We start from the raw sequence: 60,948 nt of genomic DNA, 5'->3' as shown, positions 1-60,948 counted from the left end.
AAGTCGGTTTCGGTGACACCAACACAGGCGGCATGAAACGTTTTGGCACATTTACCTTCGCAAACTGTAACCAAATCACTGTTGTCGATAGAATGTGAGCACTTCTCGCAGGTTTTAGCCATTATGGATGTCGAACAATGCACAAAATTTTTAGTAATTAGCGCAGAATACTCGATACAGTCTGTCTGAATTTGCACTTCAATGAAATTTCCCGGCGCTTATGCTCAATCACGTTAGATTCTCCGATATTTTAGGCGGTCATATATGCACTACTGGACGTTCGAAAACGGTGACCTCAAAACAATGCGACTACACAGGCACAGACACAGCAGCACATTCAAATATCGAAAACAGCTTGAAAATCTATGAAAAAACTAGTTTTTCAAAGTATTAAGTAGTATGGGGCAAAATGGGGCATTATCATGATCTGGGCAACATGGAAATGTTACAGCCTCTTTGTGGATCAGCTTTACTAAAATATTGAACGTTTTCCATGGATGAAGATCATCAGCGAAAGTATTCATATGCTTTTTTGACGAATTTTGCACCGAAACTGTAAAATAAGAGTGAATTGGGGCAAAATAGGTCATTTCCCGTGCTCAGTCATGCTGAAAATCAACTCTATCTCAATCCATGAGAGTATTTGCATCATGATTGCTGTGATTTGCATGGAATCATCCGAAACAGCTTGAAAACCTATGGGAAAAGCCTAATTTTACATAGTTTTTGAGAAGTATGGGGCAAAATGGGGCATTATCGTGATCTGGGCACAGAGAACAGACGTTTATCTTTGCATTTGGTCATGTGTAAAACTTTGTAACGGCCATATCAGAGTATGTCGTTATGCTCCCGTTGCGTGGCGCTAACACCCCATCACTTACCTTGTCATATTGTCATTTTTGTTTCCTGTGCTCGCCGTATTTGGCATTTGAGCGCTCGTGTCGCTTTGTGGGCTAGTGTGTTTTAACGATGAACACCGCCATCGTGTGGTCAAATTGAGTTTATATGTCGGGCAGTCTCCGTTGGTGGCGTTGAGGAACACTTAAATCCTTTACACAAGATTCCAACGTATTTTTGTTCGAGCTTAAATGTCTGTTCTCTGTGATCTGGGCAACATGAAAATGCCCCACCTTCTTTGTGGATCATATTACTAGAATATAGAACGTTTTTCATGGTTGTAGATCATCAGCGGAAATATTCACATGTTTTTTGGTAAAATCTTGCACCGAAGCATGAAAATTAGGGTGAATTGGGGTCAAATAGGTCTCATTCCGTGCTCTACCATGGTGGAAATCAATGCTATCTCGTTCCATAAGAGTATTTGCATAATGATTTATATTGTTTGCATGGAAAAATCGAAAACAGTTGGAAAACCTATGAAAAAAGCTAGTTTTTCATAGATTGTAAGTAGTATGGGGCAAAATGGGGCATTATAGTGATTTACACAGCAGGAAAATGAACCACTTCAACCGAGAACGACCTCTACTATAGTATACATCAGTTTTTGGGGATATATACTTATATGCTTTCTTTTCTTGAAGAGTTTTTAAAAAAGCATATTAGAAATACCTTAATCTTTATTTATGTTAATTACTTTTCACATAAGTCACTTAATCACAATCACTGATCGCTACTGCGAAAACCCGAGTATCACACGCACGACCGCACTAGTTAGAGGTAAGAATTATATTGAAAGTGAAGTCCCTGCATATTGACTATGGGTCCCTAGCTGGCGATTGGCTAACTGCTGAGTCAGAAGTATCGGCCTGGTTCTGCTGCTGATGTTGTCGTCGTCGGTGTCGTCGTCGTTTTTGTATGAATCTGCTGGGTTGCAAGAGTCCGTCGATGATGTTTTGATACCGGCTGTTGCTGGGTCACATACCGATCGGCTTTACTGGTTGGTCGATGAACTGCTGCGTCAGGAGTATGCATCCGGTGTGGTTGTTGTGGGGTAATGTCCATAACTATATATCGGCGGCAGAGGTTTATCTTTGCTACTTTGTTATGTTTTGCATTAAAATAGTGCAAAAAGGGCAAAATGGGACATTTGCCGTGGTCTACACCAGGCTTGATAATTCTCTTCAAAATCAAAAGAGTTTTGCAGCATGCTCTAGAGCGGTATTTTGTTACTGCCTCGTCACGAGGGAGCGAACGAACCCCAAACAGAGAGGCATTAAAAATTGAGCGAGGAAGAGGGGAACGAAAAAAGAGCCGATGATGATTTCGGGAAAAAGAGTGTGATTTCGGCTTCGCGAGTCTTATTTTGTATGGGTGCGGAACTCCCGAGTGCTTTTTGAGTGTGAGTGGACGTGAGAAACACAACAAGCAATTATGAGTATTGGACGAACTCCTCGCTGCGCGACAAGCTCGCGCTCGGTGCTGTTGAGGATTTGCGTTGTGATTTCTGAGTTTTATTTTTTCTCCTCAGAAAATCGCCGAAATCGCTTCCTCATTTTCTCGCGAGGGAGTTTCTGTCAAGCCTGGTCTACACAAGACGAGACCACCACCATTCGATTCCTTGTCGTTTTTTACATAGAAATAGGTATTTGATGCTTTTCCAAACCAGCGGCTTCTAAAAGTTGCGATTTTGGGTCCATTTTTTCCCACTGTGCAACGTCGCGTGTATACGTCTCCGTGGTGCATCCAAAGGCCACACTCAGATATTACAACTAGTACTACCTAAGCAACACGACTTGTTGCCCAGCCAATTTATTTATTTATTTATTCATTTCGTCAAACATTGTAGACTACATGCTTAATGTATAGATTTACAGATATTAATACCTAAATATTATTTAATGTGTCGTTAGACCTTTCTTAGTAATGGTCTTGACATCGTTAAATCGATTATTTCGCAGTATTTGTTATAAACAGCAACATCAGTGCAATTAATTCACTGTTTGTATTAAGCACGACAGAACATAATTGCTTCTTCTTTGAAACGCAAAAAGCGCAGATTCTGAATTGTTATGCAACTTGAGCTAGCGGGGATGATAAAAAAATGGGATAAAATATGTCCAGACTCGAACTATGGACACCAGGAGTATTAACCACTCACCACAGACAAACAGACATATTACATAGAAGAAATTTGTTTCAAAAACATCGTTTGGCATCTCACTAGCACCATAGACTAATTCCAAGACCTCGATGTACCGAAGAAAAGCATCGAATTTTTTGTGTCCAATCCGGTACCCAATAAAATTAATTACCGTGTATTTTTTTTCTGCGTAATTTGTCATTTGTGTAAATTATTTTTAGCGTGTTACACCGATCTGACAGTAGAGGGCAAATCAAAAATTATGTACTGAGTACGAACTGGGTACCGGGGTTTGTTCACAATCTGCGAACTTGACTGCCGAAAAAATCGCTACCATGACACCGTTGCTAGCACCCTCTATAATGCTTAATCGGAAGCATTCATTTGCAGGTGTTGTTTCCCTCGGCTCGATGTAACAATTTAGCAGGTGACGACTCCCCCGTGGCGTTATCCGTTCATCAAACATGAATGAAGGTTCGTGATTGAGTCATTTTATGTAAACATTGATCGCCGTCGCGTTCATTTCTCTCCGAAATTGAGAGGTGATGTAGGCACATCAGCGCCACCATGACACATGCGAGCACAGTCCGAACCACACTTTATTTTCAAAATGACCGTTAAATCGTGCGATGATTGCGAATTGAGTAGTATGTTTGTTTGTTTGTGCACTCACCTTACACACTACACCAGAAGCTGTGTGAGAGATTAATTGCTCAACACACCATAAAAGCTACTGAAGTTACGTGTTACTTACTTGCACCTTCTTTGTCATAAGTTAGAGAGCTGCCAAAATGAAAAGACACGCAAGTTTTATGCAACACGTTTGAAACCTAACCTGAACAAACAAACCAGTGTAAGATGTTTCATGTGTGTTACAAAGCACATTTAATGCAAGCTGACTGTGTTGTCACTTGTGAGAAAAATATAAGCTCTGCCTCCATGAATGGATGTCAAACACGAGGCGAGGTAATATGTGATTCCTATGAAACAAAGCCGCAACTTTACGAAATTTGGAGGTTAAATGCAACTCAACTGACAAGATGGAAGTTGCGTGTGCTTTTAGAGTAACTTTTTTTTAGAGAGACTTTACCGTTCTTGGCATTCGTCTCTTTAACTTTATTGAGTCTTCGTTTACGTTCGTTTACATAATTCAATCTTTTTCATTAAATATTATTGTACAATCCTATTTTTTTTACAAACTTCAACACAATTTCCTCACTTTTCTGATCGTTTTTCAAAATGCCTTTAAAAGTTTCTTTCATGTTTAGTTCGCGACGCAATTGATCGAACAATGCACATTCAACCAAAATATGATGCACAGATTGAGGTTCATCACAATTTATGCAGGTTTCTGCCGGTTTCTTTTCAAAAAGATGGTGCTTCGTAAACCAAATATGTCCTAGTCTAAGCCTGGTCAGAATTATTTGATCGTTTCGATTCTTCTGATCTGTCCACTTGCCTACACTTGTTTTAACTATCCTTGTGGTTTTTCTTGGTTCACGATCCCATTTTGTTTGATGCACTTTCCAAATTATTCCTTGGCTCCATCTGATGATGTCTTGTTTGGGAACAAACAGAGTAGTCTTTGTTGATGACGACTGCTGTTTGCCACCTCGTCAGCTTCTTCATTCCCCAAAATATTCGAATGTCCTGGAATCCAGCAAAAACAAACGTCCTTTCCTAACACTTCCCTCTCGATTGCTTGGATGTACGGGTGCGTCAAATTTCCTCCTTCAAGTGCTTGTAGACAGCTGGCAGAATCCGTGAAAATTACTGAGCTTCCTATCGAATCCCTCGTAGCTATAGCGAGGGCCGCCCCTTCTGCTGAAAATACTGATCATTGCTCTGGGAGGCTCGCGCCGAGCTTGGTCGAGTTGGGTCCGATAATTCCGAATCCGACTTGTCCGTTTGCTAACGATCCATCCGTATACCACTTGTTGTGGTCCTTGTATGTCCTGTGGGCATGTTCACGAAATATATCCACAACGAGTTGAGGCATTTGTCCGGCTTTAACTTTAGCTTTTAGTGTCCTGTCGATCTTGGGCTTTTGTATGTACCATGGCCAATTTTAACTTGTTAAGTATTAGCTTACACGGTTGTGGTAATTGTTTGCCAGCTAAATAATGGAAAGCACTGTAGGCTCTCTCCCCCAGGTTGATAGGTTGTTTTCGTGTTTTCTCTAGAACTGAGCAGGCCTTCCTAACAAGTATTTGGATTGCCATATGTTCAAAAGGTAGACAACCAGATTCTACTATAATTGGCAAGATTGGACTTGTTCTCAAAGCACCCGATGCGGTGCGAACAATTTGGTTCTTTACAAGAGCAAGTGATTCGATATTTTGTTTCCTTAATACCTCTATGCCGTACGTAGTTTGGATGTGACGGTTACATTACCAATGTAAAGCAGAGTTTTGCGATCAGCCATCCTAGATATGGCTTTCAGCAAATCCAGCCGACCAATACAGTCGCCAGGTGTTGCAGAAATGCCGCGAATACAACGTGCCCACACATCACTTGTTCATCGATTTTAAATCGGCGTACGATACAATCGATCGAGACCAGCTATGGCAGATTATGCACGAATACGGATTCCCGGATGAACTGATACGATTGATCAAGGCGACGATGGATCGAGTGATGTGCGTAGTTCGAGTATCAGGGACACTCTCGAGTCCCATCGAATCTCGCAGAGGGTTACGGCAAGGTGATGGTCTTTCGTGCTTGCTGTTTAACATTGCTTTGGAGGGTGTGATAAGGAGAGAGGTGCTTAGTTTCGCCGACGATGTTGATATTATAGCTCGCAAATTTGAGATGATGGCGGAAACGTACATCCGACTAAAGAATGAAGCCAGGCGAATCGGATTAGTCATTAATGTGTCGAAGACGAAGTACATGATGGCAAAGATCTCTAGGGAGGAATCAACGCGCCCGCCACCCCGAATTTCTATCGACGGTGATGAAATCGAGGCGGTTGAAGAATTCGTGTACTTGGGCTCACTGGTGACCGCCGACAACGACACCAGCAGAGAAATTCAAAGACGCATTGTGGCAGGAAATCGAGCCTTTTTTGGACTCCGCAGAACTCTACGATCGAACAAAGTTCGCCGTCACACGAAGTTAACCATCTAAAAAACGCTGATAAGACCGGTAGTCCTCTATGGGCACGAAACATGGACTATGCGTGCAGAGGACCAACGCGCCCTTGGAGTTTTCGAACGGAAGGTGTTGCGTACCATCTACGGCGGAGTGCAGATGGAAGACGGGACTTGGAGAAGGCGAATGAACCACGAGCTGCATCAGCTGCTGAGAGAACCAACCATCATCGTCCACACCGCGAAAATCGGGAGACTACGGTGGGCGGGTCACGTCATCAGGATGTCGGATATCAACCCGATTAACATGGTTCTCGAGAGCAATCCGACCGGTACAAGAAGACGTGGTGCGCAGCGAGCTAGGTGGGTCGATCAAGTGGAGGACGATTTGTGGACCCTTCGCAGAGTGCGGAACTGGAGACACACAGCCATGGACCGAGTAGAATGGAGACGACTTCTACGTACAGCAGAGGACACTCAGGCCTTAGTCTGACCGGTAAGGTAAGTAAGTCAAGTAGATTTTTTTTAAATTCACAGTTTAACCCTTTGAAGCTGGATTTTTTCCAAGTGTTATTATAGAGTTTTATCTACGTATTTCAGTAGTTTTGGTGCTCAACAGCATAGAAAGGGTAGAATATGTTGCAGAACATTTTTTTTTTCTAGATATCCTAGGTCATCCAAACTGATCTTGAGTTTAGATTCTGAAGTCTAGGGTGTAACGGTAACTTCTTTCATTATACAAAGCTACGATTTGTATTCTATCGAGTCCAATAAGTCATCAGGGGGATTACAGATTGCAGTTGAATTTGTATATTACAGGTCATTGTGACAATAACTACTGCTACTGTCAAGAGCTAAACTTCAGGACAGTTTGGACGACCCTAAATGTCCCAAAGCTTTACAGTAATATCTAGTAGACTTCTGGTTGGTCCAAAAACCGCATTGGATTATGCAACGTTACTCAGTAAATCAGATATGGCTGCTGTTACGAGTGTAGACCTGAAGTTCTGAATTCAAAGATAGTTTGGTTAATCTGGAGTATCCCTGTAGTGTCTCTAATTTACATTTTAGATTTCAAGAGCATCATGGATCCCTGCAGATTATGCAATGCTATTGTTTATGGGGTAAATACAAAAAAAAATCTTGTAGATTTGAAGGACTTCATTATAGGGCAGCTTGGACGATCCTGAATGTCCCAAAGGCTTGCAGTAATATCTAGTAGACTTCAGGTCGGTCCGGTAACTGTGGTTGATTATTATGCAATGTTACTCAGTACAGTAGATTATGGCTACTATTACGAGTGTAGACCTGAAGTTCTGAACTCAAAGGGAGTTTGGCTGACCGGGAATATCCCTATAGTGTCTATAAATGACATTATAGATTTTACGAGCTTCACAGATCCCAGTAGATTATGCAATGCTATTAATTATGGCGAAAACACTTAACATTATTCCTGTAGATTTGAAGGACTTCACTATAGGACAGTTTAAACGACCCTGAATGTCCCAAAAGTTTATAATCATATCTAGTAGACTTCAGATTGGTCCAGTAACCGCGGATAGAAGATATGACTACTGTTACGAGTGTAGATCTGAAGTTCTGAACTCCAAGGTAGTTTGGCTGACCTGAAATATCCCTATAGTGTATCTAAATGACATTTGAGGTTGCAAGAGCTTCACGGATTCCAGTAGATTATGCAATGCTATTTTTATGGCGAAAACACAAGATTTGAAAGACTTCACTATAGGACAGTTTGGAACACCTAGAACATCCCAGAATATAAAACACCTTTTGATTTTCTTGACGAAGGTTAAATGAATACATATGAGCGTAACCCATATCCAAATTCAGCTCTTAGAACAACTGGTATGTCAATTATTTTGTTTCTCCAATCTTCATGGTGTTTAGGATGTTCTAGGTTGTCAATCAAGCCTCAAATATAAATATTCCCATTTTTTCTTAATAGAGGACTCAATTTGCAACAACTTTGCCGAAGACAGTGTTCTGTTTTATTAAATATGTGAATTTATACAACCGTTTTTATGTTGGGGTCATATATAACCCCTCCGTCTCCAAAGGGTTAAGAAAACAATTGAAGGAGTGCAATTAAAATTTCCAAGGTAATTTACGAAGAATCCAACTAAAAGACTTCACAAAACCTAAAAAAAAAATGCGGTGTAAGGGTAAGTTTACAAGAAAACATTAACCAAGTGTTGTGTTGCGTCAATTTGGGTGCTTGTCAAGGGCGCCGTGAAACCACGCTATGGCTCAGGCTACACCTCCAATTCTCAAGAGCATAAATTTTAAGAAACGATTTGTCACCATCAGCGGGCAATCAATCTGTCAACCTTTCAGCTCAAACCGTCATTTGAATCTGTTGATTTGTGACTTGTAGCAATCTGGTGACGGATGTTAAAGATTATTGAAGTGAATGTTTCCCTGCTTTCTTTATGGTGTGCTCCCAGATTATCTGTTTTTATTTTCCTGGAACGAAATCTAATCTATGCAATTTCAATCTGTGCATTCAATGAATTAAGATAAGGGTTGCTCCACATGGAGTGACTGCGGTACGTCCTATCTATCGTCTTAAGGGGTTATATATGTTCAGGTGCGTCAAAATAAGGAAAAGTTTGAATTTTTGTTAAAGTATGTAGACATATTTTTTTTAAAATTCACTTTTTACGTCATACATAGTGTGCGGTTTGAGTACCGAGGAATCGGCCATAACGCGCGGATCCACAAGATGCGGGTCGCTTGTGCTCCTGTTTGCTGCTGACTCGTTCGCGCGGGACTGACTGTCAGCTTGCTTGGCCGCTGTGTAGAGTGGGATGTAGAGCCGTGCGCGTGTGTAGAATGGGATGGGCTCACGCAGTCTGACAGATGCAATAGACCGTGCTGCTATATCGTATGTAACAACCACACATCTCCCTTCCTCTCAAAAAGTCTTGTGCTCGGGATTATACAAAAAAAAATGTATTTCTCTGTCTCCTGTTTCTGTTTACCAGAACTCCCCTTTTCCCTTCCATGCAATAGATCGAAATTCCAAACTGAAAATACAACAGATGGCTCTTTTTTGTGTGGTAGTAAAATCGAATTTTCTCAGCGAAGAAAGTATTTCAGAACGCGTACTAAACACAAAAAGTTGTCAAGCTAAACCATTGACGATTTCAGTTCACTCACTTTTCACAAAACACTCCCGTTTTCCAATAATTAACGTTTTTCGCGATTTCCCATACGATTTGACAGCTCTTGACTACCATTCTTCCGTGAGCCTGCGGTGAAAATTTGAGAAAGTTGAGAACCGAGAGCACCACAGCTGATGGATTGAATACAAACGATGGTGTCGCCGCCGGGCTGTCAGCGCTGCGAACCAGATGCTATAAAGGTTCTTGTCAACACTTTTCGCTGCTAGCGCCAACTGGAAGAATTCAATGGAAAAGTAAACAGCTTTTACCTTATTCAAGTAACTTTTCGCCTGATATTCACTGCTTTTGTAGATTTACTTCAAAGATTGATTCCAAGGGAATATACTATTCCCGTAAGATTTTACTCCCCTTTTCAAAAACTTTCTTTGAAAGGCAACTGCTTTTCATGATAAGTTCCACTTTCGAATATTTTTTATGTGTATTCCTGACTTTCTTACATTTTTTAAATTTGAAAATTCTCTACATTTTGAAATAAAAATCGCCGTGCGAAGTAGTAATACGCACCTTGTCACAAGCCTCTCGGTTTTACGTGTATAGAATGTCTACCAGCCCTGCGGTCTGATACGTTTATTTATGTTATGAAATGTAAAACTGAAAACGTATCGGAACGGTTCTTGAATATACCTGCCAATCAACTGGTATTAACAAAATGCTTACTGCATCAGAACCAATCACACCAACTGGAAGAGGTAATCACTCGCACATGTTTCATCAACGATCAAATTTGTCACATCAAAGTGCCAGTTTGACTGTCATCACACTTTCACAGAAAGATGATTTTGAAAGCGATTTAGGAACAGCGGTGTCGTTTCGTAAGTTATGAAACCTCCGCACGATAATATGTTTCAAGCGCATTGACAACTCAATTTAAATTATTACAAAATCCAATTGTAATTTATACGTTCTAAACTCAACAAAAGTACAATTCAAACTCCATATCAATCACAAACAATTGTAATCCAAACCTAATTAAAATACAGAGCAATTTTAATTCATCCTATAAAATTCAAAAGTAAGGCGATTATGATTAGGTTATGTATCAACAAAATTACAACCAATATATTTACTGTTTTTAAACAGCTCACTGCTTGGCCTATTCGTCCTTTTTTTCCATCCACCATCCCAACAACTCTGCGCGGTCATCCCGATCCGCTTCCGACAACTCATAGCGCGGTCATCTCAATCCGCTTCCAACAGCTCATAGCGCGGTCATCCCGATCCGCTTCCAACAATTCATAGCGCGGTCATCCCGATCCGCTTCCAACAACTCATTGCGCGGTCGTCCCGATCCGCTTCCGACAACTCATAGCGCGGTCATCCTGATCCGCTTCCGACAATTCATAGCGCGGTCATCCCGATCCGCTTCCAACAGCTCATAGCGCGGTCATCCCGATCCGCTTCCAACAACTCATTGCGCGGTCATCCCGATCCGCTTCCAACAATTAATAGCGCGGTCATCCCGATCCGCTTCCAACAACTCATAGCGCGGTCATCCCGATCCGCTTCCAACAATTCATTGCGCGGTCATCCCGATCCGCTTCCGACCGATACGTTGATCCGATAATCCCGATAGCGAGATTGGCCCAATAGACCTCAAACAATTTGCAATTGTACTCAACGCAATCCTTCTATTAGGCCATAGAAATTAGCAATATGTCATTCACCCAATAACCCAATTACATAGAGCGTTTAGCATTTCAAATGAGATTGTTTTCAACCATCTTGATGCGCAGAAAATACTTCTTCTACATTGCTCTAAAAATCGTTTTCTTTTCCTGACCTCAGTATGCAGTAATGAGTAGGACAGCTCAAATGACACTCAGTGCAGAAACCCTCTTCTAAGTTCACTTGATGCTAACTTTTGGTGTGAAAATCCCTTTTCTCACTCCTAAAACCACACGGAGACAAACCTCGTTCATTTGCAACGTTCGACAACTGCAACATGTTTACGTTTTACTTGGCGAATGAAATTCAATAACTGCAACGACTGACAGATGTCAATAAGTTGTCAATCGACATGAAATAATCGTGAACGTAATCCCAATCCGACTTCATTTGGGCTAACATGGCGCACCATTTTGACGTTTGGCGGTGCGATGACTGCAAATCTGTTGCACTTACCGGACTTGCAGTTAAAACGCATTGCAGTTAAACCGTTTGCAACGACCGAACGTCTACTGTACTCATGTTTATTCGGTAAACTGGTTAAATGTATAAACCCAAACACCCCAACAATATGTAACATACTGATTCCTAAAACACTCGACGAGGAGCCCCCCGTTCCATAAACAAACTGAACATAAACAAAACCCATAAGTTCCAGCTGCAAGATCAAATATTTCCTCCCAAATGCTTCCACGCCCTGCCACACAAAACAAAAACTTCCACATTCATTTCTAACATAACTTGTCAGAAATAAATAGAAAAAAATGCATGTTTATTTCAAGCATGGACTACATTTGCTTCAAAACTGACGTTTGATTTGTAGGTTAGTTAAATCTGATTCATTTTCCATGTGAAAAGCAGGCATTTTGCGCTACGTTGCATGCTCACTAAATCGACGAAAACTGAAAAAAAAAATTAAACTCAAAACAATCCAATCGATTCAATGCAAACCCCCAGCGCGCTTGGACTACTGAATCTTGTATGTAGAAAAAAATATGTTTCTCCTGGCTCCCGCTCCGAACCACTGCGACGACAACAAATTGTTTCTTTTCACCTACGATACTAACGCCACAAAATCAACTCACCTCAGATCCGAACTAAAATTCTGGATCCGCTTCCGATATCACTGGACACTGCAAGCAATCACAATAAACACCACTAATCTCTATTTTCTCCTCCGACACACGCGAAACCACTTTTACAGCACGCTATGGCCGATTCCTCGCAGGCCCCCAATTATGAAAGATCCGGAAAACTGCCGGGAAATCCGCCTCCTGGCAGGATCGCCAATGTGCGGTTTGAGTACCGAGGAATCGGCCATAACGCGCGGATCCACAAGATGCGGGTCGCTTGTGCTCCTGTTTGCTGCTGACTCGTTCGCGCGGGACTGACTGTCAGCTTGCTTGGCCGCTGTGTAGAGTGGGATGTAGAGCCGTGCGCGTGTGTAGAATGGGATGGGCTCACGCAGTCTGACAGATGCAATAGACCGTGCTGCTATATCGTATGTAACAACCACACACATAGTATTAAGTATTCTTAATGTGTAAAATCAGTTTGAGAACATAAAAAATAGTACTAATTACCAAAGTTATAACAATTTCTGTAAAACATGTTTTCTTTGAAATAGGTTTGCCGTGACTATGATTACAGTCCAACGGCTCAACTCAAAGCGCAAACCCGAAACAAAACCGTTACTAGATGACCTTGTGATGTCCTTGAACGATCGGAATAACAAAAAAAGCTTTTATTTTGCAAACGGGAACGATTTTTCTCAAAAAAGTAACTTTTTTCAGCCAAAAAAATGAATAAAAAAATCATAAAACTGATATGAAAATTTTTATGAAAAATATTGATCGTTCAAGGACACGACACATAGATAGCGAACACTCAAAAAAAAAAAAAATTGGTTGAAATCGGTTGAGAACTGATTCCGCAATCGTAGTCACCGCATCGACGTTTTTGGGAAAACATGATTCCGAGATAATCGCGTGTAAAGTTTCAAATATACACTACGCGCCCGTAAGAGAGCGATGCGCAAAACGCTATATCTTTGCTTCTACTGCTTGGATCTCCATGAAAATTTGACACAGCATTCTCAAGAACCTATACTTTAAGATTAAAAAATAAAAAATATTTCGATTTTTGCCCGACCTCAATATATACAACCCCTTAAAAATAACCTACAGCACGTGGGAGTATACATACATATTTGTTTAACATTTATACTTTTTGAAAAAAATAACAAGATCGGGCCTCCAGGTAGAGGTCCCTCTCCGGTTTTGAAATGACATTCTTTTTTTTTCAATAATTGATATCTTCGTTTCAAATTTTACAACTGAATTTTCACTTAAAATTTTATCAGAGATTTTAGAAAAAAAAATTCTCTGCAGTGTTTTTAACACTGTAATGTATTTTCTAAAATATAAAAAAAAGCCTTTTCTTAAAATACGTCCACTTCTTTTTTTTTAATTTCTCGACGGATTTGTACTGTTCAGACTTTTTTTTAAGTCAGAAAAACTTATCGATGCAACGTAAAACGCATCGTTGCGTTGGTGTGATTACACATGTTGATTTCTTTGAACGATTTGCTGATACGTAAATTGTTTATCAAATGTGTTCGGTAGTGTGACTTGTTTCCAGCAGTCTCAGAAGTGTTAAGGTTGCCATTTATTAGAGGTGTAGAAACATACTACTGACTTGACTTTATTATTATTATAGAAGGATTCCAAAGAGGTATCTTAAATTTATGAAACTATGGTAGAAGAAGTTTGTCCGAATGAAGTGAACCACATATAACTAATTCCAGCTGACCTGGACCCCTCTACTTTCAGCATAAGTTTGCCAGATTAAGGCTTCGCATTCAGGAATGGGTCGGGATCGTTTGAACTCACTTCTAACAGTAGGTCCATCAGGTGCATACTTTTGCCTTCAGTTTTCACAGTTATTGCTAATGATCTTCGTTTAAGAAACGTGAATTCACGGAATCCCTAGAGAGTCTTCCCCAACAGCATGAATACAACGCGTTGCTCAACCAGAAGCAAATCATTCAGGATGTCAGCCAAGTGGGTGTGCCTAAACACAGATCGATATAGTTCAAGTCATAAAATTCTAATGCGATCGTTTCAGTTTTCAAAAATATCCTGTTGGATCAGTGATTTGCAGCAAAACATTCAGAACATCGAAGAAGAGCTTACAGGCCGAAGATCAATCAATGTTAGTCAAAAGCTGGATGACAATGCAAATCTGTGCGCCAAGATTTTCAACGCTGTCAAGGGACTTCAGACAGATTTGCAGAACCTAAGTAAGCGGAAAGATGAGAGAGGCGGAGAACAAAGAGAAAACGATGATCTGGTAAGCCTGGTGCGCAGTACTCAGTTTAAAAGTGTGAAAACTGCCTATTTCGAGGCGTTCTGGAGGTTTCGCTCGTTGGTGCATAATTACGAGGAAACGGTTAGAAAGCGGAGATCTGTAGGTTGGTGTGACAGCCAAGCCCAACCTTCACTTAAGATCCACCTAAGCCCTTCTTATCTTCTTTTATTCGTAGAATCATCGCAACAATCCTTGACCTTGCCATCGCAGTGCGACACCACACAACCGACAAATACTCTGGGCTACGACTTCGTTGATGCCAGTCAGTGCTTCTCTCGACGCCACTCCCTAGATGAACAGATTCATTTTACAAAATCCACCACAATCCTTATCGAGGAGGAGGAGGAAACTGCGGCCTTAAAAATCCAACACCATGCCGAAGAGGAACGCAATCAGGAGCTGAAGGCGCTGGAGCGAACGCTCGTCGAAATGCGGGATCTGTTTGCGCTGTTCGCGACCCTAGCGATGGAGCACGGCAGCATGCTCAATCTGGCGCAATCCGAAGTGCAGGATGCGGCCCAGCATGTGGCCACCACAGCAGCGGACATCAAAGAGGCTCACTATTACTACCGCAAGGTGGGCAGCCGGAAGTGGCTCTGCTTCGATGTGACTTGCGGCTTGTTGGTGCTGTTGGTATGTCTGGTGGCGACTGCTATTTATTTGGCGATGAAAAAGTTCTTATTTTGAACGAACGATTGGTTTTTGTTGAAGATTATATTTGGTCTAGGAAAGAAATCCATAGCTTTGGAGGGTGGATTTCCTGTTTTTCCAAGTAACCAGAAGTTCAGATAAGAGGATACTTTTTAGTCTTGGTTGATGTTGCTTAGTAGCCTTAAGCAGCTTCATATTTTGGTACTTAAACCCCAATTTACGCTCACTTTAATTACGCCAAACTCAAGTTACGCCCCCAACCCTAGCCCCACCCCCATTTACGCACTAATTACCAAACAACGCTCCCTTGATTGACGCTCCCTAGCAGTGTTGGTAAAATCACACTCAAGACTCTCTCATGAACCACTCTTGCGTGAGCGAGTCGCGCGCGATTCTGAATCATTTTCTCACGCGCGAGTTTTTCATGCGAAATCTCGCTCTCGCGAGTCAAGCGCCAAAAACTCGTTCGCTTGTAAAACGAATACAAATCAATTTTAACGATATTTATTGTTACTGCATGCAAGGTTTGGTCTCATTTTATCATACAATCGTTAACACTTCGTTGTAAATAATAAGCAGACCAAGAAATAAAGCAATGAGCAAAATCATGAGTCAACTCATGCTTGATTTTTTCGGCGGTGAGTTTGGCGAGTCAAGAATCGCGCGTGAAAACACTTAACCATGAGTTTTGAGAAATTGAGTTTTTACCAACACTGCTCCCTGGGCGTAAATTGAATTCTAGGTATTCGGGAACAACTAACATGTGATATAATGGGAATTTGAAGTTGTTTCTCAAATTGTCCGTCTCAAGGAGCACTACCGCCAGCCTTGTTACAAAATTTAGTGGTTCCCAATCTTGGATGACGAGCCACACTAATTTCTCAAGAATCGAAATTTCTAGGAGAGGGTGAGATTTTTTTCCGGATTCTGCGTCCATGTGTTACAACATAGTGGTGTTGCACAGCTCAGTGGTTCCCATGCTGAGGCGACGGTCCATGCCAATCTCTCAAGAACCGAAAGTGCGATTAGAAAGTGAAGTCTCTATGAGTACTTATTACAATTTAGTTGTGTTGTAAACCTCAGAGGTTTCTAATCTGGAATCACGGGCCATGCAAATGTCTCAAGAATGCAAAGTGCGATAAGAATGTGAAAATGGTTTTCATATTCTGCGTCTCAAGAAGCATTTGTTACAATATAGTGACGTTGCAAAGCTCAGTGGTTCCCAATATGGAATCACGGGCTGCACTAATTTCTCAAGAATCTAAAGTGTGAGTACTGTTAGAGTACAATAAATCACTCCTTTGTCAACCACCACTGGGTGGGCTCAGTGAACCCAAATCAAGAAGATTTTGGAAGCCGATTGAAAAAATCCAGTATAATCTCAATTTGATTCTATAATTGCCCATTTCCACTTTAAATCAACCTTAAGTTAGTATGTTAAGTAATGATTGCTCTAAATACACCGTATATCTGCATGCAATAAGGCTTCAACACCGTGGTTACTTGGGCGGCTAGCAGGGCATCACACCACATGGCCAATCAACATGAGCTGTTCAAAAGTCTGGAGGTGCTATAGAAGAGCCTGTTTGGTGTCCGGCTATTTGGCCGAATGCTGTTTGGCCGAAAGCCATTTGGCCGAATGCCATCTGACCGGTGTCCGGCCATTTGGCCGAATGTCGTTTGGCCGAATGGGTCGTTTGGCCGAATGGGTCGTTTGGCCGAATGCCGTTTGGCCGATTTATGATCAAAAGAATTCAGAGGAAGTTTTTGACATCCTAACTGCTAATATTATCATCAGAAATAGTTCCTTCTTTGAATCATAGGCTATTCTTTCTAGTTTTGCCGTTCAGAGATTAGTTGGCGTTGAAACTGCCAATATTTTATCAAATATTTTTTCTTCTTTGACATATAGGCTGTTCTTTCGAGTAATACTGATGAGAAAAACAGTGACTTGATCACTTAAGTTCATCATTCATTTTTCGACCAAACGGCATTCGGCCAAATGACCCTGTCGGCCAAATGGCGTTCGGCCAAACGGCATACGGCCAAACGGCGTTCGGCCAAATGACCCGGAACCCATCTGACCGAATGGGTCATTTGGCCGAATGCCGTTTGGCCGAATTACGATCAAAAGAATTCAGAGGTGCGGAGAACCAACAGTTTTGACATTCTAGCTGCCGATATGATCAGCAGAAATGCTTTCTTTTAATCATAGACTATTCTTTCTAGTTTTACCACCAAGGAACAAGTTGGCGCTGTCACTGTAATATTTTATCAGAGATTTTTCCTTCTTTAAATCATAGGCTGTTCTTTCGAGTTGTACTGCCGTATAGAACAGTGGCGTGATCACTTAAGTTCATCGTTTATTTTTCGGCCAAACGGCATTCAGCCAAATGGCACTCGGCCAAATGACCCGGAACCAGCCTGTTTGGATAGCAACAGCGAAAAAAGGTGTCAAACTGGTCGCTAGGCATCGTGGAGAAATCTACGTGTACTCGATTGTCGATGGTAAGCAGATCAACATCCGCATGGAAAATGTACTTTATGTACCGGATCTGACGCTGAATCTAATGCCTCTGCGCCGGCTGGAAAAGGCTGCTTCTTTCCAGCAGTAATTTTCCACAAAGGCAAGATTGTCATTCAGGACGAAGACGGGGATGTTGTAGCAACTGGCAAGCAAGTTGGTGTTACGCGATGGATTTCCATTGCATGGCAACGCCAAAACATGCCATGGTAACGGAGAAAATAACCAAGGAAATGGCAACGGATACGCACGCACCGAACGGCTAGAAAATAAATTGAATCATTCCTTTGTCAACCACCAACCAGTAAAGGTGTCTCAAGCTTTTCACTCTGTTAAAAAGGACAAGGTGAAATTTGTTGTCGTATTGTACAGTATGACCTATATAAAATGCGACAGTTTTCAGAGACATCGTTTCCCTAGTTCCAACCGATTAACCTTGCATGTATACTATGGATAATATAGTAGAGACACTAATCTGACAATGGCACAGAAACATAGCCTGTTTTAATTCGCATGCCTTTGGAAATATAACGTTGAACATATCGATGTCGAAATCGTCCACGCGCCAGAGGCAGTTTGTTAAGGTTATAATTTTCTTGAAATTGGTCTCAGTTATATTCATTCAAATTTTATGTTCAAAATAGTACTTTCATAGCTGGACAAGGTCTCTAGGAGTTCGTTGGTGATTTGGACAAGAACGAAAAATTTATTGTCTTATAAATTATGAGACATTTTCTGAAAATTGAAGTTAGTGACAAATGATAATCTTTAGAATATATTATGTTTGAAGCATGAAACTGTTTTAAAGTGCTAAGTATTTGTGCCTATTATAAAGGTGAATTTAAAAAAATAGAAAATTTTTTGAACAGTGTTAAGATTTTTATTAATTTATCTTAAATACGGTTTTTAATATGTAGCACTTTTCTTAGGTTTTGGTTCCTACACATTTGAAATAATTTTCAAAACAAAAAATTCCAAACTCAAGAGTACATATTTCTGCACGGTTTCCATGTGTTTAAAAGTTTTCATCTCAATTCATTTTGCTCTGAAAATTAGAGGAAAACTTGATATATTTTAGAATTTTTTTACAACTATAAGGTATCTTATATACATAACCAATGAATATTTTGACACAAATTTGAGAGACCCTGTATGACAATGACCTCTTTATTTTATCCTAAACCAAAAAATATAATTCATTAGAAATAAATAAATAAAAATCATCAAAGACCGCAAAAAAAATGGAGTGTCACATTTTTTTATGGGTCATACTGTACATATATCTCAAGAGGCACTACCACGCATATAGTGGTGTTGCAAAATTAAGTGAATGTATTCATTCATGCATTTATTTAGTATTACATCAAATTCAAGATAAAACTGAATCAACAAAAGAACGCCACAATGTTCGGTTTGTGGCTGCCGCTCTCCATCCTCGGTCGCGCCCAATGCTCGCCAAATCACGTTCCACCTGGTCCGCCCATCGTGCCCTCTGTGCTCCACGCCTTCTTGTGCCAACCGGATCGGTAGCGAACACCAACTTTGCAGGGTTGTTGTCCGGCATTCTTGCAACATGCCCTGCCCACCGTATCCTTCCAGCTTTGGCCACCTTCTGGATGCTGGGTTCGCCGTAGAGTGCAGCGAGCTCGTGGTTCATCCTTCTCCGCCACACACCGTTCTCCTGCACACCGCCGAAGATCATCCTTAGCACGCGTCGCTCAAAAACTCCGAGTGCTTGCAGGTCCTCCTCGAGCAAGGTCCATGTCTCGTGTCCGTAGAGGACCACCGGTCTTATTAGCGTTTTGTACATGGTGCATTTGGTGCGTGGGTGAATCTTTTTAGACCGCAGCTTCTTCTGGAGCTCGTAGTAGGCCCGACTTCCGCTGATGATGCGCCTTCGAATTTCACGGCTCACGTTGTTGTCAGCCGTCAGATCCGAGGTAGACGAATTCCTCCACAACCTCGAAGGTATCCCCGTCTATCGTAACATTACTACCCAGACGGATCCGGTCGTGTTCGGTTCCGCCTACCAGCATGTACTTTGTTTTTGACCAGTCCGACCTTTGCTGCTTCGCGTTTCAGGCGGGTGTACAGCTCTGCCACAGTTCCAAATGTTCACGCGATAATGTCCATGTCGTCCGCGAAGCACACAAATTGGAAGGATTTTGTGAGAATCGTGCCCCGGCTGTTGAGCCCGGCTCGTCGCATAACACCTACCAGGGTGATGTTGAACAGCAGACATGAGAATCCATCACCTTGTCGTAGTCCCCGGCGAGATTCGAACGAACTAGACAGATCGCCCGAAATCCTTACGCAGTTTCTTACACCGTCCATCGTCGCTTTGATCAATCTAATGAGCTTCCCGGAGAAGCCGTTCGGCGTTCGGGTCGATAAACAGATGGTGCGTTGGAACCTGGTATTCGCGGCATTTTTGTAGGATTTGCCGCACGGTGGAGATTTGGTCCGTTGTCCAGCGGCCGTCAACGAAGCCAGCTTGATAACTTCCCATAAACTCATTAACTTTGGGTGAAAGACGACGGAAGATGATCTGGGATATCACTTTGCAGGCGGCATTCAGAATTGTGATCGGTCGAAAGTTCTCGCATTCCAACTTGTCACCTTTCTTGTAGATGGGGCAAATGACCTCTTGCTTCTGATGGAAACACAGGCGCAGCGGAGACCAAGGCGGAGACGGTTTCACAACCGTTCGACCGGACAATACCCGTCCCGGGGTTCGCGTGATAGATACGAAGAAAGATTATACGGGATACATTTTTCGTCAACAACTTTACGTTATCACGGACTAGTACGGACTAACAATAACATACATTTATGAATACAATACTGTAGCAATGATGCTTCGTCAGCTGTTTCATTACAATACACACATATTCTAACACATTGTAAAAGTCAACTGTCATCATTAACCAGGGGGTGGACACTCACAAATAATCGTCCTTCCTACCAGGGGACTGTCACTACTGTACTCCAACACCTTCCACTCCTCCGGTAGCTTTGCGGTCTCCCAGATCCGGACTATTAGCCGGTGCAGGCAGGTAGCCAACTTTTCCGGGCCCATCTTGATGAGTTCAGCTCCGATACCATCCTTACCGTCTGCTGTGTTGATCTCCAGGTGTAAGGATAAGGGAGGCTATGCTGGAAGTAGGAGCTACGTATGGCCATGTTCTTAGAGGCGGCGAAATCTATCAGTCGTAGGCCGTTTTCGTTCATCAGCTGGTGGGCGCAACACTTTCCAAACGTCGGTCTAAATTCCTCCTCCTGGCCTACCTGAGCATTTAGGTCTCCCATGACGATCTTGACTTAACGTCGTGTCATGGGCAGTTATCGTACTCGCGTTCGAGCTGCGCGTAGAATGCGTCCTTGTCATCATCAGTGCTTCCGGTATTAGGGCTGTGCACGTTGATTATGCTGAAGTTGCCTCAGTTCTGGAAGATGGCATTATTACCTCTAAACGTTCGCACCGTTGATCCAATGGTTGATCCTGTCCAACACTCCTCCTGCAGCGCTACAATGCCGAACCCGCGGTCCTTCAGTACATTGGCAAGTATGCGGGTGCTCCCGATGAAATTAAGAGATCTGCAGTTCCACGTACCGAGCTTCCAATCGCAAGTCCTTTTTGTTCGCTGGGGTCGTTGCCGTTGCTCTCAGTTCGTATTCTCTTGTTGATTTTTTTACGGCCGGCTCACAGGGCCTAACGCCAACCCCCCGGTTTACTGTCCGGAGGGACCCAGTAAGATTGCCGAAGCAAACCCCCCGTCTCTCTCAACATACGACCAAATTTCCCACCAGAGTTGGTTACCCGATCTTCCCTAAGGGTGCTCGTACCCCGGCTGGTGCCACGTGGAGTAGGGATCGGAGTTGCATGGCAAGAGGCTGAAGGACCTTACAAGATGTCTGAATCGCATTGCCAGCCTTCACCAACCAACAAAACAGTGGTTTATGTGGGTAAAATGCACACAACAACAAAAATACACAAAATTGTAACCACAGGTTACAGGGGATATGTTCGAATTGTGAGGCAAGAGTTCGAGTCATGTTGCAACTTCAGGTTAAAACCTGGAATTCTTCAAAATGTGCATATTATCTCTAAAAAAAACTAGAGAGATGGTGCGAAGATAATTGTAAAAATTTGATGTTTTATCTGAATTTGGCGAAAAACTACTAATTTTTGGTCTGTTAAATATAACCCTAGTATGGGTAAAATCCTGATCGAACATTAAAGTGTATTCCACACCCAACATCGAAAGTAAACTGGTTTCAGGTACTCCTATTACTAAAGTATCAAAATATTGCGTTACGGTTAGCGAAATTTGACAAACACTAGATTCGAACTTTTGCCCCAGTGGTGGGGAAAGAGTTCGAATTTGACGCACACTTACAAAACGTGGTGTAGCTCAAAATTAAAAAGACATTTGGTGAAACTTTGTTCAGCAAATTTTTCAGCTCATGGATGACAGAATCACCACATTGTATGCATCTATTATTATCTGTTTCGTTTAAAACAAATCAATTAAGGTCGAACTTTTTGCCGCACCTTCCGTGTTCCGTGTTGGGGACATAGTACCACTGCGACCATTAAATTGATCTATTGTGATTTGCCCCACCTTACTCTATGGGTCATTTTCTGTAAACGACCCCTAAACGTTAGTTTTTTTCATTATAACTTTTACTAGAATTTTTAAAGAATTTCCAAATATTCTGCATTTATTAGTATTAGTATAGTTGTTGCGACGCCGCATAAAGTAAGTTTTCTGGGCCGGTCTAAAAATGAACCAGGCTAGCGGCAGCATAAGTGCAGCATGACAGTTCTCGCGCGCTGGTAGTGGTAAAGAGAGATGAAATTGCGTGATGAACTGGTAGAACAAGCGATAAATAAACAAGGGGAAAAGTTGAAGTATTTGAAGCTGTAGAATTTATCTTGATTATTTCGACTGTGATAATTAGTTGGAGTTGAAAGTAATTGGAAGTTGCCAAAGTCGCAGTGCTGTGTTTATGAGTCATAATTTCGTAAGTAGAACCTGGAAAGAAAAAGAGAAAATAGACAGTGAAAACTAGATATACTTACCTGATATTTCTTCTTAGCCGTGCGAATATCGGTATCTGGTGATTCTTAAAATAAGGAAAATTACCAAAAAGGCTTACCGTGCCGGTGGATCCTAATGTAAGTAGTCGCAGAAGAGAAAAGTGTGTGAATTTTGACTGACAATCAAAAATATTTGTGACCCCATAACAGCATCCGGGCAACATATTTCAATTAGGGTAACGGCCCCTAGTTCAGTCCAGTCACATTTGTAAACCGTATAAAAGAAGTCGTGGCAGAGAAAACCACTTAATTGTAAGTTGTTAGTTATTAAGTTTGTGTTGTTAATTGTGTTAATTTAATTTCTTTGTTAATACATTTCAGTTTAAGCGTTGCTACAAAAACCGTAAGCTGCTTTGAAAATCTGGTTTCTCTCGGGAACAATAGTATTAGTATAGTGGAGCATCGTGGCTGTGCGGTTAGCGTCACCAAGCGTATAATCGTCCCATGCCATGGGGTGAGGGTTCGATTCCCGCTCCGAGTGATGACTCTTTTCGCAAGAAATGTTTCTTCCTCGTATCCACTACTTGTGCTCGTAATATATGTCATGACCGTTGTCTGGTGTTAAGTTTCCGTTAAGTCCGTGTCTTTTTAAAATACATGTTTTATTCAAAGACGAAAAAGTTGTATCTTCTATACTTTTTGAGTTTTTTGAAAAATTCAGTACGAACTAATATAGTTTACATTCAGATTTCAAAGTCAAGGAAGCTAGTGCGCAGCATGGGTTGCAACAAAATTGTAAACTGCTAAGCAATTCATAATGCAACCCATTTGAGTTGCATTATGGTTCATAATGCAATTCATTTGAGTTGCATAATAAGTTTTTTGGGACGTTTGAGATATTTTGGAGTTTTCAGTGCACAAACATACTTCATTATGCCACTTCTGTTATTGACTTACGCTTCTCTTATTTCATACCCTAGGATATAGGAAGCCGAGGTTTTCTCTTTTGTAGTGCAGTAAAATAAGAAATTCAAATCAAGATTATTTTGTCATTTATTTAGTGAAATATATAAAGACTAGATTATTAATTTTGATAAAAATTGATGGTACAGTTTGTGAGGTGATTATACTGAACAGGATTCGGTGTGCATGGTGCAACGTTTGCAGATGAGGACGACGGTCGCGACGCCACAGCAAATCGTCAGGAATGTTGGTTGTAGAAAGAACGGGATTTTCGAGAAACGGCCTTCTCGTGGCAGGAACTTGAAAACTTTTGACAGCCATCATATTACGGTTCTATAACATTTACCCGAATGACATTTACCCGAAAGACATTTACCCGAATGACATTTACCCGAACGTCATTTACCCGAATGCGACAATTACCCGAATGCGACATTTACCCGAATGCGACATTTACCCGAATGCGACATTTACCCGAATACGACATACCCGAATGCGACACTTACCCGAAAAATGCAAAAAAAAACGGTGGACTTGATCCCCATATGATTTGTTAATAATAAATATGTTATGACCCGGTGTCATTCAGCCGGCTTTCGTTAGACCTAATAATCATCAGTCCGAGTGATCATCAAGCACTCTGGTACAGGACTAACTGGCGGTTAAAATGCAATTTTAATCTGCGGATTTTCTAATATTTTGTTCTTTTACGGCTCCACACCATTAGCCCGAACGCCAACCCGAATCATCGCTCAAAAAGTGTTCACTGTGGACAATTTATTAGAAGTTGATAAAACTTAATCAGTTAGAAAAAGGTAATCCTTGGAGTGTTCTGTAACAACTGTGTTTCATGAACAAGAAAGGTTTGCGGAAACGTAAGAAGCAAATGCAACGCATTTAAGAAAACTGTGACGAAGGGAGGGGTTGTAGATTCAAACAATTTGCCTGATTTTCAGTGTGCATATTTGATGGCCGTCTCCAGTTAGCCTAGTGGTTGAATCTATGGATCACCAATCCGGAGACGGCGAGTTCGATTACCGTTCAGGTCGGGCTTTCTCGACTCCCTGGGTATAGTGTATTATTGTACTTGCCTCATAATATACAAGTTCATGCAATGGCAGGCAGAGAAAGCCCTTCAATTAATAACTGTGGAAATTTTCAAAGAACACTAAGATGAAGCGAGGCAGGCCAAGTCCCAGTGAGGAAATAGAGCCATAAAGAAGAAGAAGACCTGATGGCCGAAAACGATGTACTTGTCTATTCAAATATGAATCCTGGAGAGCTCAGTATGCTTATCTAACCGGCCTTTTTTTTAAACTAAGGTGTTCTTTCAAAATTTGCTTGAACATTTGCTGTTGGCTCTGACCCTAAATTATATTTTAATAATTAATTTTCCCTTCTTTGTATCATTGGCTGTTCTTTGGAGCTGTGAAATGCTGTTCCAATATAGCTGTTGAAGTTTTTATTTGAGAATTCCCATTCTTTCAAGTTATGGCTGTTCTTTCGAAGTTATAATTATCGCTATGAAAGCTATAAGTATTTTAATCTGAAATGTTACCTTTTTTCAAATGTTGACTGTTCTTTCAAATAGACAATCTTATAACCATACCCCAACAAAGTTCGTTTTCATCATAATTCCTTTGGTACTGAATACCTGTCCCAGACCTTGCCAACTGGCTAGTTTTTTAAAAGCGAGAAAGATCGAAAAGACATCCAATCATTCGGCCAAATGCTAAATTGTCACCAGGAAGTTTGAGATAAATTCAACCATTTTAATCACCACTGAACATTCGAATGAGATGACTTATTTTTTAAAGACACAGACACGTTCAGTGCTTCCAAAGAGCTTGTTCGCTCTTTGAAGGAAGCACGTCACTAGACAACGGACTAGCATGCAACGCCCAGTGGCACAGCCAAAAACTTTTCCTGACAGCTGCGGCTGGAATCGAACCCGCGGCCCCTAGCACGATGCAACTAAGTGCTCGGTGACACTAGCCACACGCCCACAAAGGCCCACAATATTTGCCTTCTTTTTAAAATAGGCTGTTCTTTCGAATTTGCAGTGTCCAACCGTGTACTGTGGCTGAGTTGGTCGGCCAAACTGGTAATTTCTCCATATAATTTCTTCCTTCTTTTCATTAGAGGCTACTTTTGGAGTTGGAATGTTATATAGTTTATTTGCAGACGAACTTCTGACTCCATGAGAGATTTGTTCTTCTTTGAATAATAAGCTGTTCTTTCAAGTTAAGATTTACACAATTGCCTGGTGGCCAAATTAGCAACTTGATCAGATGTTTTCCTTTCTTTTGAGAATAGACTGTTCTTTCGAGGCCGGCTAGTGGATCGATCTATCATTTATTCGGCCTAATGACCACTCGGTTTGTATGTTGGGCTGCTGCGATTCACTTGACATATAAACTCATTATTTTGATTGATTCTATCAGTAAGCATTGACTGTGGCCCTATTATGAAGAATTGTGTATTTTTTCGTCAGTCTCTGGGATAGTCGAGCTCTGTGCTGAAGCCTTTTAAAATTATCTCTATTTTATAGTTTTATTGAATTTATTATTATTTCGCAAAAATGAGGGAGTGATATAAAGGAAACCCGTGAATCCATCTCTCTAGCTATTCCTTTACAAAAAAATACTCATCTACCGGGATAATGACCCATTCGGGTAGTGGCTTCTTGGATAAAGGCCTATTCGGGGTTATGGATTTCGGGCCGTGGCATTAGGGGTAATGGGGTAGAGTTTCTTTTACAGTGATAGTGTTACCCTCACTAAGTTTGTTGGTGGCCAAACTATTACCTATCCTTCGGAGATTTTTCCTTCTTCTCTTCAAAGGCTGTTCTTTCGAGTTGCACTGCTGCATATTTTATTGGCGTTTGAACTACTAACTGTATGTGAGTTTTGTCCTTCTTTCGATTATAGGATGTTCTTTTAAATTACACTTTTACAGGATTGACTGATGGATTCCAAGTGTACATCTAATATTTTTTCATTCTTTTAATAACAGGATGTTCTGTTTCGTGAACAAACTGCAAACTTTTCAATCAAAGATTTTTTCTAATGCCGATTGATTGATTGATTTGCCGAGGGATGTTCTCTAATCGATTCGATCTATTGACCATTCGGGCTATAGAGATTTCGGTTTCGGGTCATTTGGCCGAATGCCGTTTGGTCGAAAAATTATTGATGAACTTAAGTGACCATGCCACTGTTCCCCACATCAATATAACTCGAAAGAACAGCCTATGATTCAAAGAAGGAAAAATCTTTGATAAAATATTGGCAGTTTCAACGCAAACTAATCCCTGAATGTCAAAACTAGAAAAAATAGCCTATGATTAAAAGAAGGAAATATTTCTAATGATCATATTGGTAGTTAAAATGTCAAAAACATCATCTGAATTCTTTTGAGCATAATTCGGCCAACCGACCCATTCGGCCAGATGGCATTCGGCCAAATGGCGTTCGGCCAAATAGCCGGACACCATAGATTTCTCCTTCTTTAAATCATAAACTGTTCTTTGCTTATCAAAAGAACAGCTTATGAATCAAAGAAGGGAAAATTTCTAAAGAGAATGCTAACAGTGTTAACATAAAATTAGTAAGCTGCAATGATTAGTTTTACTCAGGTATTTGTCCTGTGAATTCCTATCACGGAACGTTTCAGAGAAAATTTAATAAAATGTGTTCTTGAGGAACTTGACATTCCTGAGCCTGAGCCGCAATACAAAATAATACATGTACTTTTTACACTGAACAATATAAATGAACTTTATTCATAAAATCATAATATGTGCAGAGTAATTAACTATTCGGGTAAATGTCGCATTCGGGTAAGTGTCGCATTCGGGTAAATGTCGCATTCGGGTAAATGTCGCGTTCGGGTAAATGTCGCATTCGGGTATTTGGCATTCGGGTATATGTTACATTCGGGTAAATGGTTTTCGGGTAAATGTCTTTCGGGTAAATGGTTTTCGGGTAAATGTTATAGAATCCATATTACAGCTTGCGTGTCCCAGTTTTTTTAACCAAGTGATCGAGGTATGGATGTCTTTGATTTATTACTTTGGAGTCGTATGCACATCAATCGCAATAATGTGACCGAATGCATTTTGCAATTGCAAAAAACGTTGTATGCAACTCGTTGCAAAACTCGATTTTTTCAGCACTCTTCGTATTTATCCAACTCGGCAAGCCTCGTTGGATAAATGTACGACTCGTGCTGAAAAAATCTTCTTTTTGCAACTCGTTGCATAAACTACTATTATTGAAAAATAAAAAAGATATCGCATAAGCAAGTTGTCCGTTTTATAAATTGAACAGTCCTTATGCGACCTCGTGACAATGGTTCCGCTCCTTTGCACACCAGCTCTCCTTATCGCTCCTTCCAGCGCTATGTTGAACAGTAAGTTCGAAAGAGCTTCAGCCCGTCTAAGGTTACGAACGATAACGAAATTTCATCCGCAACCCGTACACTTGATTTCGAACCGTCAAGCGTCGCACGAATCAGTCTAATCCTAATCAGCTTCGCCGGAAAACCATGTTCAATCATTATCAGCCATAACTCGTTTCTCTTCACTGAATCGTACGCCGCCTTGAAATCAATAAACAGGTGATGGATCTGCAAGTTGTACTCCCGAAATTTATCGAGAATCCGCCGCAGGGTGAACATCTGATCTGTCGTAGATCAGCCCTCACGAAAACCCGCCTGATATTCGCCGACAAAGGACTCCTCCTTCGAATACACTATCCCTCTCAAATCAATTTATCAAGTCCAAAATAATTTCGATCACGAAATTGGGCCTTTGAAAACAGTGTGGGGATGGAGAGAAGCAGCCGCGAGCCGAAATATGTGGCGTAGACTTATTGTCTCAGTCTTATCTATGTGTAGTTGTTGTTCTACTAAATAACTGAATTAATGTGCAAGAATGAGCTGCATGGTGTATCGAGAGTTCTTCGACTCCATATTTTTCAGCGTATGAAAATGTTATGGAACTCCAACGATCGTATACCGTTCGCTACAATGTTTCGGGAATTCCTACTTCCCCCACTGCAAATCGGAACTGATCCGGTTATACTACATATATCGAAAAATCCCCTGCTCGCTGACGGCGTACAGCAGCCGCAGATCAAAAAAGAAAGGTGAGAAGCAACGAGCGATAACAGCTTCAGAGGTGGCAAAAGCATATGTATTACCTGCAAGCATTCCGCCCCTGCTCTGAATGGAGTTCACATTTGCGTTTATGTGCCATGCTATCTGAGCTGTAACGATAAGTCACCTACATGCTTGATGCTTTCAACCGATGCTGATCTAGATCGTCAAACGCCCAATCCGTCGACACTTCCCGAGTTCAGAGTGTTATTGACCCACGTGCGGCTAATTTTATGTCAATGGATGGATGGTGGAGGTGTGTCAAAAATCCGGAGTAAAAATCATCTTCACGCCTCGAACGCGATAGCTTACCGCCGAAATGAATAAATTGGAGATAAAATTTATAGCACTTCGATCGCGTTATGCAGATCAGCGTCGGCGCGCTACTTGTGCGCCAGCTGCTTCCTCGCAGTGCAGTGTGGGGTTTTCTGTTTAGCTGATCCTACCGGTTGATCTTTAATACGTATGCTGTTGAAGAAGTGGACTACATCCATAAGATCGCCCACAATTGGACTCAGTTGGTTTTGGGTCGCAACTCAGTGTGGATAGCATTTTCGGCGACAGCGTGTTCTCATCAGTATGGGTCGGGATCGTTTGAATTCACTTCTGAAGGTTCGTGGGTCGAGCAGTTGCAACCCTTTAGCGGCGGTCTTGAATTTCCACTAATAAGGATCATTTTAGAGACGAGAATTTGCGGAGTCTATCAAGAATCTTTCCCAACAGCATGAGTACGAAACGTTGCTCAACCAGCAGCAAATAATCCAGGATCTCGACCAGGTGGGTGTGGTTAGATAAGTCGTTCACAGTTCGACCCATAAACTTTAAATGTGATTTTTTCCGTCGATTAGTTCGCCAAAATCTCCCAATCGATTAGTGAATTACAGAACAATGTCTTGGAAATCGAAGAAGAGCTTGCGGGTCCTGGTTCTGTGCGGGCCAGTCGAAAGCTGGGCGATAATGCAAACCTGTGCTACAAGATTTTCGCCGCTTTGAAGGTACTTCAGGGGGATTTGGAGAGTCTGAGCCAGCAGCGGAAGGATGAGGATGGCGACAATCTGGTTAGCCTGGTGCGGAGCAATCAGATGCAATGTGTGAGAACTGCCTACTTTGAGGCGTTCTGGAAGTTTCGTTCGTTGGTGCAGAATTAGGAAGGAATTGTTAGGAAGCGGAAACTTGAAGGTAGGTACGAATAAAGGTAGCCATATATGTATGCATTTATTTGCGCTAGGGTATACATCTAGTTCGTCATATCAGACAGGAAATAGCCATTTATTACAGATATTCCAACTTACTTTTGACGAATTTCGCCCCAAATCGTATTCGGAGTTGGCAGCACCCTCTCAGATTACCGTCGTGCGGGGCTTCTTTATACACTTTTTCATGATTTTTCAACTTTATGACATTCTAACTTCCAAAGTAGTGAATGGATTTCCACAATTTTTTCATGTAATAATCGTGAGTATGTATGTAGGATGTATGCAAAATTTGAACTAAATACATCAATAAACAAAAAAGTTGTTCATACACCCATCGGACACATCTCATATAGAGCCTTATGGGGGCTACTTTGGACACTTCTAATACCAATAAAAATTATCAATTTAATGAATAGCTATTTATACATTTTCAATATTTGGATCAATTCATTGTTATAGAAGCAATTAATATAATGAATAGTTTTGATTATCAGAAGCCAACTAATGCCTTTAACAACAGTGCATTGCCGTTATAGGTTATTGTGTGAGGTTAATATAAGGACATTTTAACTATAACAAAACTACATTTAAATTTCCAGTGTTATTTAGAAAACCACTTTTTACCCATACTGTAGTATGATTTCAATAAATACATGCGTTTTTAGATGGTTCTGTGCTACCTTAGGTATTTTGAACAGCGTAATATTGTAATATAGACAGCCTTGAAAAAGGGACCATCGATCATTTATTTAGGTGAAACGGTCATTTATAATGTATAACGATACAAATGTTCGATTGTATATGCTACGTTGATATATTTTGAATGAATTGATCAACCCTTTGAAATTTATGGACTGTAGAAACAATGCCTACAGAGCAAATGTTCTGATACGTTATATTTATTTTTTTGGTTGATTCGATGCTTTTTCTCGTCCTGACAAGCAATAAAGGGTCTGTTTGAAAAACAATTACAACCAAATGAAGGGGAAACTATTGCTTCATAATAGTCTTAAAGACATCAAACAGATTTGAACAATATTTTGCATGCAAAAAAAATCATTTTAAAAAGTGTCCAAAGTAGCCCCGCATTTAAAAAGTAGCCCCGCACGACGGTACAATGAAACTTTCTGGGTATGTAGACCTTGACTAGATAAGCCACTTTGCATACTAAGTTTCTTCAAAATTTATCTAGACTGTCTTTTGAAAAGGGCTATACATTTTTTTTACCGATTTTTTTTTACAAATGTGTTTAATAAAAAAATGACTACTCCTACGAAAAAGTGTTGTATGGGTGATTGTCACTAAATACGTAAAGTTTCAAGAAATAAATATTGAAAAAAAATCCAAACTGAGTGGCACACTGAAAAAAATCGCTTTTAAAAATTCAAAGTGGATTTACAAAAAAACACCATCTTTGATTTCACGATTTCGATGAAATTTTGTTTCAAGATAGCTAATTATGTTCCCTACCAACCGTCCATACACAACAAGATGGGCACTTTTAAGGAAAAAAAGTTTTTCTAACAAAAACATGTTTCATGTCCAATTTTTTTTTCTGTGTATTTTGTTATCAAAAACTAAACCAGTGAAGGTCATAATCATCCCAGAATCCAATGAAACACAATTTGTTAGGAGATTTTATCTCATTTATTCAAAATGATTATGTCTTATTCATTCAATCAATTCATTTTTTATATTTAAATAACTACTTACGTATTCTCTTATGAAATGACGAATTTCGTCCCAAATCGTATACAGAGTTGGCAGCACTCCTTAAGATTACAATGAAACTTTCTAAATGTGTAGACTCTGACTAGATAAGCCACTTCGCATACTTAGTTTCCTCAAAATTGATCTAGACTGTCTTTTGAAAAGGGTTAACTTTTTTTTATCGATTTTTTCAAATGCGTTTAGTAAAAAAAAATGACTACACAAAAAAGATTAGTATGGATGCTTAACACAAAATAAGTCAAGTTTTAATAAAAAATGTTGGAATTCTTCCAGGAACATCTCAAGGGATTCCTCCAAGAATTCCTCCAGAAATTCCTCTAGGTATACTTTCAGAAATTCCTTCTGGAATTCCTCCAGCCTAGACGTGTGCGCCGAAGCACATTTCACCGGCGGCGGCGTATATAGTATTTTGAGGCAGCGGCGGCGGCGACGCCGGCGTCACGCCGTACACCATATTCGGCGGCGGCGGCGGCGTAATCGGCGTGACATTTTTTTTTTAAATTTTACTTTCGTGAATTGCTACTGCTAGTCCTCAAAAATGTTTTCTGAAAGTACAATTTTCGCCTACCTGTTGCGAAAGGCTTAAACGTAAGGAAATCAAGGGTTTCATATTTAAAAAAATATCCCCACAAGAAGTTTGCCTTATATTTTTGAGAGATTCCTTGAGAAAGTTCTCCAGCAAATTTATAAAGGATTCCTATAGGTTCACAAAGTTGCACGTATATTTTAAGAATATGTCTTAAATTCATTAATCTATAATGACCGGTTATGGTAAAACTAGAGCTGGTCACTCAAGGTTTCCGAATTCCAGCGCCCATCTGGAAGAAGTTACTTCAGTATTGAGCGCTATACACACTGTTTGGATGATTTTTCCTAATCAGGACGATAATTATTTCGTGTAGGGAAAAATTTCCAGTGAAGCTAGTTTCACACCGAAATCTCTCATGTGAATTTTTTTATGATATGGCGCAATCGGTGTTTGTTTTTCTCGTCATAAGGAAAAAAAAAATACGAAATCTTATGAAAACTGAAGTTACCATAATTTAAAAAATATATATGTAACAATTTTACCGCTCCACGAAACAACATACAATTTCCATTCTAGACTAAGGAAAATATCAATCCAAGGACCAGTGAGTTTATGGATCAATGGAAGAGTTTCTTGGAGATTTGTTTTGAAATTTATCCAATAATTTCTCAAAGAATACAGTACAAAAAGTTAATCCAATAAAACTCCTGGATGGATTTTTTTGCCATTTTTTTTTCTGGAATTATTGCAAGAACTCAATTTATGAGTTCAACAAGAACTCCTCCAAATAAATCTCCAGGAATTCTTTTAGAATTTCCTTCAGGTTTTTTTTTTCAGGAATTCATCTAGAAACTCTCAAGAATTTCTTCAAGATATTCCTCCGGAATATATGGAAGCTCCTTTTACAATTGTTGATAATGTTTATGGATCCCCAGTTTTTGATGCCACAGGATTCCCCGGACTTCATATATTTTTCTCCAGATATTCCTCCATATATTCCTTCAAAAAAATAAATATCTTTAGAAATTCCTTCAACAATTCTTCCAGATTAATTTTCAATTTCTGCTTCCTCCAAAAATTCTTCTTGGATTTTTTTTTCCTACCCGCTGTTGGGGAAATTAAGCCACTGCGTCCAATAAGCTGAACTTTTGTGGCATTTTTTGGTATAACTTCAGAAATTGCTTCGGAGGTTTTTGTTCACTAATACCTTCAGACATTTTTCCAGAAATTCTTTTAGTAATTCCTCCAGAAGTATTTCCAAGAGTTCTTCCGGGGTTGGCTTCAGAACATTTTACAGGAATCCCTTCAGAAATATGTTTAAAGATTTATTCTTGAATTCTTCCAGTACCATTGCAATGCATTGTCTGCAATTTATGCAAGAATTCCTGAAACAAATTTTCTTTCGGAAATTTCTCTGAGGTTTACTCCAGAAATTCTTCAAGGGTGTCCTTTAGACATCCCTTTAGAATGAATGAGTGTAATCAGTTTTGTACCTTTTAATTCCGCCCTATGTATAGGGCGGAATTAAAAGGTACAAAACTGATTACACTCATTCATTCGAAGAGGGTATTCTGCTTAGAGGGTTCGAAAAGTCGGTACAAAGATCCCTTTAGAGATTTTCTCAGAAACTCCTCCAGGAATTTTTCCTTAAATTCCTCCAAAAGTTTCTTATAAAATTCTTATACCGTCTACCCCCATTGGTTTGAACGACACCTTGAATGAACACGGGGTACATTGGTGGTCAAACCAACGAGGAAAGACGGTAGGAATGCCTCCAAAGCCATCTCAAAGAGTACCTCCAGGTATTCGTTCTGGAACTCCACCAAAGATCACTTCAGAAATTTCTTCAGAAAATTTTGTTCAGGAATCTCTTCAGTAAATTTTCAAAAATTTCTTGGAATCTCCAGAGGTATCTCCATAGATTCCTTTAGTTATTCCTTCGGGAAATCCTTGAAGAATTTCTCCAGTATTGTTTGTGTAATTTTATAAAACACTTCTGTAAAAATCCGTAAAGGAAAATCTTAAAAATAAACTCTGGGGAAATCTCAGATATTTGTTAAGGAACCACAGAAGTCAACCCAAAAGATACCTTCTACAAATTTCTTCAGTAATCCCCGATGAAATTTTCCAAGGGATTCCTTGAAAAATTTCCGAGAGAATCGCTGAAGAATTTTTAGAAATATCTGTAGAAATATTTCTGAAAAAAATCCATTGAAGAATTTCTGAAGAAATCCCTTGCTGACATTCATAGAGAAATCCTTAAACTATTGGAGGAGTCTCTGGAGATATTTCTGAAGGAACTCCTGAAGAAGCCTTAGAAAGAATCCGTGGAGGAATTTCTGAAAGAATCCTTGGAGGAACTTCTGAATAAATCTTCTGTCGAATTCCCGTAGAAATCCCTGGAGATATTCTTAGAAGGTTTTTTTGAAGAGACTCCATGAGCAACTCTTGGTGGAATTCCTATAATAATCGATAAGCAACATTTAGAAGAATTCCTGGAGAAATCCTTTACCAACATTCATGGAGGATTTTCTGAAGGAATTTCTGCAGGAACTCGTTAACGTATTTTTAAAGGAATTTCTTGAAGAAAGTCTAGAGAACCACTTAAACTTCTGTAACGGTTCCTACAAAAATCTCATGAGAAATATCTAAAGGAATTTCTGTAGAAATTTCTAGAGATTACTTCTGGAAAAATTCCTGAATTTCTTAAAGAACCCAAGTGAAGATTACTAAAGGTATCTTTGGAAGAAATCCTAGAGAAATCCATGTGTAAATACATGGATGAATACCCGGAGGAATTCCCGAAGAAAATTCTGTATGGGTTTCTGAAATAATCTCTGAAGGAATACCTGCTGGAATTACTGAATAAAAAAATCATGAATGAACTTCGAGAGGCATTCCTGTAGACATTCATGTGGAAATTTTCAATACAATCCTTGGAAAAATTCCTGAAGAAATGTCTGGAGGAGTCCGAAAAAATACGTGTTCGCATACCTGTAAGAATCCCTGGAAGACTTTCTGAAGAAACCACTGGTGGAATTTCAGTTAGAAATACCGCAGGAATTTCTAGAGATATATTTGAAGACATCATCCCTTTAGAAATTTCTGAATGAAATCTCTAGTAGTTTTTCTGAAGTAATATTTCGTAGTAACCCTTTGAAAAATTTATTGAAGAAACCTTGAATGAATTTTTTAAGAAACCGATGGAGGAATTCCTGAAAGAATCCTTGGATTACTTTAAAGTATTCCAAGGAGTTATTTTTGAAAGGGGAGACCTCCATAAATTACGTCACGCTTTGAAGAGGTAGGAGAATTCAGTAAAGTATGTCAACCCATACACACATTTCAGAGATCCCATACAAAAAGAGGGACGGAGCACTGAAAATTGACAATTTTTGCATGACGTAATTTGTGGACTTTCTTAAAAATCAATGAAGCATTTTTAGAAGGAACCCATAGAAGACTCTCTATAGAAATTCTTTAGAAAATTTAAGAAGGAATCTCTGGGAAATTTCTAAAGAAATCTCTGGAAGAATTTCTAAAGGAAACTTGAAGAAGTTTCATAAAGAATCCGTGGTGAATTATTATAAGGCATCACAGAAAAATATGTCTAAAAGATTATTTGTAAGTTTGTGTTTTTTAGGAAACTCTTGGAGAAATTTTTGAAAAAAAAACTGTCAACTCTTGATTTTCTGAAAATAAATCACTGTAAGATTGTTTGGAACCCGTGGAAGCATTCCTGAAAGAATCTCCCTAGATATTTTTGAAATAATCCATGGAGGAAGTTCTTAAGCAAGGAAGCTTTCCTAGAAGAATTCTCGGTTTAATTTGTGGAGGTTCCTCATGAGGAATTTCTGAAAGAAATTCTAGAAAAATTTCTGAAGAAATTCATGAATTTTTTTCTGAAAGGAATCTCTGGAAGAACTCATGCAAAAAATCCCTGTATTATATTGAAGATTTAGTAGGACCGTACATTTCCATAAACAACTTTCACGAGATTTGCCAAGAATATGTAGGGTTATGTGTTTGTGGACCTCATGAGAATACCGCCAAGAGTTTTATTGATAATCCGTTAAGGTTTACAAAAGCAACCAATCTATCTTTAAGCTAAGTCTGGGTTATAATTGAGAAACCGAGATTTGCACAGCCACGTTCGGGAAATAAAACTAAGTGTGATCTTCAAATATTGCAGTAAGAAATCATTAACGGAATTCATAAAAATATTTTTCAAAAGATTCATAGAAAATCTCAAGAAAAAAACACCAATAATTTCAAAAAAAAAAAAATGTATAAACTGTTTAAAAACTACCACTTTTATTGCTATGAGGTGGTTCGTAAAGTGCTGGCGAGAAAAATAATCTTCATCGGCGTGGGAAATTTTGTTCGGCGGCGTGGAAAAATATGAAGAGCGGCGCGCCGGGTCAACTTGACTGGCGGCGGCGGCGTGGAAAAAACGTCGGCGACGGCGGCGCGGCGCGGCGGCGCACACGTCTACTCCAGCCAGTTCTCCACGCATTCCTGCATGCATTCCTCCAAGAGTTCTTTCAGGTGTTTCTACAGGAGTTCTTCCAGGAGTTCCTTGAGAAATTCCTCTAGGAATTCCTCCAGGGATTTTCCAGGAATTCCTCCAGCGATTTCTCCAAGAATTCCTCCAGAAATTCCTCTAGGAGTTACTCCAGAAATTCCTTCAGGAATACCTACAGGAATTCCTACAGTCAGTCTCCACGCATTCCTGCAGGCATTCCTCCAAGAGTTCTTTCAGGTGTGTCTACAGGAGTTCCTCCAGGAGTTCCTTCAGAGATTCCTCTAGGAATTCCTCAAGGGATTTCTCTTAGGATTCCTCCAGGGATTCCTCCAAGAATTCCTCTAGGATTTCACCCAGAATTCTCTAGGGATTCCTCCAGGAATTTTTTAAGAAATTCCTCCAGGAATTCGTTCAGAAACTCCTGCAGCAATTTCTCCAGAAATTGTTCAGATATTGCTTCAGAAATTCTTTCAGGAATTTCTCCAGGAATTCCTCCAGGAAATTTTATAGGGTTTCTCCTAGGAATTTATCTGGGAATTTCTTCTGCAGGAATTCCTCCAGGGATTCCTCTAGGTATTCTCCCAAGGATTTCGCCTGTGATTCCTCCAAGGACTTCTCTATGGATTCCTTCGTGCATTCCTCCAGGTATTCCTCTAGACATTCCTCTAGGCATTCCTCCAGGGATTTTCCAGGAATTCCTCCAGGGAATTCTCCATGAATTTGGCAGCCAAGGGCTGAAAGTCTCTATAATAAAGACAAATCAATCAATCAATCCATGAATTTCTTCAAGGATTCCTCCAAGGATTCCTCTAGGAGTTACTCCAGAAATTACTCCAGGAACTTCTCTAGGGACTCCGTCAGAAATTTCGCCAACAATTCCTCAAGAGATTTCACCAGAAATTTCTCCAGGGATTCCTCCAAAATTTCATCCAGGGATTCTTCCAGGAATTTCTCAAGAGATTCCTCCAAGAATTCCTCCAGGAATTCCTCTAGGTATAATTTCAGAAAATTCCTTCAGGAACACCTACAGGAATTCTTCCAGGCATTTCTCCACATATTCCTGCAGACATGCCTCCAAGAGTTCTTTCAGGTTTCTACAGGAGTTCCTCAAGGATTTTTTTCTAGGTATTCCTCCAGGAATTCCTCCAGGATTTCACCCAGCATTTTCTGCAGGGAATCCTCCAGGAATACCCACAGGAATCCTTCCAGGAATTTATTCAGAAATTCCTCCAGGAATTCGATCAGAAACTCCTACAGCAATTTCTCCCGAAATCGTTCAGAGATTTCTTCAGAAATTCTTCAGGAATTTCCATTGTTTCTTCTAGGAATTTATCTAGGAATTTTTTCTGCAGGAATTCCTCCAGGGATTCCTCTAGGTATTCTTCCAAGGATTTCGTCTTTGATACCTCCAGGGACTTCTCTATGAATTTCTTCATGCATTCCTGCAGGAATTCTTCTAGGGATTTTCCAGGAATCCCTCCAGGGATTTCTCCACGAATTTATTCAGGGACTCCTCCAAAGATTCCTCTAGGAGTTACTCCAGAAATTCTTCCAGGAACTTCTCTAAGGCTTCCGTCAGAAATTCCTCAGAAATTTCACCAACAATTCCCCAAGAGGTTTCTCCAGATATTTCTCCAGAGATAGCTCCCAAAATGCATCCAGGGGTTCCTCCTGGAACTCTTCTAGGATTTTCTCAAGGGATTCCTTCAAGAAGTTCTCCAGGAATTTCTCTAGGTACTTTCAGAACTTTCAGAAAATTCCTTCAAGAACACCTACAGGAATTCCTCCAGGCATTTCTCCACGTATTTCTGCAGGCATTCCTCCAAGAGTTCTTTCAGGTGTTTCTACAGGAGTTCCTCCAGTAGTTCGTTCAGGGATTCCTCCATGAATTCCTCAAGGGTTTTTTCTAGGGATTCCTCCAAGAATTCCTCTAGGCGTTCCTCCAGGATTTCACCCAAGATTTTACCCAGGATTTTCTCCAGTGACTCATCCAGGAATTTCTTCAGAAATCGTTCAGGGATTTCTTCAGAAACTTCTATAGCAATTTCTCCAGGAATCGTTCAGGGATTTCTTCAGAATTTATTTCAGGAATTTCTTTAGGAATTCCAGGAATTCACCTAGGAATTCTTTCAGGAATTTCTCCATGGATTCCTTCAGGGATTCCTGCAGGGATTCCTCCAGGAATTCCTTTAGAAATTGCTCCAGCAATTGCTCAAGAGATTCTGCCACAAATTTCTCCAGGAATTTCTCCAGGGATTTCTCCCAGAATTTCTCTAGGGATTACTCCAGGAATTCATCCAGGGATTCTTTCCGGAATTCTTCCAAGGATTGCTTCAGGAATTCCTCCAGGTATATTTAAAAAATCATCCAGGAATTCCTCCAGGATTTGGACTGAAAATTCTTCCAGGGAAGGCTTCGTGGATTCCTCTAGTGATTTCTTCAGAAATTTCAGAAATCCTGCCATCATCCTTTTCAGGGATGCACCCAAGAATTTCTCCAGGATTACTTGAAGATTTTTTTATTTACCTAATGGATTTTTGGAGGAATTCCTCCAGCGATATGTATTAGAATTATTTAGGATAATTTCAGAGGGATGCATTTAGGAGCTAGGAAATTCTCTAAGAGTTCATCCAGGAATTCTTTCACAATTATTTCAAACAAATCTGTTAGGAGTTCATCCACGGATTTCTTCAGGAATTTACCCAAAAAGCTCCTTTATGGGAATTCTTTCAGAAATTCGTCCTGCAATTTTTTCAGAAATATATACATATATATATATATAAGTTTTTTTTTCTCCAAGAAATCCTTCAAGAAATTATCCATTGATTTTTTCAAGAACTCCTTCAGAGATTCCTCTAGGAATTTACAGAGATGTTTTAGGGGTTCTAGAAAGTCCTTCAGAGATTTTTTTTTTCAAAAAAATGTCAAGGGACTTCTTCGGAAATTCCTCCGGGATTACCTCAAGGGTTTCCTCTAACGATTGCTGCAGGATTCATCCTCGGATTCCTTCCGGAGTTTTACAAATAATTCCCTTCCGAGTTTTGTGTAGGGATTTTTGCAGAAATTTCTCTTGGAATTTATCCAAGAAGTAGCCTTAAAATTTTCCAGGGATTCAGGAATCCATTCAGCAGCAGCATTCCAGCATCCAGCATTCTTGGGTGAATTCCTGAAGGATTCCATGGAAAAATGGAATCCTTCAGGAATTCACCCATGAAAAACTGTTTCGGAAATCTCCCAGGGTTTTCTGCCGGAATTTCGCTAGGAAAATGCTCTAGACATTTCATTTTGAATTCTTTCCAGCGATTCGTCTAGGAATTCGTTCATGTGAATTACAGGATTTTTGCAGGAATTTCATTATTTGCGAGTTCTCCGGAAATATCTTCAAAAAATTTTCGAGAATTTCTTCGGAGAAAATCCGAAGGTATCACCAGGAGCTTTTAAACGGGATACTTCAAACAATCGTCCGTGGATTGCTTTATAAATTACATCAGTGATTCTTCCAAGACTATTCCCAGTATTTTTTGTGCAATTTGTGGAAGAACTTTTGAAAAAATCCCTTGAGACATATCTTTCACAAGTCCCGTGCAGGAATCTGTAAGGGAATCCCGGGATATATTTCTAACGGAATAGGCTGACCAGATGGTAACAAGGTAAAAACGGGACATTTGAACTGAAAATACGGGACATACAAAATGTTTAGGAGTGAAATTAAAGATTATTATTTCTTTAGAGATTTTCAGCCTGGTTGGCCTGGCTGGTTCGTCTGAAATTAAAGATTGTTTCAAATACACATTAGGGAACGGTTATATTTAAAAAAAAATCTTAGATATACATATTAGTGTGCTGTATAACTACAAATAACATTATTTATATTATTAATATTAATAACATATTATTATAATAACAACTGAATTGTCTTTATAATTATGCTAAAAGATTAGAAATCAATCGGGTGGGTAAAAACTCGGGTAGTTAAAAGTGTAAAATAAGTTTATAAAAATTATAAAATAAAGATAAAAAAAACAAAATGGACATTTCACTCATAGTTTTCGCATTTAAAAAAAAAGTTCCATAAACTTTTAAGAAACTTGATTTTGAACAGATCCATCCAAGATTCAGAATCAGTTAAAAATAAGAAAGTTATCTTTGCTGGAGTCAAAGTCACATTTTATTCATCACCTCTTAATCTTAATATTTATGGCTAAAACTCGAAGGATTCATTTTTATGCGATTTGAAAACATGAAACGCAAACTTTTTACAATAGAAGAATGACTGAAAGTGCCAACATTTCAAAATTATAGTTCTGCATTTCACATGTTACATTTTAACCCTCTAATACCTAACCCCGCCTTTAGACGGGGTATAGTTTGAGCATTTTTGTATTTTTCTTTCCTGAGCAATGAAAACTTTTATATTTTTGACTGATATTTGGGACTGTTCCGTATATCTCAAGATGGTTTTTGGTGTCTTTTAAAGCGTATTTACATTTTTTTTAAATCATTGAAAAATTGATGTTTTGGTCACCTTTTAGATGTCATTGTTTCTTTTGTATAGAATCGCAACAATTCACATATTTTAGATTTTTCTTCAATCATTCTATTATAGTAAAAGAGTTTAAGGGAGTTGAATACACTCTAAAATTATTTTCCTTAAAGTTACACGGAAAATATTTTTTTTATGAAAAAATATTAAATTAAAAATATTTTAACAATAATCATAAAACCTCAAAATGTGTTCGTCTTGAAAAATCGGTATCCCAAATAAGCTTCCAGGAAAAATACAAAAGTGTAGGGATGCTCAAAAATAGAAATTAGAAAAATCGAAAACCAAAATGTTCAAAAACATGTTTAAATCGATTTAGATGACGAAAAATGATATTTAGAGTGTTAAACGTGTTGTGAATTTAAATAAAAGCACGAAGAACATATTAAACTGTGAATTGCAGTAAACTCTGGCCAAATTTCTGATACTTAAAATTATTAATATAAAACTCGAGAGGTATTTTACGGGAAATATGAAGATTTCCAAATCAAAGAATATTTGTTTTGTTAAAAAGAGTTATGATAAGATAAAATATTTGAAAAAATAGTTTTTTTTTTCAAATATTTTTTCTTATCATTACCTAGATTTAGCATAACTTTTTTGTTATTGCTGAGATGGTCGTTGTCCGTAAAATACGGGACATTTTGACCATTTTCCAGAATACGACGGGACATCCCGGAAAGATCATAAAAACGGTACTGTCCCGTTAAATACGGGACGTATGGTCAGCCTATAACGGAACCGTTGGAGAAATTTGTAAGAAAAATCTATGTAGGAGTTTCTGCAGGAATCCCTGGAGAAATTTCTCAGCAAACTCTTAGAGGGACCCTTGGAAGAAATTCCAAAGGAATCTCTGTAGGATTGTTAAAGTAATGTTAACATGAGTTTCTGAAAAACTTCATGGGGTAACTTAAAAAAAAATTACTTGCTGAAATTCCTGAAAAATTCCACAAAATTCTGAAGAATTTAGATATTTTTTATGGAGTCCCAGAAGGAATTTCTGAAAAATAAACCCTGAAGGAAGAACTCGGAAATGCATCTTAGGAAGAATTTCTAAGAAACCACTGAATAGCTGAAGAATCTACTGGAAGAATTTATGAAAAAAAATTAATAGAATTTGTAAAGGAATCACTGTTGTAAATTCTGAAGGAATCCATGGAGAAATTTGCGAAGGAGACGACTCTTTAAAAAATCCCTGGCAGATTTTTAGAATTAATCCATGACAACCTACCTTAAAGTATACTAATAAAAATTGCTGGAAAGACTCTTGAGAGAATATCTGAAGGAAGTCTTCAAGAAATTCTTGGTAGATTTAAAAGTTAAGAAAGAAACCTTGGTTGATTTGAAAACAAAACAGCTGAAGTAATTTCTGAAGGAACCTATGGAGACATTTTGGAGGGAATCCATAGAAGATTCATTATAGGAATCCTAGGAAAAAATTATGATGAAATCTCATAAAGAATTTCTGAAGAAATGTTCAGGTAAATTTGGGAAGGAATCTCTGTAAAAATTTCTGAAGGAAACTTTGGAAGAATTTCTAGAGAATTTGTGGAAGAAATCCTTGGAGAAAGTTTTGGACGAATGCTGAACTTTTGATTTTTTTTTGTTAGAATCGCTAAAAGCATTTTGAGTCCATGGTTGATTTACTGAAAGAATTCACGTACGAATTCCTGAAAAAAAAAAATCTATCGAGGAATCTATAGATAGAATCTATAGAGGAATTATTGGAGAAATTTCTGAAGAACCTTCTGGGGTTAATTCTGAAAGAGATTCTAGAGATTGGGAATATGTTAATGCCATTGTATTTATCTTAAGCCTTTTGTTTTGCCTCTTCATAGCATCATCGCAATCCCTAGCTTCGCTATCCCAGTTCGATATCTTTCGACCGAAACCGGCACCGTGCTACAACTCCGTGGACGTCGATCAAAAATCCTTCCGACGTCACACCTTAAATGATCATCTTCCCTCACATACCACAGTCTTCATCGAGGAGGAGGAAACCGCGGCCGAAACCCTCCAGGCCGTCGAGGAACGCCATCAGGAGCTGCAGGCGCTGGAGCGAAGCCTCGTCGAAATGCGGGATACGTTTGTGCTGTTCTCGACTCTGACGATGGAACACGGCAGCATGCTGAATCTGGCGGAAACCAAAGTGCAGGAAACGACGCACCACATGGCGACCGTGGCAGCCGATATGGAAGAGGCCAACTATTACTACCGGAAGGTGGGCAGCAAGGACTGGTTCTGCTCGCACACGACGTGCTGTTTGTTGGTGTTGTTGGCGTTGCTGGTGGCGATTGCCATTTGTTTGGCGGTGAGGAAAATGTCGCTATGAATGAATAGGCGATGAAAGGAACCTTCACAATATAAAAAAAAATCCTGGAATCTGCACCTCACGTAAATATTAAAACGATTAAACTTCCGTTTCATTTGATTTTAAGTACACTTGATTTCACATGAAAGAATTTATTGTCAATAACCCAAGTAACTAAAAGTTCGGATTTATATTATAGAGTGAACTGTTCAGCTGGATTCAATTTTGGTTCCGTTGAACCCTATTATTCAAAGTTTCACCTACATATTGTTTACATACTTCAAAGTTCAATACAAGCATTTGGCTTGAATTTAGCCGACATTGCATGTCTCAAAAGTTTCAAAAAGTACTAGTCTTGAACCTTGGATCAGAGATCAATCAAAATAGTAACCGAACTTATACTGAGATTCAGTCGGCTTCTAAGATACCAATATCTATCTTTATATATATATATAAAAATGAATTTCTGTTTGTCTGTTTGTTTGACCCTTATAGACTCGGAAACTACTGGACCGATTGGCGTGAAAATTTGCAGTTTTTGGGGCCGGGTAAGGTCCTTCGCATAGTCCGAGACTCTTCTGATCTCTGGAAATGGGGCATCCCATATAAGTGAGTTCGCGGAAGACTTCTCTTTGGAGCTGCATGTCAAAAAACGCAGTAGGCAGGCAGTACGACGTTCGCCGGGATAACTAGGAGATAATAAAATAAAATAAAACAACAACTTGAAATGTTCCATTATGGACTTGTTTCGAATTCGATAGTGAAAGTTCAGATGCTTCAGCAACAATTCAATCATATACATAGTGCCTAATGCTAGGCATGGACCTCGAACGGAATCGCTCAAGTAATTTCCGTTCAGTGCATTATTTTTTCTTGACTGGAATGGTTGAGAAATTCAACACAGCAAGCCCCATTTGATTTGACGTTTCTTCTCAGTTCCGTACTGGGGTCAAGGAAAATCAATCGCTTGCTCATTTCTTGAGCGATTCCTTGCCTGAATTTTCCACGCATGGTAATCTGTACCATTTCATAGGGTCAAAATAAAACAACTTTACTACTTGATTTCGGTAGACCATGTTTCGTACTTGAAGGAACAATGATCATCGTAAATTTTACCATGCTGTGCTTTGTTTGCGTTTTATGGTAAATCGAACCAAATTGTTGAGGTGTTAACCATGAGCGAGGATGACCATTATATAGTTGAAATTACCATTCAATTTCAAAAGTTTTACTATGTGCATAGTGTATGTTGATGCTGGACTAAAGAAACGACTGACTTTTGATAGCTTTTATTTCTATCGTATGCTTTAAAGCTGAAATACGGAATAGTTACGATGAAAACCAAATAAAGGACATACATATATGTTATACATACAATTCAGTCTTCTTCTCTTCGATATGTTGTCCACGTATTAACTGTTCTTACGGCTTCGTAATTCAGGTGCTGCAAGCTAATCAGTTAGTTACATAATTTAAAGAATTCATGGGGTCGTACTTGCAACTTTAGGTGCTAAATTCTTCACGGTTGCACGTAAACACTGGTCGTCTGACTAGGTCAACCTATCGTAATATCGTTGTTGCTTGACTACCGGACCGCGGGGATTTCTTTCGTATCAATAATCTCCAGAGCAAATTTGTGTTGGCTCTATATTATGAGATTATAAATTTCCTACACAGGACGGTTTGAAATGGGTGAGATGGAATAACAATTTAGATTCATAGTCTAAGTCCGTCTAATGTTAAGTTACAGCCTAAGAAGTATTTGTCTAAAGTCACTTACGTTTAATATCCGTTTCATGTAATCAGTCCGGTCGTTTAGTCGAGCTTTTATTTATTTGTTTGAAATCAGGGACGGCTGTGGAGGTTTTAAGTTAAATTTAGAAGACATTCTAGATATTTGACTCTTGACATTTTAGCAGCTTACCAAAAATTCAGGCTTGTATAATTCGGGTCGAGCAAGCTCTGTTATTGAACTGATTGAGCCATAGAGTTCACGTTTAGGCACTAAACAAGACAAATTCATGTAAATTTAGGCATGATTTCAATAATATGTAGGTTACCTTTTAGATTATTTAGCAAAATATAAGTAATTCACACAATTATAAATATTAGTTCAGGAATTATAACTAATTTAAGTTTGGATTCACATTCAATGTTTACGTAGCTACACTATGATGCATGGATTCTTGCTTTTCAATTTTGCTACTCACGAATAGTGACAGCGGTAGCTGTCACTCCAGTCCATGGACGTCGCAGGCCTAGGAGGGTTTATAAAAGGCGCGTGCTGTCCAATAGGGTCAGCTAACACTCCCCCCGGGTACGCCGACGTCGTAGTAGGCTTACTCACCATCGCGCCTAACATCCAAAACTGCTAGCTTGGTTGTAGCTCTCTCGTACACACCAGACGCTGTTCGCACTGTTGCAGAACGGATCTGACCGTCCTTGGCTATTTTGACCCCGATGATCTTACCTTTTGGCCAACAATTCCGCGGTAACTGGGGATCAACAATGACTACAACATCACCGACGGATATTGGCTTCGTGTAGATGAACCACTTCGTTCTTCTGGTGATCTCTGGAAGATATGCAGTGACCCAACGTTTCCAGTATTGGTTTGCTAGGACTTGCGATGTAGTGTAAGCTTGCTTCAACGCAATCCCACTATTGTCGATGAGGGTGAGAGGTTTCGTACCATTAGAGGATCCGAGCAAAAAGTGGTTCGGAGTAAGAGCCGGCTCGGAATCGTTGTCGATCGGCACGTGAGTCAGCGGGCGAGAATTAACAGTGTTCTCTACTTCGATCAAGAAGTTCTGGAGTTCTTCATCTCGCAGGGTATCAGGTATCAGAAGGCCGGCTCCAGAGGCACGTTATCCTCCATTTGGGACATTTGTGCCATCGCCATAATAAAAGCCTATTTCATCATCTACCTGAGGGAAAAAGGAAGGAACTAGGAACTAGGAACTAGGATGGGGATATGGGCAGGTAGGGAAATAGGAAAAGATACCCTGGAAGAGGGCACTACCGCATAAGCGTACCACAATGGGTTCAAACAGCGCCCTGAAAAGGGCACTGTGATATCGCATAAAGCGTAAAGAGAACCTAAAGCTCCTTTCCACAACGGGTTAAAAACAACAAAATATCCTGAAGATTCAGATTTCTGAAGTCATTTTCACTTAATAAGTGTTTTCCAAGTATTCGGAAACGCAGTTGCGCAAAAACTGGACAGTTACATATCAAATGATAAGAAGTTCCATAATCTGATTCACAGCTATCACATACAAACGATTCAGCACGCTGAATATTCGCCATGTGATAGCTGAGTCGGCAGTGGCCAGTCAATGCTTTGACCAGCATGCTGCAATTCTGCTTGGACAGATTTGTTAGATACTTCGCCACCCCTGGAGATGGCTCAGCACAATACAATTTTGTTTGACGACATGACTCCAAACTATTCCAGTATTGTTTGTGCTGAGTGGCAGCCCAGGTGTCAATCTGAAGCTTTACCCAACACTTCGATACCGGAATAGCTGGCTCAGGTCCAATGAAGTCATGTGATGCTCCAGTGCGAGCTAACTTATCAGCCAATTCATTTCCAGCTATGGAAGAATGGCCAGGTACCCATACAAGGTGAACAGCGTTTGCTGAATTCAGCTCCTCAATTTGAGTTCGACAAGCGATAACTAACTTCGACCTAGAGCTGGCCGAAGCAAGTGCCTTAATAGCAGCCTGACTATCTGAACAGAAGTATATTACTTTGCCCATTACGTGTTGTTGAAGTGCTGATAGCACTCCACATATAAGAGCAAATATTTCAGCCTGAAAAACGGTGCAGTGTCTACCAAGTAAGTAAGACTCATAAAGCCTTAGCTTACTAGAGAAGACACCAGCACCTGCTCGACCTTCGAGAAGGGAGCCATCAGTGTAACATACGATGCTGTCGGATATACTTCTTTCCAGATAGCCAGATGTCCACTCTTCCCGAGAAGGGAATTTCGTGGAAAATGTCCTATATGGAAAATTACAAGCAATTGTAAGATCACTTGGAGCAAGAACAACTTTATCCCAATCAACTAAAAGTGAAAACAACGAAGTGTGTGTTGATCTGCGATTTACAGGATTTTCCTCCAGTAAACCGAGTACCCATAAACGGTAAGTGCAAGAAAGTGCTTCTTGTTTTAGATGAATGTGTAGTGGGGCAACGTCAAAGAGAACTTCGAGCGCTGCCGTGGGAGTCGAAGAGAACGCTCCAGACATCGCCATTAAGCACATCCTTTGGAGATGGCCTAATTTCGATTGGATTGTTCTCGCTTCGCCCTTTTGCCACCACACAAGACATCCATAAGCCAATATTGGTCGAACAACAGTTGTGTAAATCCATTTGATATATTTGGGTTTTAGACCCCAAGTTTTACCAAAGGTTCGTCTGCATTGCCCGAAGGCCATGCAGGCTTTTTTGACTCTAAATTCAATGTGAGGTGTCCAGGAAAGCTTAGAATCAAGTATGACTCCAACATACTTTACCTGTTCAGTCACATTGACTTCAGAGCCAAAAAGACACAAAGGTCGAATTCCATCACGGTTTCGCCTTTCCGTGAAAAGGACAACGGATGTTTTACTCGGGTTAACCGAGAGGCCATATTGGCGACACCACCCTTCAACGACCTGAAGAGCGCTTTGCATCAGGTCGAAAAGGGTGCTGATGCACATACCAACTAACAATGTTAGATAGTCGTCGGCAAAACCATAGGTAGGAAAACCGCTATTATTGAGTTGCCTCAATAGCGTATCTGCTACGAGATTCCACAAAAGTGGTGACAAGACTCCCCCTTGGGGGCATCCACAAACACTCAGTTTCCTAATCGCTGCTTGACGCAATGTCGAGAAGAGATGTCGGTTTTTGAGCATTTGTTGAATCCAATTGGAAATCATTGGAGATATACCATGACTCCGTGCGGCTTCCAATATGGCATTGAAAGGCACGTTGTCAAAGGCACCCTCGATATCTAAGAAAACACCCAAGCAGGATTGCTTCTGAGCGAATGCTTTCTCGATATCGTAAACAACCTTGTGTAAAAGAGTCACAGTGGACTTTCCAGATTGGTAAGCATGTTGGTTAGCATGAAGAGGCATGTTAGCCAGAAAAACATCACGGATATGATGATCGACAATGCGTTCTAAGCATTTCAGAAGAAAAGAGGTCAAACTGATAGGCCTGAAACTCTTTGCTTCTTCATACGATGCACGTCCTCCTTTCGGGATGAACTTTACAGTTATATCACGCCAGGATTTGGGAATGTACCCAGTAGCAAAGCTGTAAACAAGAAGTTTTTTCAAAACAAGTTTGAAATGCTCAAATCCCTTTTGGAGCAAAATAGGATAAATCCCATCTGCTCCCGGAGATTTGTATGGAGCAAAGCTATTAAGTGCCCATTGAATCGATTCAGTAGTCACGATGCTCCGTGCCGAAGCCAGAGACTCGTGACTACATGAAAAGACATCACGTTCATCCGAAGATGTAATATCGACACATCCGGGGAAGTGTGTATTAAATAAACATTCTAAAACTTCCTCGTCAGAAGAAGTATAGTTACCATCTGGTAAACGAATTTCGTTCACTTGAAAATCTTTGGATTTTGCAAGTACTTTGTTTAACCGACTGACCTCACTCAAACTGGAAACATTTGTACAAAGGTTTTTCCAGCCAAAACGCTCAGCAGATCGAAGAGCTTTCTTATAGGCCTTGCGAGCCGACTTGAAAGCTTCCGATCCAGCTGAACGCCGTCTGTTCCAACTTTTCCTACATTGTTTCCTGAGCTTAGCCAAATCGGAATTCCACCAGGGGGTTCCTCTTGTGGTCTTAATAGACCGCAGAGGACAAGCTTCTTCGTAAGCTTCCATGATGAAGGACGTTGTAGTATCAACGGCATCATCTAAATCACTTGGAGTTCCAATGGAAGGTAAATACCCATGAAATTTGGCCGCAACCGAATCAACGAAGTACTCCCAGTTTGTTGACCGGGGATTCCGAAAACGCAAAGTTTGCGAAGTAACATTTACATGTTCAAAATAGATGTATCGATGATCAGATAGAGATTCCTCATCTGACACGTGCCAGTTAGTCAATTCGTGACTTATGCTATTCGAGCAAAGCGTTATATCTAACACTTCTTCTCTAGCAGATACCATAAAGGTTGGGCGATTGCCAATGTTAAGTAATCCAAGGTCTGTACTACTTAAGTATTCCATCAAACTAGAGCCTCTCAAATTAATATCTGAGCTGCCCCAGATGATGTGATGAGCATTAGCGTCACTGCTAACAATCAGCGGAAGGCCTTTTGCAGCGCAGTATGCAACAACATGTTTGAAAGCATCCGTTGGAGATGGTTCATCATGCGGTAAATAAACCGAACAATAGACGTATTTCCTGTTGAGATTCCCAACAGATACGTCAATTGTAACAGCACATACATCTCTGGTAGTTAGTTCAGAGATGAGTGTAGCGACAATTGCGTTATTGACAAGCACACATGCACGAGGCATGACACATGAATTTGCCATTTCATTTTTACTGAAAATAGCAAACACCGGGTTCACAAGGTTTCCTATATAGAAATTCCCCTTACGAAAGTAAGGTTCTTGGACTAAAGCCACTTGGGCTGTACCATTTTGCATAAGTCTGCAAAGATTGATCGTTGCTGTTCTTTTATGCTGAAGATTGATCTGAGCTATCCTAACCGTAGCCACTACCCAAACTAGGCAAGATTAAACTCTTTACAATCACAGCACAAAAAAGAACAGCAGCAATAAAACCAGATCGGTATCCATTGGAAAACGCCAAAGGCGAGGGTACACAGAATACACTGTGTAAATCGCATAATGCGAAACCATATAGGTGAAAATTTAAACTAATTAACAACATCTTCATAATCCCGCCCTTATTTAACCTTCCAGTATTGGTTTGCTAGGACTTGCGATGTAGTGTAAGCTTGCTTCAACGCAATCCCACTATTGTCGATGAGGGTGAGAGGTTTCGTACCATTAGAGGATCCGAGCAAAAAGTGGTTCGGAGTAAGAGCCGGCTCGGAATCGTTGTCGATCGGCACGTGAGTCAGCGGGCGAGAATTAACAGTGTTCTCTACTTCGATCAAGAAGTTCTGGAGTTCTTCATCTCGCAGGGTACGAGACGGGCTGACCGACATCAGATTATTTTTCACTGTACGAATAAGTCTCTCCCAGCTTCCTCCCATATGTGGGGCTGCTGGCGGGTTGAACTTCCATTCCGTCTCTGTGCTGATAAACTCCTTCATAATCTCCCACTCGTTGATTGCAGCCTCTACATCGCAAAGTTCACGACACGTTCCTATAAAATTTGTCCCACGGTCGCTATATATCACTCTGGGAGTTCCACGACGAGCGATAAAGTTTCGTAAGGCCATGATACACGATGCCGTATTGAGGGTATGGACTGTCTCGATGTGAATCGCTCGGATGGTCAAACAGGTAGCAAGCATTCCCCAGCGCTTTTCGATTCTGCGTCCAACTGAAACTTTGATGGGGCCGAAGTAATCGATCCCCACGTGTGTAAAGGGACGTGCAAACGCTGCCAGTCGAGCCGGTGGAAGATCAGCCATGATAGGCGGACGCGGAATGGCACTATCGTTCTTGCATCGCTGGCATCGTCTTCTGATTTTTCCGTAGCATACCCGAAGTCGTGATATGTTGTATTTTTGTCGTAGCTCGTTTACGACAGTTTCGTGGTTGCAGTGGTGGTACTTTTCATGATAGTATGCAATGATTAAGGTGGTTAAATGGTGGTCGCGCGGTAGAATAACGGGATTCTTCGAGTCTTCGGTAGAGAACTGACACAGTCGTGTTCTACCCCGCATTCTGAGGACGCCTCGGGCATCCAAGAAGGGAGAAAGCCGATGCAGGGTGCTTTTCTTTGGCAGTGGCTCTGATGGTGCACTTGGAGAATTCTGCGCTTTTTGTAGAATGGCGATTTCCTCGCGAAAAGAGTTATATTGCGCAAGTCGCTGCAAATAAGCTTCGGCTTTGACCAGTTCTTCGGCGGTAAGTGGACAAGTAGCGGTTGGTAATTTATTTAGCTTGCGTCGGCAGTTTGCAGGAAACCGAAATAAGTCACACGGAGAAGCTGCTTCCAACTGGAGAAATCGGTCACGTCAAATATTGGCTCTGGTACTTTAAAGTGTGCTAACAAATTTGGTCGAAGCTCCGTTGTTGTTGAGGAGTCGTTGAAGGAAGCACGCGGCCAGTCGGACTCAGCACACCACAGGAAGTCCGGCCCCTTGAACTATCTGCTATTGGGACTCAAATCTGGCCAGCCTACCCACTTGGTCGCGTCGTCAGCTACATTGTGCTTGGTGGGTACCCAGCGCCAATCACTAATCTCGGTGGTTTCAAGGATCTCGCTCACTCTAAATGCCACAAATTGACTGTAGCGCCGATGATCTGAATTAATCCAGCAGATGACGTCCCGGGAATCAGACCAGAAAACACGACTGTAGATTGGAACTGACAAGGACTCAGAAATTGTTTTGGCCAGTCTAGTTCCAATGACAGCCGCTTGAAGCTCCAGTTTTGGAATAGATGTAAACTTCAGTGGGGCCACTCGTGTCTTTGCCGCAACTAGTGTACACTCAACGACGTCATTTTTATGAAAGCGAAGGTAAGCCGCTGCAGCGAAGCCATTTTCGCTCGCATCGACAAACACATGAAGTTGCATATCATAGGCGATGTTTAGGGAGATGTGGCTACGGAAGCATCGTGGAATATTTGTTTGCTCTACTTGAGGAAGGATCTGCAGCCATTGTTTCCATCTTTCAAAGGACACGTCCTGGATTGGTTCATCCCACTGTACTCCGGAACGCCAGACTTCTTGCAGGAGAATTTTCAAAAACATGAGAAAGTGGGCGATTAATCCTAATGGGTCAAATATCGTCATGAACACCCGAAGGATCTCTCTCTTCGTGGGGCAGCGTTGACCGTTCAACAGACTCTCATCGTACCGATTCCAGCCGATTTTGAATGTGAAGGCATCTGATTGTGTGCACCACCACATTCCCAGTACTTTTTCCGTGGCAAGTTCTGATGAGAAATCGAGGCTTTTCTCTGCAACGTGCTCTCCTCGCAGTGCCTCCAAAACTCAACTCGAGTTACTCACCCAGTTGCGGATTTCGAATCCACCGTTTCCGTGCACTAATTGCACTTCTTTTGCGATCTGGATGGCCTTCTCCACAGTCTCGATACTCAGAAGCATGTCGTCTACGTAGTGCTTTTTTGTTATGGCTTCCATCGCTTCTGGGTACTCCTGGGAATGACGCTCAGCGTTGACGTTTTTTACGTACTGAGCGCAGCTCGGCGAACAACAAGCTCCGAAAGTCATGACGCACATCACGTAGGTCCGTACTTCACCGGTTTTGTCCGTCCAGAAAAAACGTTGACAGTGCTGGTCCTCCTCTCGAATGTTCACCTGGTGGAACATCTCACGGATGTCACCTGTTAAACCAACTCGGTGTTCACGGAACTGCAGAAGAATGGACAACAACGAACACAGCTGGTCCGGGCCCTTCAAAAGTGCAGAGTTAAGAGATTTTCCGAAGGTTGACGCTGCAGCATCCCAGACAATCCTTATCTTTCCGGGTTTATTGGGATTTGTGACCGGAAAGATCGGAAGGTACCACACACGTGATACTGGTTTGTTCAGCTCTTCCCTGGTGAGCTGACGAATATATCCCTTTTCCAAATAGTCGACAATTTTCTGATTCAGAGTATCCGCCAACTGTGGGTCCTTCCTCAACCGTATTTCGAGGGAATGATGACGGCGAAGGGCCATAGCATGATTATCAGGAAGGCGCACGTCATCGGAGCGCCATAGTAGCCCTGTTTCATATCGACCATCCTTGAGTTTCGTGAGTGACCGTAGAAGAGTCTCGGCTCGTTGATCGTCAGTTGACAGAAGTATGTTCGTCGGCTTCGTTATCCCAAGGCTGTCCAAAGAGAAATACTCCTTCATTTCTTGGTGTAGGATATTGTCCATGCTGTCACTTTGCTGGCGTTCATGAAATGCACATTGTACTACATTAGGAACAACCTCCGTACACCCTCCATACACGGTCCATCCTAAACGCGTTTTCGATGCGATCGGGTGATTCAATTCTCCTTCTCTGCTTTGTAGTACTAAGCCAACGAAAGCGTGCTTCAGACCTATGAGGATTCGTGGCTGAGCGGACTGATATGAGTCTATTGGAAGTCCACGAAGGTGTGGGTATAGCTGTGATAATTCCTTCATATCGATTGTCTGGTGAGGCAACAACAGCTCTTGAACCGTCCTTACGATATTCAGACTAAACATCTTGGTTTGGTTTCGGATTCCTCCAATTTCCAGGCTCACAACACGGGAGTTGTCTTCGTTACGCTCCTTTCCACCAGTCCATCTTAAACATAGTGGACTGATTGCACCATCAAGTTCCAAAAGCTTTGCCAATCCATCATCCAGCAGACTGAGCTCCGAACCTTCGTCGAAAAACGCGTATGTTTGGACTGTTCTACCATGACTCCTCAGCACTACAGGGAGATATCGAAAAAGAACAGCCGAAGTTTTTGTACGGTGAATATTGCATCCGTGACCATGACTTGTCTCCGGCTGTGACGACACAGAAGTTGAGTTCGGCGAAACTGTAACTGTGGCGCTTTGTTGTGTTCGCGGCAGATCGTTGTGTAGTAATGCGTGATGTTTGAACGTACATCCGTTTTGGCCACACTCTTTCGTGTTGCAGTTTCCATTGTGGCGGCGAAGACATCTACGACACAATCCGAATTCACGCACAGCAGCCCAGCGTGCATCACGTGAAAGTTCAAGGAACTGTTTGCACTTATCGGCAGTTCTACAACTGCTTTTACAGATCGGGCACCCATCGTTGATACGATCTGGGGGCGTTGTGGCGTTGACATTGCTTGACGTAGCGGGAACCGGTGAGAAGGTTTCCGGTGGAGATTCCAGATGAGCGTTTAAGAAGGCATTTCCCTTCTTTGGTGAACGAGTATCAATTCGAGTTTGCTTTTGATCTGTGATAGTCGTAGGAAACACAACTGTGCTGGTGGCCTCTGCGAGGGAATAGAGGAAGTTCCCGAGAGTCGCCAGGTTGACTCGAGGTACAGACATACGGTAGCATGCCCAATCTAGCTTTAAGGTTGGTGGAAGCTTGGCCACCAGTTGCTGCAAAAGCGAAACATTGTACAAATGATCCTCTAGACCACAAGCATCCACTGTTGCACAGAAGTTCTTCACGGTAACTGCGAAATCCACCAGTGTCTCCAACTTGTCCTCCCTCGGAGCTGGTAGAGCATTGATTTTAGCCACAAGCGATTGCACAATGGCTTCAGGCTGCCCGAACATCATCTTCAGGGTTCCTATAACTCCGGGCACGTTTGCAGGGTGCATTAGTTGGCTTTTGACTGCCTCGTATGCTCGGCCTTTCAAACTCCTCTGCAATCGTATAATGTTTTCGTCATTCGTGAATCCGCACATCGATGTGGTGCTGTTGAATGACGACAGAAAGATCGGCCAATCCTCAGGATTGCCGCAGAAAGGGGGCAGATCTTTAGAGATTGCCTGGCGTGCAGCCAGCTGCGCACGAGTAGGTCCGTGTCGAACATTCTGATGGCGTGACGAAGGATTCTGGCTTACAGAAGTAGCTCCATCGTAGTTTGGCGGAACTGTATGGAATCTGGACGAACGAAAGAGGGAACCGTCTCCGGGATTGGGCATAGGGATGGAACGTCTACTATTTCTGATATTGACAGGATTGGCCAGCACAGAAGATTGTCTGGGACGCGCAACCTGGGAGACCCTGTCCACGTTTGAACTGTTTAGTGTTGAACATCCACGAGGAGAGAAATTGGCAGGAGGTGGTTCAACTAACGATTGACTTCGACCGCACTCGTTCACGTCCTCGATCCAGGCATCCACTCGGTCAACTCCATCCGCTCCTGATACCGTGTCTGACTGGCATGTCAGCTGCCTCAAGATGTCGTACTTCTTGTTCAGATAACTACGCTGCTTTTCCGCTTCCAATTGCTCCAGTACTCGCTCCTCCTCCAACCTTTGAAGTTCGAGTTTCAGTATCGAACTTCTGGAAGAACCGTGAGAGATCACTGAGAACGTTCCTTTGGCCGAACGATCCGATATGGATTTCGGCTGCGACGACTTCTTTATTACTCCTTTGCTTGGCGGCCCATCCGGAGGGTGCAGTGTATGCTGTTGGTCCGACGGGATGATTGGATTTAACGACTTGCTTTCGTTTGCTGCTTCCACTTGCTTTGGAGTCTTGTCGGAGGTTGACAGGATTTGTAAAGCCCTGGTAACTGTATCGCAGACAGCACAGCTCCAACTCTTGTTTTCAATCTCCTTGGTGACTCCCACGCAGGCGAAATGATGCCACTTGTTGCAGACGTCGCACTGGACCATTTCATCAGTCTCTGGACCACCACACACCTTGCATGACTTACTCGGCAGAGTTACGTTCGCCTGTTGCTCTGGTGACTGGACCCTTGTAACCACCACTGGCACTATACCACCATAAGCACCATCTTCCACTTGATGCGCACTTTGACCACCACTACCGCCGACTTTTGCAACCGACCGCGTTCTCGTCGCACCGGGTCTCACCACCGGTCTGAGATTGCTATGGCTAGACATTCTCACGTTAAACGAAATTTATAAGCTGTTGCTTGACTACCGGACCGCGGGGATTTCTTTCGTATCAATAATCTCCAGAGCAAATTTGTGTTGGCTCTATATTATGAGATTATAAATTTCCTACACAGGACGGTTTGAAATGGGTGAGATGGAATAACAATTTAGATTCATAGTCTAAGTCCGTCTAATGTTAAGTTACAGCCTAAGAAGTATTTGTCTAAAGTCACTTACGTTTAATATCCGTTTCATGTAATCAGTCCGGTCGTTTAGTCGAGCTTTTATTTATTTGTTTGAAATCAGGGACGGCTGTGGAGGTTTTAAGTTAAATTTAGAAGACATTCTAGATATTTGACTCTTGACATTTTAGCAGCTTACCAAAAATTCAGGCTTGTATAATTCGGGTCGAGCAAGCTCTGTTATTGAACTGATTGAGCCATAGAGTTCACGTTTAGGCACTAAACAAGACAAATTCATGTAAATTTAGGCATGATTTCAATAATATGTAGGTTACCTTTTAGATTATTTAGCAAAATATAAGTAATTCACACAATTATAAATATTAGTTCAGGAATTATAACTAATTTAAGTTTGGATTCACATTCAATGTTTACGTAGCTACACTATGATGCATGGATTCTTGCTTTTCAATTTTGCTACTCACGAATAGTGACAGCGGTAGCTAAACCACAGAGAACAGACATTTAAGCTCGAACAAAAATACATCGAAATCGTGTGTAAAGGATTTAAGTGTACCTCAACGCCACCAACGGAGACTGCCCCACATATAAAGCCGATTTGACCCCACGATGGCAGTGTTCATCGTTAAAATACACTAGCCCACAAAGCGACACGAGCGCCAAACGGCCAAAATCGGCGAGCATTGGAAACAAATATGACAACACAACAATGTAAGTGATGGGACGCTAGCGCCGCGCAACGGGAGCATAACCACATACTTTGATATGACCGTTACAAAGTTTTACACAAGGCAGAAAGCAAAGATAGACGTCTGTTCTCTGTGGCTAAACAGCAAGCACGAAAGACCATCACCTTGCCGTAACCCTCTGCGAGATTCGATGAGACTCGAGAGTGTCCCTGATACTCGAACTACGCACATCACTCGATCCATCGTCGCCTTGATCAATCGTATCAGTTTGTCCGGGAACCCGTATTCGTGCATAATCTGCTATAGCTGGTCTCGATCGATTGTATCGTACGCCGATTTAAAATCGATGAACAAAGTGTTGTTTTGATTGACATCTGACGTTTCACTAACTGACCGTTGCGCTGCCGGCAATCTAGTCATGGTTCGTGTAATTTTACTGGAAATGAAGCTGGAATCTGTGTCATTTTCCACAATAATCCAATTAATGTTCACGTTTACAGCACCAGTGACAAAATATTAGATTATAATTGAGTTTATGTCACAGTAAGTTACGTTCGTTACATCAATTGCGTCATCTTTAATATTGAAATTTTCGTAGTGTGTGGGGTGTCAGGAGCGTTTCAGGAAGTCTCAGGGTATTCAAGGGTGTTTCAGGAGATTTCAGGGGGTTGCAGAGGCGTTTTAATGGGTCTCAGGAATTTCAAGTGGTTGCAAGGGTGTTCCAGGGATTCTCAGTGGGTTTCAGAGGCGTTCCAGGTGTATTCCAGGAGGTTTCGGGAGGTCCCAAGGGGTTCCCAGTGGAGTTCCATTGTGTTTCAGAAGTGTTTCTAGAGATTTCAAGAAGTGTTCCAGAGAGCTTCAGAGGCGTTCCTGGGTTTCTCAGGGTGTTTCTAGGAGTGTTCAGGGGTTATTAGGGGATTTCAGAGGCTTTCTAGAGAGTCTCACGCCTACGGCAAAAAACTAACAAAATCTTGTATTTTGCCATATAAATTGAACTATATCTCAATTGTGATGTATTCGAGCAAATCTGAGCTTGGATTCGGATCCAGTTTTGCAAAATTTATCAGACACATAGGTGAGTTTGCTTTTAAGACAGACCAATAGTTTATTTTTATTTCGCTGAAGACGATGTGACCGAGTGAATCTACGTTCGAAAATGGATACATCGTCATAAATTACGCCTGTGGATATTACAAATATACTCACTGTGCAGCCTAAGGCCTGTACTCAAAAAAAAATGCACCACAGAAAATAGTGTATAACTTTTGATTGAACGCATCCAAACAGATGATATTTTGAACAGTTACAGTACAGTACGTGTAGATGATGCCATAAAAATTTCATAAAAATCGGTAAAGTATTGGCGAATATATCTCAGATGTAAGAAAATGAGATTTTAAGAATGTTGTGCAAACGAAGATTTAAAAAAAATCCTTTTTTACTCTTTTAGCTCTATAGTCGGAAATACCTAACTGTTTTCGATGAATTTTTTTCTGTAGGTAAAGTGTGTATATAAAAACATTATGAGGTAATTTCATTCAATTTGGTCTGATCTATAAAAAATGGTGGTCGTATATGTGGCCAAATGTTGCAATAATCAAACATGTTTTCTTTATTGTGACATTCAAAGTGTTCTAACTTTAAAAGTGTTCAACCAAAATGTCTCAAGATTTGACTGAGAATAGTTTATTATATAAGTTTAACGCTATCAAATTTCGATAAGAATCGGGGCAGTATGGACAGTTGTACAGTCCAAATAGTGCACACGGACCATAGCATTGTTGAAAATGTCTAAATTTACTCTGACGCGGATTTAGTTTGATTTCTAGAAAAAAAAGTGCCGAACCGATTTTGATGAAATTTTTAGCACTTAATATGCATTAGGTCGGGAACCTACAGTCAAATTTTCAGACAGTTTTACAAACTAACTGCAAAGTTATAGCCAAAACCATTTTTTTCAGTGGTGCACAAAATTCCAATAATCTCATTTTCTTGCGTCTGCGATATCTTTGCCAATACTTCACCGATTTTTTATGAAATTTTCATGGCATCATACACATGCTATACAGTAATTATTAAAAAATCAGCTGTTTGGATGCGTTCAATCAAAAGTTATACATTATTATGTTTGGTGCATTTTTTTCGAGTGCATTCCTTATAAGGGGTTTTCTCAATTTATATTCCATCCAGAATAATACACAACGTTCTATTTTGTTGTACCAAACCCATTTGATTATATATGTTGCATTAAAATATCACTGAATATTGCACAATAAAATGTCAGTTTCGTTTTTCGAAAAGCTTCTCACGGTATTGCTTTCTGGTTTAGTGACCCAGTTGTCATAATCCACGCTGAATGACCTGCGCTATTTGTTCTTTTTTTACCACTTCAAAATTGATATCATAAATAAAAAAACGGGACATCCCAGAGGAGAAAAAAATTTGATTAGATATTTACTTAAATTGTCAACATTGGCACAGACAAGCAGACGTAACACTTAGAACAAATTAATTAAAAATTCATCGCTCAGTTGCACTAGCACCAGCCGGTGGCGACATTGCGCGAAGCACTGAGCTTCGCAATATCGTCAACAGCAGGCGCTAGTGTGAAACGTCAAACGCGAACAGATACGATGCGCGTGCCTCTGGTTGTGAAAGCAACAACTGCGGAGATTTAAAATGATTGTTTAAACCGTGGGCGATGGAAATGTTGTCAGCGTTACGTCTGCTTGTCTGTGACATTGGCCTCTGAATGTTGCTATAATTCTACTGTTTTTTTTTTGCCGTTTACTGTGAACCTGTTCGTTGCTATAGAGGTAAACACATTCAAGCACGTTCCCTTTTTGTAGATGTAGTTGTGAAACTGTGAGGTACTCTCACCCCGGACGTTAGTTTTATCATTATTTTCCCTTTTTATCCAATTCGATTGGGTAATAGATCACCTCACGGTGAAATTCTTTCTCTTTCGCTCTTTCAGAGAATTAGAAAACAACAGGACCAGTGCCTGTCAAATTTGACAGGTGTTGGTCCTGTTGTTTTCTATTTTCCCGTAGGAGAGAAAGAGAGCGATTTCTTGATGATGTCACCATTGGACCATTGGAGTATACTTGCCGATGCAATCTGGCTAGCCAAGGGGTTTCCAACTGAATTGATTACTTGTCGCTACCGAAAAAGTTACTCTGATTAGTCACTGATTACTCTGATTACTATGATTACTCATTGATTGCCAAGATTACTATTGATTACTCAGGATAACTACTGATTACTCAGGATTACCTATGATTATCGTATGATTACAGCTGATTACTCATGATTAATTTCTTTAATTATACCGTTGATTACCTAGTTGATTACATCTGATTACCATTGATTACATCTGATTACTATTGATTATCTTGGATTATCATTGATTACTTCTGGAAGAACTCTTGAGGAACTTCTGGAAGAACTCTCGAGGAACTTTTGGAAGAATTCCCGAGGAACTTCTGGGAGAATTCCGAGGATTGCAATCGATTGTGTGGAAGAATTCCAAAGGAACTTCTGGGAAATTTCCGAGGAACTCCTGGAGGAATACTCAAGAAACTCCTGGAAAAGGTCCTGAGTAACTCTTGGAGGAATTCCACGGTAATTCTAGGAAGAAATCCCGAGAAACTATTGGAGAAATTCCCGAGGAACTCCGAGGGATTGTTTATAGAAACTGCCGGAAACAAATTTCTTGAATTACCAACTCTTCTCTCAAGACCCTCACGGTATATCTATAGATGTTAAGTTACTTTTTAAGTAACTTTTATTTCA

General features: G+C 40.7%; 1 protein-coding gene and 1 pseudogene across 2 annotated transcripts; both read left to right on the top strand.

The window, feature by feature from the left end:
- Positions 1–13,579: 13,579 nt before the first annotated feature.
- Positions 13,580–15,064, top strand: LOC115264503 (uncharacterized). 2 transcript variants are annotated; one of them, XM_062844941.1, is made up of 4 exons: positions 13,580–13,902; positions 13,970–14,065; positions 14,130–14,475; positions 14,548–15,064. In XM_062844941.1, the coding sequence occupies exons 1-4, from the start codon at positions 13,870–13,872 to the stop codon at positions 15,057–15,059; spliced, it is 987 nt and encodes a 328-aa protein (XP_062700925.1). In that variant the 5' UTR covers positions 13,580–13,869; the 3' UTR covers positions 15,060–15,064. The 2 variants fall into 2 exon arrangements, with proteins under 2 accessions (XP_062700925.1, XP_062700920.1); XM_062844936.1 differs by having other exon boundaries at positions 14,130–15,064.
- Positions 15,065–17,431: 2,367 nt separating this feature from the next.
- Positions 17,432–43,931, top strand: LOC134288475 (syntaxin-19-like; annotated as a pseudogene).
- The last annotated feature ends 17,017 nt before the right edge of the window (positions 43,932–60,948 follow it).

This window comes from Aedes albopictus, chromosome 1 (genome assembly GCF_035046485.1).
Source record: "Aedes albopictus strain Foshan chromosome 1, AalbF5, whole genome shotgun sequence".
NCBI lineage: Eukaryota > Metazoa > Arthropoda > Insecta > Diptera > Culicidae > Aedes > Aedes albopictus.
The sequence above is the reverse complement of the archived record's forward strand: the minus strand, read 5'-3'. Positions and strand labels throughout refer to the sequence as shown.

Coding starts and splice junctions, on each gene's coding strand:
- LOC115264503 (XM_062844936.1), top strand. CDS start 13,870: ATGGGTCGGGATCGTTTGAACTCACTTCTAACA. Junction 13,903..13,969: donor GTTTGAACTCACTTCTAACA/GTAGGTCCATCA, acceptor TCTTCGTTTAAG/AAACGTGAATTCACGGAATC. Junction 14,066..14,129: donor TCATTCAGGATGTCAGCCAA/GTGGGTGTGCCT, acceptor CGATCGTTTCAG/TTTTCAAAAATATCCTGTTG.